This window comes from Clupea harengus, chromosome 15 (genome assembly GCF_900700415.2).
Source record: "Clupea harengus chromosome 15, Ch_v2.0.2, whole genome shotgun sequence".
NCBI lineage: Eukaryota > Metazoa > Chordata > Actinopteri > Clupeiformes > Clupeidae > Clupea > Clupea harengus.
The window spans coordinates 26,677,018-26,748,180 of NC_045166.1; the positions used below are offsets into that span (position 1 = coordinate 26,677,018).

The 71,163-nt window shown below is 46.0% G+C and overlaps 4 protein-coding genes and 1 long non-coding RNA gene across 9 annotated transcripts in view; 2 read left to right on the forward strand and 3 right to left on the reverse strand.

The window, feature by feature from the left end:
- The first annotated feature begins 2,724 nt into the window (after window positions 1–2,724).
- On the forward strand, window positions 2,725–14,060 carry znf410 (zinc finger protein 410). Of its 3 annotated transcripts, XM_031582201.2 has the most exons (13): window positions 2,725–2,842; window positions 3,609–3,705; window positions 3,794–3,845; window positions 3,935–4,076; window positions 4,419–4,628; window positions 5,050–5,241; window positions 5,376–5,535; window positions 5,859–6,040; window positions 7,725–7,814; window positions 8,636–8,755; window positions 10,719–10,838; window positions 13,734–13,799; window positions 13,916–14,060. In XM_031582201.2, exons 3-13 carry the CDS (start codon window positions 3,813–3,815, stop codon window positions 13,933–13,935), a joined length of 1,335 nt encoding a protein of 444 aa, XP_031438061.1. In that variant the 5' UTR covers window positions 2,725–2,842; window positions 3,609–3,705; window positions 3,794–3,812; the 3' UTR covers window positions 13,936–14,060. The 3 variants fall into 3 exon arrangements, with proteins under 3 accessions (XP_031438061.1, XP_012685097.2, XP_031438060.1); XM_012829643.3 differs by lacking the exon at window positions 13,916–14,060 and having other exon boundaries at window positions 2,726–2,842; window positions 13,734–13,891; XM_031582200.2 differs by lacking the exons at window positions 2,725–2,842; window positions 13,916–14,060 and adding an exon at window positions 2,933–3,127 and having other exon boundaries at window positions 13,734–13,891.
- A 161-nt stretch (window positions 14,061–14,221) lies between these two features.
- Window positions 14,222–15,432, reverse strand: LOC116223905. The gene is made up of 2 exons (XR_004165318.2): window positions 14,575–15,432; window positions 14,222–14,513 (listed from the first exon to the last, which is right to left on the reverse strand). It is a non-coding gene; the product is annotated as an uncharacterized LOC116223905 (long non-coding RNA).
- A 746-nt stretch (window positions 15,433–16,178) lies between these two features.
- On the reverse strand, window positions 16,179–35,326 carry LOC105902110 (ectonucleoside triphosphate diphosphohydrolase 5-like). Of its 3 annotated transcripts, XR_004165317.2 has the most exons (15): window positions 33,437–35,326; window positions 32,162–32,450; window positions 30,873–30,952; window positions 29,763–29,906; window positions 28,757–28,832; window positions 27,797–27,832; window positions 26,435–26,523; window positions 26,117–26,196; window positions 22,764–22,825; window positions 20,491–20,592; window positions 19,622–19,765; window positions 19,166–19,222; window positions 17,682–17,797; window positions 16,355–16,502; window positions 16,179–16,286 (listed from the first exon to the last, which is right to left on the reverse strand). XR_004165317.2 is itself a non-coding variant. In XM_031582202.1 (14 exons), the coding sequence occupies exons 2-14, from the start codon at window positions 32,382–32,384 to the stop codon at window positions 16,215–16,217; spliced, it is 1,293 nt and encodes a 430-aa protein (XP_031438062.1). In that variant the 5' UTR covers window positions 32,385–32,450; window positions 33,437–35,326; the 3' UTR covers window positions 16,179–16,214. The 3 variants fall into 3 exon arrangements, 2 of the variants coding, with proteins under 2 accessions (XP_031438062.1, XP_031438063.1); XM_031582202.1 differs by lacking the exon at window positions 16,355–16,502 and having other exon boundaries at window positions 16,179–16,298; XM_031582203.1 differs by lacking the exon at window positions 16,179–16,286 and having other exon boundaries at window positions 16,305–16,502.
- Window positions 35,327–39,477: 4,151 nt separating this feature from the next.
- Window positions 39,478–64,114, reverse strand: aldh6a1 (aldehyde dehydrogenase 6 family, member A1). Its single transcript, XM_031581661.2, has 12 exons — window positions 63,961–64,114; window positions 63,571–63,612; window positions 63,120–63,194; window positions 62,551–62,712; window positions 59,135–59,213; window positions 57,853–58,155; window positions 51,837–51,958; window positions 49,975–50,164; window positions 47,551–47,732; window positions 44,170–44,349; window positions 43,615–43,713; window positions 39,478–40,313 (listed from the first exon to the last, which is right to left on the reverse strand). The coding sequence occupies exons 1-12, from the start codon at window positions 63,997–63,999 to the stop codon at window positions 40,209–40,211; spliced, it is 1,578 nt and encodes a 525-aa protein (XP_031437521.1). The 5' UTR covers window positions 64,000–64,114; the 3' UTR covers window positions 39,478–40,208.
- Window positions 64,115–67,984: 3,870 nt separating this feature from the next.
- The window catches only part of LOC105902108 (sterile alpha motif domain-containing protein 15-like), a 3,907-nt gene continuing 728 nt past the window's right edge, over window positions 67,985–71,163 (forward strand). Inside the window, exons 1-2 of the mRNA XM_031581085.1 lie at window positions 67,985–68,062; window positions 68,822–68,920. Coding sequence (XP_031436945.1) covers window positions 67,991–68,062; window positions 68,822–68,920 — 171 coding nt within the window. The 5' untranslated portion in view covers window positions 67,985–67,990. The remainder of the gene's footprint in view (window positions 68,063–68,821; window positions 68,921–71,163) is intronic.

Consider the following 71,163-nt stretch of genomic DNA (forward strand, 5'->3'; position numbering starts at 1 on the left):
TCCACTGTGTAGAGATGGAGCCCAGATTTCCACTGTGTAGAGATGGTGGGAAGAAGTCATCTCCGCCTCCTTGACTGAAGAGACCCCCAAACCATAAGCATGGTATGGCATCTTCGAAGCGTCATATAACCTACATGGCCTGTGTGTGTTTTTTTTTACACTGAAGTTCTAATGCTAGTAGTACTACTCGGGTAGCCTTAGGCATTTTAACACACTGTTTGTATATTTACTGTGTGAGGTAAAATACTGCTCTCTGGTGAGGGACCTGCGGAAGGGAGACCGGTTCATCGCCGGCCTCTAAAGGGAGGCAGGTTCATAGCCGGCCTCTAAAGGGAGGCAGGTTCATAGCTGGCCTCTAAAGGGAGGCTGGTTCATAGCCGGCCTCTAAAGGGAGGCAGGTTCATAGCTGGCCTCTGAATGGAGGCTGGTTCATAGCTGGCCTCTGAATGGAGGCAGGTTCATAGCCGGCCTCTAAAGGGAGGCAGGTTCATAGCCGGCCTCTAAAGGGAGGCTGGTTCATAGCCGGCCTCTAAAGGGAGGCTGGTTCATAGCTGGCCTCTGAATGGAGGCAGGTTCATAGCTGGCCTCTAAAGGGAGGCTGGTTCATAGCTGGCCTCTAAAGGGAGGCAGGTTCATAGCCGGCCTCAAACTAGGCAGCAGTGCATTAGCTTATTTTTATGCCAATATTGGCCGTTTGCTTTTAACTGCGTACGAGGAAGCAGAGTTTGTGAAATCCGTCTTGCCAGTGTGGTTGGTCCTGTTTTGTTTTTATTCCGTCAAGCAAAGTGCTCTGTATGTGCTGATTCAGTTGGGGGCCGTCTGCTCGGGCCAGTCACGTGGTAAGCTTTTGGAATGAGCTGACTAACTAAATGTGTTTAGAACCTTGAGCCTAACTGTGGTTTAAGTCTGCTAATACGTTTGCTGTTTTTCAACTGATTTAACTCTGTTCAGTTTTTTTTTTTTTTCCCCATTTGTATTATTTTTGTTCTTTTTTTTTGCAGGGTGGATAGTGTGGGTGGGCATGTAGCTCTGACCTGATCTGTTTGTGATAACACTAGATGGCGGTGAGGATTGCTCTGCTAGGTCAACAGATAGCAGGCTTCATCAATAGAGAGGGGGGGGGCCTATCACCAAACAACACCATGTCAAAAATAATGTGGCTCACCCTAGAGTGGAGGCTTAAGGATTACATGCGCTGTACATTTGTAAATCATTACATCTGCCTTATTTACTTATCATCAATGTATATATTTGTTTCATTTGGGGAGCTTATTAGCTTGTATCATAGTCAGCACTGACAAACAGTTTGACTTGTGTGGTACTTAAACATTTCAAGGCAGCTAAGTTGGAAATTGTCATGTAGCGTCTCTGTAAATCGTGACTCCTTTTGGGCTGTTCCATTCTTTACAGTGCCTTTTGCACTCTGGAGAATAAGGTGCGTTCACCGCTGCCTGCTACAGACTGATGTGTTAGCCCAGACTGATGTGTTAGCCCAGACTGGTGAGCTAGCCCAGGTCTGTAGAGTAGGAGTGCTGACAGCAGCATAGCACCAACCATCCCCCAGTAGCTGACGAGTGCATAACATGGTGTCTCTCGACGTCTCTCGCTTACTGAAGCTTGTTGTGGTGTTTTCCTTGGAATAGCATCGGAAACGCCCTCATGATAGTCAGTATTTACACAAAAACATCATCAATCACAGGATTAGTTCATACACAATTTCAACTTTAAAAGATGATGTAGAGTTACGGTTAGATAACGAGGATGAGGCTTGCCAACGTGTATAGTGCATTTATCAAGGAGGACCGATGGTTTTATTTATCAAAGACAAGAGCTAAGTCCTGAACATGTCCAGTAATGTACTTTTTGTGAAGTTTGATCAGCCTGCAGAAATATTTTGGTTTGTCTTAATGTCATAATATGAGCATATGTGTGTCCTTTTCTACTGGATTGTAACTGATCCTTTTTTAATTTGGCAACTTTTGTATGCAGATTTCCAGCCTTTGCGTCTTAGGACTTTATATGTGAACTTGTTGTATAGTAATTTCTTATGTGCTGTTACCGTTTTTGTGAAGCATTGTTTAAGCATTGTGAGTGACATGAGCAGTTTTGTAGGTCAGACAATTGGAACAATCATATTTATGAAAATCTATAAATTAACCATTTAGTTGGGGGGGTTATAAGGGTTGCTGAGAAGTGGGAAATGAACATCAGAAACAAACTATACATTCATAAATCAGAAATAAAATCAGTACCAATACTATACAATCATAACTGTTTGTGATTTATTTCCAGACTTGTCGGGATCATTGTATTCTCTTCTTGATTTAAGTTTTTAATAGTGAATAGACAGAGTAGATGTGGGCCTTTAGTAATATGAATTCCCAAAGTGATGAATATAACAATTACACTCCTAATGGATACAGCAACAGACATCTTCAATCCTTAAGGCAGTGTGCACCATGTGTAGAAGAAGGTAATAGTGTGAGGCATCTATTTGCATTTGATCACAGTGGAAAAGAATGCAGTTGAACAATAAGCCTGCTTATGGTTGGCTCTTATACGGTATAAGTTATACCAACAACCAAAATGACAATATGGGGGTTTAAACGATGTTATGAAACATCGAATGACTGTCCTCTATGGGGAGCCATGGCTGCCATGTCCCACAAAAGTACATGACCCTTATGAACCGACCAGTGGATGGCAGTAGAAACAACAAGTTTGGTGTCGACGCTAACCAGCTAGGCGAGACTCAAAGATTTCACCCTATTACAATAAGTCCGAAGCGGAAGTAACATCCTCCGGATAACTTCACTGATATTGTTTGCAGATGGAAAAGGGGGTAAGGTACACAGTTATTGATAACTACTTGTTGCAGTCTGTGTCAAGCTGCTTGTACCAAGCAAAGGCTATTTTTGACTTTTGATGTAATTTAGACATCAAACCTTGGACTGTGGATGTGACTACCTCTTAGGGCTAGTGGTAGCTACAAGCGGATTAGCCAGCAAGCTACCCTGCTAGCAGACTACCTTCCCTAAGCCATTGCTAACTTCATAACATGGGTCGGCAATCTTCGAATTCATTGATTGTAACGCAATCACTAACTCGTCGTAACTTACATGCGCTGGTAGGGTTTTAAATACAATAAATAACTGAGAACGTTAACTATCTAGTTAGCTAGTTGTGTTGAGTAGAGTTGCACGTCTAGCTGTATTTACCCACAACTTCTCTATTCTTTTACAGTCAATAACAGGCTATTCTAGCTAACTCAGCTAGGTTCCTGGGAACCAGAAATGTGGGCTGCTTTGATGGTTATCCCTGACACTAGTTATGAGAAGGATGTGAAAGTTCTCTTATTTAACAGTTATCTTTGTACATAGATGTAAGCACACGGAACGTTAAAAGTCCACTTAACATGAGCTAATATCACTTCTACCCAAAGCTAGCTGGTTAGCTAGCTGGCTAACTTCTGTGACTAGCGAGCTAACCAATTAGCCAATTGGCTACTGTTTACTTGTCTATAAGAGAACTTTACGACTGTAGTTGTATTACCGCTTTTATTTGTTTGTCTATATGACTGAATATGAAATATCACTGTTTTTGAAAAGGCGTTGCGTGGACCATCCGACCGGTAGGTTTAAACTGCCAACATGAAAGGAGTCTGAAATCACATCACGACATCTCATGATACAACGAGCCGTTCAGGTAAGTCTCACCATGTCTGTTGGATGGACAGTGGCTTAACCCTATGTAACAGTAAAGTATTCAACCGGTATTGTTTTGTCTCTCGTAGACCTTCTAAGGGCGACTCCATGCTTTCTGATGAACTTGATTCCAAGCCTGAGGTAAGGTGGTTCATCATACGACTGACTCATAAGACTGAACGAACTTTGGTATTAGCAGTGTCAGTACAGCATGTTACTTTGTTTTCTAGCTGTTGGTTGAGTTCGTGCAGAACGCCTCCATTCCACTTGGCCAGGGTCTGGAGGAGCCGGACACCTGTCCAAAGAACACCTGTCTGCCTCTTCAGCCGCTGCCAGCGGATAACTCCATATGCAGCCATCTGCAGCTGACAGGTAGCGGGCTCCTCACCGACAGCGTACCCACTCAGTCACAAATGGCACAGCTTTCATTTGCTTGTCTTTTAGTAAGGACATATATTGAGAATTAACGTGAGGCCTATATGGCTGTGAATTTGCGTGCTAAGTTAGCAAAATGATAATGTGAAGTTAAGAAGCTCTTATGGCAGCAGCTACTGAAGTGAACATGTAAACGTTGATTTTGACTGAGAGATGATTTTATCAGTACAATGTGCCAGGGCATGACAGGCCAAGATAACTCTTGACGACACATGGACCTTTCAGCGTTTCATTTACTGTTCGTCTCCCTCGTGTTCTCTCTCTCTCTCTCTATCTTAGAGCGCACTCTTAGTCACGCTGGCTCCACGGAACTTTGTGAGTTTGGGGCGGAGCGGAGCGCCATGGTGGTGCAGCTGCACCCGCGGGCCCCCAGCCCCGGCTCCACGCATGTCAACCACGCCGCCGTCCCCGTCCCCAACCACGCCCCGATCATGCAGGACCTGCAGCAGCAGGACAGCACCTCCTACGTGCTGCTGAACCTGGCCAAGGGTGAGGGCATCTACTCCGACGCCGGATAGTCTTTATTTGCTTAGGAATGTTCCTAACTGAGTGAAACGACCTGGAAGAGTTTAAGGGGCAGCCATGATCAGAGCTGGTTGAATTCTCTAAATGCGTAGGAAAGGAGCTTTAGTATGGGGTACAATGGAACATCCTTTAAGCTGGGAAAGGACATCGTATCGCCCCACAATTCTTCTTATCCATTCAGAAATCAATCAATTATTTTGAACTGTTCTGTAATAACTCTGATCTGGCCTGCAGGGGCAGTGGTGAAGGGGGTGTGTTTGGGATGTGTTATTAGGGGGAGCTCGCATGTACTGTAGGGGCTGAACTGAATCTCAGCTGTAGGAGATTGAGTCAGAGGTGTAGTACAACTCTCAAGTCTATATGTGTGTGTGTTTGGGCTGTTCAGGTCTAGCAGCGTCGGCAGAGTCACTGGTGTTTGTGCAGGACGAGGCGGAGGAGGAGATCTCGGCGGGCGAGGGGGGCGATGGCAGTGCCCCCTGGTACCTGCGGGTGCAGGAGCTGGCACACGATAGCCTGATTGCTGCCACCCGGGCACAGCTGGCCAAGGATGCCAAAGACGCCAGGGCCAACAGCAATGGTAAGGACACTATGCTGAGGGCTGTGCTGAACACGCCATAGGTCATATTTGATCAACGATAAAGACACGGATATACCCAGTGTTTGTGTCATGAATGCATGAAGCGTCTAATTCTCCATTTCCTGTTTCCTTAGGTGAGCATCTCCATGGCTACCAGTCTGAGGGACCAAAGAAGGAGCAGGCGCCTCACGGTAACCGTGGAAACGCAGAGAAGGTGCTCAGGTGTCCCTATGAGAACTGCCACCGCACGTTCACCTGGCCTGCACACCTGAAGTACCACCTCAAAACACACAGGTGGGGCAGTCTGTGAGCGTTTGGCCTCACAATTAACACAATTTGGCTTCACTAGTCACCTGGTGTGTGTGTACATGCTTGTCTTTGTGTGTGTCTTTGTGTGGGTATGTGTCAGAATTTGGTGTGTTTGCGTGCGTGTGCGTGTGTGTGCGTGTGTGTGTGTGTGTGTGTGTTTGCGTGCGTGTGCGTGTGTGTGTGTGTGTGTGTGTTTGCGTGCATGCCTGTGTGTAAGCTTATTTCCACTTTAAATGTTGCTCATGTGACTGTGTGTGTGTGTGTGTGTGTGTGTGTGCGTGTGTGTGTGTGTGTGTGTGTGTGTGTAGGAATGACCGTACGTTCCGGTGCGGTGCGGAGGGCTGTGGCAAGAGCTTCTACGTGCTGCAGCGTCTGCAGGTGCACATGCGCACACACAACGGGGAGAAGCCCTACACCTGTCCGGAGCGCGGCTGCGGCAAACGCTTCACCACCGCCGGCAACCTCAAGAACCACCGACGCACACACACCGGTGGGTCAACAACGCCACACACACACACACCGGTGGGTCACCCACGCACACACACTCAGGGAGGGGTCACCCACGCCACACACACACACCGGTGGGTCACCCACGCCATACACGCACACACCGGTGGGTCACCCACACACACACACACCGGTGGGTCACCCACGCCACACACACACATTGGTGGGTCACCCACGCCACACACACACCGGTGGGTCACCCACACACACACACACCGGTGGGTCACCCACACACACACACACACACCGGTGGGTCACCCACGCCACACACTCATGGAGGGGTCCTCTTTCTGACGGGCACCTCTGAGGCTACCCAAAGCACTGTGGTGTGAGTCTAAGTCAAGTTTGTTTATATAACACATTTCATACGACAAGTGCAGACTCCATGTGCTTTAACATAAAAAGCACAACTACATGAAATACATGACCTGACAACATATAAGATAAGAAGGCATTACATATATAAAGACATCAAATAAGATAAAAACAAATAAGATGTGCTTCAAACATAAGATAAGGTAGTATTATTATTATTATTAAAAAATGGGATAGTGACAATAATACTGCTTCTGAAATCAAGGTTTATCCATTAATCACACTTTAAACCTTATAAAAAGCTGGCACAAGATATATTTTTAGTCTACTTTTAAAAGAAGATACTGTTGTAGCAGACCTTCATGTGGTAGAACATTCCAGAGAGTGCCATCATAATGACTGAAGGCACCCTAGGCTGATTTAGAGTGTTCTAAGTGTAGTGAGGAGACCTTTACCTGATGGTCTAAGGGATCTGACTGCTGTGTATTTGCTGAGTCATTCATAGATTGAAAAACAATAAGAAGTATTTTAAAATTGCTCTTTTGTTTTACTGTTGGCCACAGGCTCCGATTTGTGGCACGTTCTTTTTAGTGTGACTGTGTGACAATTTGGTCAATACGTTTGAACCTTTCAAAGACAAGTAGGACAAATTAAAATCAAAAATAAGATCAAAATGTAACCAGGTACACCTAACAACGTTAGTGTATCTCGAGACAAGGCTGTCAGATGTGTGTGTGTGTGTGTGTGTGTTTTGAGTGTTGTTAAACCAGGTGCATGTTTGATCATCCAAGCAACCCTGAACAAAATATAGAAGTGATCTGAAATCCCAACATCTAGAGTGCATTTTGGGGTTATATCAAGGCCTTTAGAAATAATATTTCCCAAACTTTGTTACGCCTTCCTGAGATTGAAGTCTTCGGAGATCTTCCTGACGTCCAAACGTACACTAAACCAAGGGTCACTTTAGGTCACGTCCCTTAAGAGGTCAGAGTTCACGTAGTTTCCACCTGTCGCCAATAAAATGGGTGTGAGAAGTGGCTGAAACAAGTCAATCATTTACCTGTGTGCGTGCGTGTGTGTCCATTTTAATATGTGTTTGAAGGCAACAGTCTGTGTGTGTGTGTGCGTGTGCGTGTGTCCATTTTAATATGTGTTTGAAGGCAACACTCTGTTCGTGTGTGTGTGTGTGTGTGTGTGCGTGCGTGCATGTGTGTCCATTTTAATATGTGTTAGAAGGCAACACTCTGTGTGTCTTTGCACGTATTTAAATATATGTGTGAAATGAACTGTGTGTGTGTGTGTGTGTGTGTGTGTGTGTGTGTGTGTGTGTGTGTGTGTGTGTGTGTGTGCAGGAGAGAAGCCGTTTCTGTGTGAGGTGGACAGCTGTGGTCGCTCGTTCGCTGAGTACTCCAGTCTGCGGAAACACATGCTGGTGCATTCAGGTGAGAACGACACACACACACTCCCCCTCTCTCTTATCACACACTCACACTCTCTCCTCTCTCTCATGACACACACACACACTCTCTCCTCTCTCTCATGACACACACTCTCTCCTCTCCCTCATGACACACACACTCTCTCTCCTCTCGCTCTCATGACACACACACTCTCTCTCCTCTCTCTCTCTCATGACACACACACTCTCTCTCCTCTCTCTCTCTCATGACACACACACACACACACTCTCTCCTCTCTCTCTCATGACACTCTCTCCTCTCCCTCATGACACACACACACTCTCTCTCTCTCACATCACACGAATGCACACACACTTCCTTGACAAATCTCAAGTACCGTTGGTGGAACACCCCTTAATGAGAAGAAAACTGTCATCAGACAAATTAGTCATCAGACTCCCTCAATGTCCCTCTCCTCTAACCCAATCAGTGTGTGCCATCCCATAATCACTCTTGAATCCTCTCCTCTCACCCAATCAGTGTGTGCCATCCCATAATCACTCTTGAATCCTCTCTCCTCTAACCCAATCAGTGTGTGCCATCCCATAATCACTCTTGAATCCTCTCCTCTAACCCAATCAGTGTGTGCCATCCCATAATCACTCTTGAATCCTCTCTCTTCTAACCCAATCAGTGTGTGCCATCCCATAATCACTCTTGAATCTGCGCTCAAATCTGAGAGGAGCAAAGAATACCCCCAAAGAATACCACTCCTACTGATCCGGTGTGTTTTTGTGTGATGCGTGTGTGTGTGTGTGTGTGTGTGTGCGTGTGCGTGTGTGTGTGTGCGTGCTGCTCTTCAGGAGAGAAGCCTCACCAGTGTGGCGTGTGTGGTAAGACCTTCTCCCAGAGCGGCAGCAGGAACGTCCACATGAGGAAGAGACACGGCGAGGAGTCTCTCGGCCCAGAGGGCACCGACGCAGGTAACGCCCCAACATGACCTTTAACCTTGGTGGAAGAAGCAACGTTTCCATGGGGACACCTTTTAGATGGGGGAAATGTCCCCTGGATCCTTCGGCCCAGAGAGCAGACACAGTGACTCACAGTACCGTGACCTTTAACCTCTGGGGAAGAAAGAGCATGTTAGTAGGAGCAGCCTTTAGATGGGTTAGGGTTAGAACACAAATGGCCTCCAAATGGTGTTTTACTCATGGGTACACATTAGCTCCTCTCTCATTCAATTCAATTTTATTTATATAGCGCCATAGCAATACAATTGTCTCTAGGCGCTTTACAGAGCCCAGAGCCTGAACCCCCTTAGTACAAGCACATTGGCAACACGGGCAAGAAAAAACTCCCTTTTAGTCAGGAAGGAACCTTAAGCAGAACCACGGCACATAAGGGGGGACCCATCTGCTTGAGGTCGGCCGGGTCTCATGACACACACACACACACACACACACACTCACACACACACACACTCTCTATCTCACACACACACACACACTCTCTCTCTCATCACTCGCGCACACACACACACACACTCTCTCTCTCTCTCATCACTCACACACACACACACACACACACACACACACTCTCTCTCCTCTCTCGCTCATCACACACACACATTCTCTCTCCCCTCTCTCTCATCACACACACACACACTCTGTCTCATCACACACTCTCTCTCATCACACCCACACACTCTCTCTCCTCTCTCTCTCATCACTCTCTCACACACACACACACACACACTCTCCGCTCTCTCGACACCCACACACACACTCTCCTCTCTCAGGAAAAACATTTCCTCCAAATGATGATGTGTTTGTGTTCCCTGCTTCCTTGTGCTCGGAGTACAATAAAGAGTAGCCGGTAACACGGCAACATGTAATCACAGTGACCTTTAACCTCTCTGCAAGGCCCGAGCTTAAGTAGATCATTTTGTGGGGGACTCTTTCAGGGTCTCGTACAGAAGGCTGTAAAGAATGTGTAGCAATCTAAAACATTCCCAAAAGAACAGAGTAAAGAAGGTGTAGTGGTCTAAAACATTCCCAAAAGAACAGAGTAAAAAACGTGTAGTGGTCTAAAACATTCCCAAAAGGACAGAGTAAAGAAGGTGTAGCGGTCTAAAACATTCCCAAAAGAACAGAGTAAAGAAGGTGTAGTGGTCTTAAACATTCCCAAAAGAACAGAGTAAAGAAGGTGTAGTGGTCTTAAACATTCCCAAAAGAACAGAGTAAAGAAGGTGTAGTGGTCTAAAACATTCCCAAAAGAACAGAGTAAAGAAGGTGTAGCGGTCTAAAACATTCCCAAAAGAACAGAGTAAAGAAGGTGTAGTGGTCTAAAACATTCCCAAAAGAACAGAGTAAAGAAGGTGTAGTGGTCTAAAACATTCCCAAAAGGACAGAGTAAAGAAGGTGTAGTGGTCTAAAACATTCCCAAAAGAACAGAGTAAAGAAGGTGTAGTGGTCTAAAACATTCCCAAAAGAACAGAGTAAAGAAGGTGTAGTGGTCTAAAACATTCCCAAAAGAACAGAGTAAAGAAGGTGTAGCAATCTAAAACATTCCCAAAAGAACAGAGTAAAGAAGGTGTAGTGGTCTAAAACATTCCCAAAAGAACAGAGTAAAGAAGGTGTAGTGGTCTAAAACATTCCCAAAAGAACAGAGTAAAGAAGGTGTAGTGGTCTAAAACATTCCCAAAAGAACAGAGTAAAGAAGGTGTAGTGGTCTAAAACATTCCCAAAAGAACAGTTCAGGGATGAAGAACAGGGATGAAAGTCTGCACACTATTATGGGCTCGTTTAATATGTTTAATTGTTAGGTGTTCATCAGAACCCAAATGGTGATACCTCTCTCATTCTCTCTCTCTGCCTCCCTCCTTTCTCTGTCTCTATCGCTTTGTCTTTCGCTTATGTCTGTCACTTCCTCTCCCCCATCTCACAGGAGAGGCGCTGACGCACAGCAGCATCCTGGAGGCTGACGGGGCCGCCGCCGGTGATGCCATGGTCACCATGACTACCGTGGAGCCCATGAACGTCCACCACGCGATGTTGCGAGGGCAAGGTAGGAAATGTTCTTAAACACACACATGGACACAAACACCATTACCTGTCCCCTCAAATGTGTACACACACACTGCAGGAACAGTATGTGAACAGAGTAACTCGTCACACACACACACACACAAAATAAAAATGTATTTCAAACCTCTGTAACACACATACTCCATCAAACTCTCTCTCTCACACACACGCGCACACACTCACACACACACACACATAAACAAAGGGGAGGTTGCTGTTCTGTTGTGACAGACATTTTCCTTACTAAGATCCATGTCTGTTGTGCATCTCCGTGACTGCAATGAAAGCAACATGTCCAATCTAATCACAGGACTTAATTGCAGAATGTCAAACTGCTATTATTAGTCACTGAACACGATGTCCTACAGTAGAGACCTGTGTGTGTGTGTGTGTGTGTGTGTGTGTGTGTGTGTGTGTGTGTGTGTGTGTGTGTGTGTGTGTGTGTGTGTGTGTGTGTGTGTGTGTGTTACAGAGGTCACACCGTACAGTAGAGAGACCTGTGTGTGTGTTTGTGTCACACCCTATAGTACAAAATACCTGTATATGTGTGTGTCACCCCCTACAGTACAGATCTGTGTAGTGTGTGTGTGTGTGTGTGTGTGTCACCCCACAGTAGAGGGACCCGTGCCGTGTGTGTGTGTCTGTGTCCGAGGAGACTAGAACATGATGAACCTGCTCCGGGGTCATGCGTATAAAAGATGCAATATGACCAGTATGAGGTGTGAAGAGTCTGCGTGTCACTTCCTGGTGTCGAGTGGTGGTGTGAAGAGTCTGCGTGTGTCACTTCCTGGTGTAGAGTGGTGGTGTGAAGAGTCTGCGTGTCACTTCCTGGTGTAGAGTGGTGGTGTGAAGAGTCTGCGTGTGTCACTTCCTGGTGTAGAGTGGTGGTGTGAAGAGTCTGCGTGTGTCACTTCCTGGTGTAGAGTGGTGGTGTGAAGAGTCTGCGTGTGTCACTTCCTGGTGTAGAGTGGTGGTGTGAAGAGTCTGCGTGTGTCACTTCCTGGTGTAGAGTGGTGGTGTGAAGAGTCTGCGTGTCACTTCCTGGTGTTGAGTGGTGGTGTTTGGTACCCTGCTGCTGCTGAGATAATTTCATCACTGTTACTAAACGGTCAAGGGGTGCTTGAACACGTGTGTCTGTGTGTGTGAGAGAGAGAGAATGACTTGTCTGTGTGTGTGTGTGTTTGTGTGTATAAACGTCACTCTCATCAGAGATGCCTAATTTGATCTGTGTGTGATCACTGATGGGCAATGTGTTAATTGGCTGACACAGTGATGTGTCATCTGGGAGGGCTCTGACACACTCTGGTGCAGGGGTGTTCAATCACCGCCTGTCAAACCCAGACACAGTGCTAATGTCCCGTGTAGATCCAGACACAGTGCTAATGTCCCGTGTAGATCCAGACACAGTGCTAATGCTAATAGATCCAGACACAGTGCTAATGCTAATAGATCAAGACACAGTGCTAATGTCCCGTGTAGATCCAGACACACTGCTAATGTCCCGTGTAGATCCAGACACAGTGCTAATGTCCCGTGTAGATCCAGACACAGTGCTAATGTCCCGTGTAGATCCAGACACAGTGCTAATGCTAATAGATCCAGACACAGTGCTAATGCTAATAGATCCAGACACAGTGCTAATGCTAATAGATCAAGACACAGTGCTAATGCTAATAGATCAAGACACAGTGCTAATGCTAATAGATCAAGACACAGTGCTAATGTCCCGTGTAGATCCAGACACAGTGCTAATGCTAATAGATCCAGACACAGTGCTAATGCTAATAGATCAAGACACAGTGCTAATGCTAATAGATCAAGACACAGTGCTAATGCTAATAGATCAAGACACAGTGCTAATGCCCCGTGTAGATCCAGACACAGTGCTAATGCTAATAGATCAAGACACAGTGCTAATGCCCCGTGTAGATCCAGACACAGTGCTAATGCTAATAGATCAAGACACAGTGCTAATGCTAATAGATCAAGACACAGTGCTAATGCTAATAGATCAAGACACAGTGCTAATGTCCCGTGTAGATCCAGACACAGTGCTAATGCTAATAGATCCAGACACAGTGCTAATGTCCCGTGTAGATCCAGACACAGTGCTAATGCTAATAGATCAAGACACAGTGCTAATGCTAATAGATCAAGACACAGTGCTAATGTCCCGTGTAGATCCAGACACAGTGCTAATGCTAATAGATCCAGACACAGTGCTAATGTCCCGTGTAGATCCAGACACAGTGCTAATGCTAATAGATCAAGACACAGTGCTAATGCTAATAGATCAAGACACAGTGCTAATGTCCCGTGTAGATCACGGTGCCACAGGTATGTGGACTCCTTTCCAAACCCATCTTTGACAGGGCAGTCCCATGAAGCGTGTCGGATGGAGATTGCCCTGATGCCCCGGGGTAAATGTGCAGCACGAAGAGTGGCAACTCTGTGACGCTCCCTGAGCCATCCCCTGGGTCTGGGCAAACATGTGCATGAGTCACCAGGGGGTTTAGGTCATTTCAAATGACTAGATAATGACAGAATGAACTGTTCCTTTAATAACTGCTGATAATGACAGAATTAACTGTGCCTTTAATAACTGCTGATAATGACAGAATGAACGGTCCCTTTAATACTGCTGATAATGACAGAATGAACTGTGCCTTTAATAACGGCTGATAATGACAGAATGAACTGTGCCTTTAATAACTGCTGAGCTGTTGGCATGGTTTTCAGCTTTTCTTCCTCTATGTCTTCCTGCAGCCCCAACCCCCCCACTACCATACACACACACCACACACACACACACACACACACCACACACACACACACACCACCCTAACTGTCTCCGCTGTTTGTGTTTCCCCCTCAGACTCCGTGGTGGTGCTCTCTCCACCCCATGACCTGGTCTCCATGACAACGGGAGGTCATCCCTACGGTGAGGATGTGGTGACCCTGCTCTAGCACTGTGTGTGTAAATAGTCACTCATGTAGATACGCCATAAGATTTGTACAAACAAACAAACAAACCCTTCTCCACCCCCCACGCTGTAGTTGAAATGAATCTTCAGTGAGGTCCAAAGACGTGAAGTGGTTCCACAAATGAAGGTTTAATAAATCTCAAAGCACCTGTAAATATATCATCATTTGTCTCCAGTGATCATTTGTTCTATTATAAATCTCAAAGCACCTGTAAATACATAATTTGTCTCCAGTGATCATTTCTTCTATTATAAATGACCTAAAACAGTGATGTGAAACCTGCACCTATTAAGACCTGAATGCATAAAAACTTGATTAGAGTACTTATATATTTTGTTAAAGTGTATAACCAGCAGTGTTTCCTTATCTCTCTGTCAATTCAATTCAACAAGGTTTTATTAGCATGACCGTAATACAATACAATATTGTCAAAGCACAACAGTGATGTGAAACCTGCACCTATTAAGACCTGAATGCATAAAAACTTGATTAGAGTAATTATAATTTGAGTAATTATGATTTGAGTAGTGTGTCTCAGTAGGCTTGCCTTAGTGGGCAACAGTAGCCCTGTAAACGTATACACCAGTCTGATGAACTAGTAAAGACTGCACTGCCTGACTGAAAGGTCAACGTATACACCAGTCTAAGGAACCAGTAAAGACTGCACTGCCTGACTGAAAGGTCAACGTATACACCAGTCTAAGGAACCAGTAAAGACTGCACTGGCTGACTGACTGAAAGGTCAACAGCACCATGAGAATGGGAACAGCGTCCAGCACTGCATAACTAATATGGGTCTCCAAACCCTCCGCTCTCCCATCCACTACCCTAAGCTAACGCAATGCCTACGTGTTTGCTACCAGTGCTAATCTCCCATCCACTACCCTAAGCTAACGCAATGCCTACGTGTTTGCTACCAGTGCTAATCTCCCATCCACTACCCTAAGCTAACGCAATGCCTACGTGTTTGCTACCAGTGCTAATCTCCCATCCACTACCCTAAGCTAACGCAATGCCTACGTGTTTGCTACCAGTGCTAAAACTGAGGTTACAGTGTATGTGCAGGCTTTGCAGTCACAGCCCCAAAAGGAAAACTTAAAGAGGACCTATTATGCTCAATTTCAATCTTTCCTAATTGTGTTTTTGGCGACTAACTGTAACATTATTTTTCTCGTACTGTACATCTCTGTGACTAACTGCCCTCCAGACAGAACTCCAGTGTCTTTAAGCCCCCTCCTCCCGATGAGCCCAGTGTGCTCTGATTGGTCAGTTATTGGCAGTAAAGATTGTGTTACGAGATTGGGTCATCTTGTAACAAAGGAAACCAAAACGGGGCGCTTCAAGCAGCTGAGAAAAGGGGGCGTGTACTAAAGGGGTTTCTGTGGGAGAGAGTTGCTCCCTCTGGTGTGTGTGTGGGGTAAGAGTTGCTCCCTCTGGCGTGTGCTTTGGGCTTTGGAACTTTGCAAACCTTTTACATTTACAAAAAAAAAAAAAGATATATACAGTACTGTGCAAAAGTTTTAGGCATGTGTGAAAAAAATGCTGTAAACTAAGAATGCTTTCAAAAATGGAAGTGTTAACAGTTTATTTTCATCAATTAATAAAATGCAGTGAATCAACAGAAGATAAATCTAAATCAAATCAATATTTGGTGTGACCACCCTTTGCCTTCAAAACAGCATCAATTCTTCTAGGTACACTTGCACACAGTTTTTAAAAGGAACTCGGCTGGTAGGTTGTTCTAAACATCTTGGAGAACTAACCACATATCTTCTGTGGATTTAGGGTTCCTCAAATCCTTCTGTCTCTTCATGTAATCCCAGACAGACTCGATGATTTACAGCATTTTTTCACACCTGCCTAAAACTTTTGCACAGTACTGTATAACACACTAAAGGAAAGGTAAACACCGGAAAAGCATAATAGGTCCTCTTTAAAGTTATTCGATTTTCACAAAATAATTCTATCAATAGCAGTCTCCAAAATAACTTTTCATTACAAAAGTCAGAAGAAAACCAGATGTTCCTTCAGAAAGATACATGGCATAAATGCTTACGGTTCTGACCCACCTTTGACCTTTGACTCATTAAAGGTTAACACAGCGTTCCCCACCTCAAGAAGTATCTTGGAAGTCAAAGTGGTATAGAGGCTCAGCTGATAAACATTTTATATATACACACACACACACACACACACACACACACACACACACACACCTGCTATAAGGATGGAGTCAGACCCTGTGTGTGTGTGTGTGTGTGTGTGTGTGTGTGTGTCCAGCCACGGAGCGTCTTCAGTGGATTCATCTAGTCAGTTGTGTGTGTGTGTGTGTGTGTGTGTGTGTGTGTGTGTGTCCAGCCACGGAGCGTCCTCAGTGGATTCTGATGCTCTGGAAGTGGTCCAACATGGCCCCCAGTGCCCAGCTGGTCTCCACCGTCTTCACCTTCTTAGTCAACTACAGGAGAGACCAATTACAATATTCACTTCATCATGTTATTATACAGCATTCACCTTCTTAGTCAACTACAGGAGAGACCAATTACAATATTCACTTCATCATGTTATTATACAGCATTCACCTTCTTAGTCAACTACAGGAGAGACCAATTACAATATTCACTTCATCATGTTATTATACAGCATTCACCTTCTTAGTCAACTACAGGAGAGACCAATTACAATATTCACTTCATCATGTTATTATACAGCATTCATTTGTCAGTATGTGTACTGTGTGTGGAGTGTGTGTACTGCATTAGACACTGACAGCGCCCTACTATAGAAGTGTGTGGAGTGCGTGTACTGCTTTAGACACTGACAGAGCCCTACTATAGAAGTGGAGTGTGTGTGTACTGCATTAGACACTGACAGCGCCCTACTATAGAAGTGGAGTGTGTGGAGTGTGTACTACTGCATTAGACACTGACAGCGCCCTACTATAGAAGTGTGTGTGTACTGCATTAGACACTGACAGAGCCCTACTATAGAAGTGTGTGTGTGTGTGTGTGTGTACTGGTACTGCATTAGACACTGACAGCGCCCTACTATAGAAGTGTGTGGAGTGTGTGTACTGCTTTAGACACTGACAGCGCCCTACTATAGAAGTGTGTGGAGTGTGTGTACTGCATTAGACACTGACAGCGCCCTACTATAGAAGCTGCTGTGTGTGGAGTGTGTGTACTGCTTTAGACACTGACAGCGCCCTACTATAGAAGTGTGTGGAGTGTGTGTACTGCATTAGACACTGACAGCGCCCTACTATAGAAGTGTGTGTGTGTACTGGTACTGCATTAGACACTGACAGCGCCCTACTATAGAAGTGTGTGGAGTGTGTGTACTGCATTAGACACTGACAGCGCCCTACTATAGAAGTGTGTGTGTGTACTGGTACTGCATTAGACACTGACAGCGCCCTACTATAGAAGTGTGTGTGTGTACTGGTACTGCATTAGACACTGACAGCGCCCTACTATAGAAGTGTGTGTGTGTACTGGTACTGCTTTAGACACTGACAGCGCCCTACTATAGAAGCTGCGCTGAAGGAACAGGCTGTGCGCTTTCATCACTAAAGTCCACGAGTATTCAATTCAGTTTTAGCCATTGATGTGGTGCCAAGGTGCTTTACAGAGCCCCACCCCCCCCTGGAGGAAAAACCTTCAGCAGAACCCAGCTCTACAGTGGGACCCATCTGCTTGATAAAAGGGCTGGTACCCCTGACCCCTGACCCCAGGTTAGTGAGGTCATCACGTGACGACTACAGACGTCAGAATCTACTCACCTGTAACAGGCCGTCGTCCTTGAAGCCAAAGCCATCTTACAGACGTCAGAATCTACTCACCTGTAACACGGTGTGGTCCTTGAAGCCGAAGCCATCTTTCAGCAGGCAGGTGATGTACGTGATGTCCATGCAGAGGAAAGGACTCTCCACTCGATGCTTGGCCATTTTGTTGCAGACTGGGAAAGAGTGAGAAGAGAATGAGTCATCAATCTATACACTATACTTATACCATACTATACTATACTACACTACCCTATACTTATACCACACCACAACACACCACACTATCTGTCCTGGGAAAGAGAATGAGTCATCAATCTATACACTACACTATACCATACTTATACCACACCACACCATACTTATACCACACCACACTTATACCACACCACACCACACCACACCATACTTATACCACACCATACTTATACCACACCACACCACACCACACCACACCACACCACACCACACTTATACCACACCATACTATACTTATACTATACTAGACTCATTCTCTTCCCCAGGACAGATAGTAATCAGCTTTGCCTTGTTGATCGAGCAGTGCAGCCCTCTCAGTATAAAGGCAGTGTGTGTGTGTGTGTGTGTGTGTGTGATCGAGCAGTGCAGCCCTCTCAGTATAAAGGCTGTGTGTGTGTGTGTGTGTGTGTGTGTGTGTGTGTGATTGAGCTGTGCAGCCCTCTCAGTATAAAGGCTGTGTGTGTGTGTGTGATCGAGCTGTGCAGCCCTCTCAGTATAAAGGCTGTGTGTGTGTGTGTGTGTGTGTGTGTGTGTGTGTGTGTGTGTGTGTGTGTGATCGAGCAGTGCAGCCCTCTCAGTATAAAGGCTGTGTGTGTGTGTGTGTGTGTGTGTGTGTGTGTGTGTGTGTGTGTGATCGAGCAGTGCAGCCCTCTCAGTATAAAGGCTGTGTGTGTGTGTGTGTCAAGAGAACAGAAAGACAAACAAACATCACTGCTTTCTGGAAGTTAACATTTCTACTACTGTTCAACTATACTATACTATACTATTCTCCGGTACACTATACTACACCTGTCCAAAGAAGCTCTGGAGGCTTACTATCTGCTAATGGTAATGGGAAATAGACTGCATTTATATAGCGCTTTTCTTCTCAGACGCTTTACAGATGAATGCCTCAGACATCTACCCATACACACACCGACCTCACACATGTACACACACACACACACACACACACAAACACACAAACACACACTGACCTCAGACATCTACCCATCCACACACCGATGGCGGGGGCTTCTATCTAAGTTGGTCACCCGCACATCAGGAGCGGTTGGGGGTTCAGTGTCTTGCTGAAGGAGGAGCGGTTTGGGGTTCAGTGTCTTGCTCAATCACACTTGGTGAGGAGGAGTGGGATTCAAACTAGGAACCACCCAATCACTAACAACTCCTCTACCTCCAGAAACACTTTCGCCCCGATGAATGCCTACCAAACACATGCTCTGTGTGTGTGTGTGTGTGTGTGTGTGTGTGTGTGTGTGTGTGTGTGTGTGTGTGTGTGAGCTCACCTTCTTTGGCTCTCCTCTTGAAGTCAGAGACCTTCACCATCCCACCCTGGCTCTCATCTAACAGAAGGACAAACAGGAGAGAAACACAGTGAGGAGTGAAGAAGACACAGAACACACACACACACACACACACACACTGTGGTAATCAATACACACACACACACACACACACACACACAGCTAACACCGATTTTACACACACACACACACACACACACACACACACAGTGGTAATCAACCCACACCCAACACTAAGACCACACACATATCTATGAGGCCAACACGAACACCACACACACACACACACATATATATATGAGGCCAACACACACACACACACACACACACACACGAGACCAACACTAAGACCACACACAATCCTATGAGGCCAACACACACACACACACACACACACACATACCTATGAGGCCAACACACACACACACACACACATACCTATGAGGCCAGCCGCTGCAGCGATGTCAAAGTAGTAGGAGAAGGCGTAGAAGACGCTGGAGTCCTTGAGCTCGTAGGGCTGGTGCACGATGCCCTTCACCACACGCTCCATCTCCAGGTAGCACAGCCGGTACCCAGCATAACCTGAGGGAGGGAGGCGTGTGATTGGACAGTCACGGGAGAGAGAGGCGTGTGATTGGACAGTCACGGGAGGGAGAGGCGTGTGATTGGACAGTCACAGGAGAGATTAGTGTGTAACTGGACTAACACAGGAGAGAAGCGTGTGATTGGACGGAGGAGAAGAGAGAGACATTTGATTGGACTAACACGGGAGAGAGACACTTGTGATTGGATTAACAGAGGAGAGAGGGGCGTGTGATTGGACTGACACAACAGAGAGGCGTTTTTTTGGACAGGCAGAGAGGAGATAGAGAGACATGTGATTGGACAGTCACGGCAGAGAGAGGCATGTGATTGGACTAAAACAGGAAAGAGGTGTGTAACTGGACAGGAGATAGAGGCCTGTGATTGAAAAATGAAAGCTGGTGTGTTGGGTCAGAAATAAATGCTTTATAATAATGCATGTACAATTTAAATCAGACCTAAAACAATGCCAGAGCATGTACTGCTCCAAAGAGGCTCAGCGGCAAGGCAAGTTCATTTATAAACCACAATTCATGCACATTGGTAATTCAAAGTGCTTTACAAATGAGCAGATAAAATAGCAAGAAAAAGTAAATACTAGAAAAAACTAGAGCGCATTCGATCAGTTGACAAAAAGCATCTGACAGCTGGGTGTTACGACTAGATCTGAGCCTAGCCTAGAGGTCAAGAGGTCAAGAGGTCAGAGAGACATGTTGGGCACTCACCATCATGGATTCCACTGATCTTATAGACGAGGCCTCCAAAACCCCAGTCTTCCTGGAACTTCTTAGGCAGGCAGGAGCTCTTAAACACCTTCCACTCTAGGCCTTAGAGGAAAGACACACACACACACACACACACACACACACACTCTTACTCATCTAGTCATGGCAAAGAACGGAGGTGAATCGCTCAAGGAGCAGGTAATGGGACTACGGAGGGCATTACTGATGTTATGCAGTAACAGTGTCAGGGTGGCTCACACACACACACACACACACACACACACAGTAACAGTAACAGTAACAGTGTCAGGGTGGCTCTCTCACACACACACACACACACACACACACTCTAACAGTGTCAGGGTGGCTCTCACACACACACACCCACACACACACACACACCCCCACACCCTCTAACAGTGTCAGGGTGGCTCTCACACACACACACACACACACACACACCAGTGTTAATTTCGTTGACGAAAACTATGACGAAAAATATTCGTTAACGACCTTTTTCCCGTGACTAAGACGAGACTAAGACGTGACGAAAACGGATCTTTATAAATAAAAACTATGACTAAATCTATTTTAACTTTCGTTGACGAGACGAGACGAGACGAAAATGTTGGTGGTTGACTAAGTCACATTTTTTTTTTTTTCTAAACTTGTTTGCACATCATTGGTTGAATGTTGCCCGGTCCTGTATCTATCCCTCCTCCACTCCCTGAGATGGCCAGACATGCAAGTGACGCCCTATGGCTTAACGTTATGATGGCTGAAGTTCAAGCACTCGGTACTGGAAGACAAATAAGAATAGATATCCGGACAGTCTTAAATTATAACTTGACAGAAAATAAAACACAATGCACCGCAATAACCGGAGAGAAACCGTGTGGCTTCGAAATAGATGGGAAGAACACAACAAGAGGCACCTGAAAGCGCACAAGACAACCCTGCCATTTATGCCAAGGTATATTAGCTAGTAACTGTCAATGACAATTAGCTAATGTTAACTAGTTATTCGAATATATTAGCCAACGTTAAGTTAACTTCAAAGGGGCAGTCGAGTGTATAGGTTGTGTCAGCTTGGATAACTAGCTAGTCATTTTCGATTGAAACCTCCCGTTTGGCTTGGCAAATGAGTTCCAAAACGTTTAGCTAGCTAACGTTGGCTAACTATGAGGTAGCATAGCTAAGTTATACTAGCTATCGATAACTAGCTAGTAAACACATTGCAGAATGGACTATAGGACAGGCCACGCATGACATTAATCAAGAAAAAATAAATGAATTTGTGATTGGTTTACATATCCTTGTCTATTTATGCAACTGTTATTAGCACTACTTTCAACTCTCAAACTATCCGTCTAGCTAAATACTGTATGTTGGTTATCAGATTGCACAGCAATTCATATGGAGGATATGTGGTTGATTTAACTAAGGCCAGGTAGGCATAGTAGTTGTATTGTGTTATCAGATCATTTGAATCTTCAAAATCTAGACTTGATATTCTCTTATATTTTAATGATAATACTGTTAATTAAGTATTGCCTTAAAATTATTATTTACATTGAATTCATTGGAATTCAGCTGTAGGCATAGGATATCTGTATCTTAGAGACTAATTGCATCCACAGTGTACGTACTGCAAGCTTGACTATTATGCAGTTGTAGACACAACACAAGGGGTCCCCGGGCCTGAGAAGGGATGGAAAGGAGTTTAATGTGACTATAAGATGGACTTAATTTTTAGTTTAATGTGACTAAAACTAGACTAAAATGTAATGAGACTTCGTCGACTAAAACTAGACTAAAATGTTCTGAGTTTTCGTCGACGAAAACTAGACTAAAACTAAGCAGGATAAAAAAGACTAAAAGTGACTAAAACTAATATGCATTTTCGTCTAAAGACTAAGACTAAGACTAAATCTAAAATAGCTGCCAAAATTAACACTGACACACACACACACACACACACACACACACACACACACACACACACACACACACACACACACACACACACACACACACACACACACACACACACACACACACACACACACACACACCCACCCACCCACACACTCTAACAGTGTCAGGGTGGCTCTCACACACACACACACACACACACACACACACACACACACAGTAACAGTGTCAGGGTGGCTCTTTGTCACTCGGCCTATTAATTAATTCTCTGACACACACACACACACACACACACACACACACACACACACACACACACTCGCTCTCTCTCTAATTACCTTCAGCTCCCAAAGCGCCCAGCGCGGCCAGACGAGCTGCTTTGATTCCATTCCCCAGGTAGCTGAGGAGACACACACACACACACACACACATACACAGACACACACACACACGGAGACACACACACACACAGACGCAGACGCACACACACACACGACAGACACAGACACAGAGGCACACATACACAGACACACACACACAGACACACGCATACATTGTGGCTTATTGTTCAGCTAAGGATGACACTACTCATGTTTTGTGTAAACAGTTCGGGGGCAGAAAATTGGTGGTGTTGCTAACAGTAATATACTGTTAATACGTCATATGTCAGTGGGTTTGCATTTCTTGTGTCTATCGTTATACACTGCAGCATGTGTGTGTTTATTGTGCCTGCTGTACTTCTGGTTAGTTAGGCCTCTGTTTGCTTACTGAGCAGTAATGGCATCCGCTCACACTGGAAAACAAGATGGCTGAAGCCAAAACAACAACAACAACAAAATAACAACACAGTAAATGTTGTACCAGTGGGGAGAAACAAACATTCCCAACATTTGAAAACTGCCTGTTGTTTGAACTGAACTGAACTAACCCGTCATTACCTCCGCATTAATATGTTTAACATGAAGATCCAAGAACACCCAACAGCTTAGATGGCGGAGTTTGCCGAAGCTGTGTGAATTAGCCTTAGCAAAACCAAACGCACACAAAGTCGCCACGGTGACCCTGCAGGGTGCATTCCAAAACACCCAATTCACACGACTGCAATCAGTCAGAGCCTAATAGAACATCCCATGACCAAAGCCACCGTGCACTCGGCGCGAGTGAGGTAGGGGTGTGTGTGAGAGAGAGAGTATGTGTGTGTGTGTGTGTAAGTGTGAGAGAGAGTGAGGTAGGTGTGTGTGTGAGAGAGAGTGTGTGTGTGTGAGAGAGAGCGAGAGTGAGGTAGGTGTGTGTGTGAGAGAGAGTGAGTGAGAATGTGTGTGTGTGAGTGTGAGAGAGTGAGGTAGGTGTGTGTGTGAGAGAGAGAGAGAGTGAGTATGTGTGTGTGTGTGTGAGAGAGAGAGAGTGAGAGAGAGAGTATGTGTGTGTGTGTGTGTGTGTGTGAGTGTGAGAGAGAGTGAGGTAGGTGGAAGCTGACTAAACGCTCCTTTACACGTCACATAGAGAGCAACTGACTCAGGAAAATGGCCCTGAACTGTGTGTGTGTGTGTGTGTGTGTGTGTGTGTGTGTGTGTGTGTGAGTGTGTGTGCGAGAGTGAGTGAGTGAGTGAGTGAGTGAGGAAGATGGCCCTGAACGGACACTCAGATCACACATACATTTATCACATGACTACTGTCTGTAGTCAACAACAACAACAACAACAACTTGCAATGACTGCCTCACCTGTGAAGGATGCCTCACCTGTGACTATAGAGCTTGTATGTTGTGTGAAGGATGCCTCACCTGTGAAGGATGCCTCACCTGTGACTATAGAGCTTGTATGTTGTAGTAAGGATGCCTCACCTGTGACTATAGAGCTTGTATGTTGTAGTAAGGATGCCTCACCTGTGAAGGATGCCTCACCTGTGACTATAGAGCTTGTATGTTGTAGTAAGGATCTCACCTGTGACTATAGAGCTTGTATGTTGTGTGAAGGATGCCTCACCTGTGACTATAGAGCTTGTATGTTGTGTGAAGGATGCCTCACCTGTGACTATAGAGCTTGTATGTTGTGTGAAGGATGCCTCACCTGTGACTATAGAGCTTGTATGTTGTGTGAAGGATGTCTCACCTGTGACTATAGAGCTTGTATGTTGTGTGAAGGATGCCTCACCTGTGACTATAGAGCTTGTATGTTGTGTGAAGGATGCCTCACCTGTGACTATAGAGCTTGTATGTTGTGTGAAGGATGTCTCACCTGTGACTATAGAGCTTGTATGTTGTGTGAAGGATGTCTCACCTGTGACTATAGAGCTTGTATGTTGTAGTAAGGATCTCACCTGTGACTATAGAGCTTGTATGTTGTGTGAAGGATGCCTCACCTGTGAAGGATGCCTCACCTGTGACTATAGAGCTTGTATGTTGTAGTAAGGATTAGGGATGCACCGATACCGATACCAGTATCGGTATCGGTGCCGATACTTCGTTAAAATACTCGTACTCGTACTCGTAGTTGAATTGCCGATACCAAGCACCGATACCACTCATCAGTATTTCACTGCATCAAACTGGCCGGGCTATGCTGACACAAAATGTGATTTATTGTCCTACCTGTCCTACCACTCTCTGCCAGACTAGTAAGTAGCTTATTTGCCGTCTTGTGTTGCATTTGCTTGATGTTTGACTGTGTTAGGAAAGTTTGTCATAGTGTCAAAGTATTTCAGTATACAGGTTTCGCTAAATTTAGCTGCTAGCATCTCGTTAGCGATTAGCAATTCCGTTGTGCTGCCTTAACGGCGATTTGGGCTCATTTTAAGATAAATGACGACGACAGGAGTAAGGCACAGTGTAAGATCTGCACTGCTACGGTGTCGAGGGGCGGAAAGGAAAGTACTCTGTTTAACACAAGCAATTTGATTAAACATCTGAAGACGCACCATAGTGCTAAGTACACAGAGTTCACTGATGCTAGTGGCGCAAGACCGAAGCAACCAATCTTAACTGACGTCTTGCAAAAGAAAAAAACGCGCACGCACACACAGAGAGAGAGAGAGAGGTAGAGAGAAAGACTGTGCCACATAGGTTAAGTGATTGTTTGTGTACTTGAGCAGGAGATTCTTCTGATCCTTTTGTAACTGAAATGTGCTCTTGTGCTAATCCAGTAATAGTTCTGTTCACTTTTTGTTAAGCAGACTGTGTTGTTAACTATGCAGCAAATTGAATTGCCTTTATCTGGTTATATTTGCATTTTGTCTAATGTGATGATATTGTCTGTTTGAAGGCTTTTTTGTGTGTTAAAACCAGAAAGCTCAGTTTATTTTTGGCTTGGGATAGCCTTCTGTTAATTTTGTACTATAGGCTTGACATAATCTGCAGAGGATAAAATAAAATCTGCCTCCAAATTAATTGCACTTTCATGGAGACCAAATCTAAGAAGTATCGGTATCGGTACTCGGTATCGGCAAGTACACAAATAAAAATACTCGTACTCGTATCGGTTTGTAAAAAAGTGGTATCGGTGCATCCCTAGTAAGGATGTCTCACCTGTGACTATAGAGCTTGTATGTTGTAGTAAGGATGTCTCACCTGTGACTATAGAGCTTGTATGTTGTGTGAAGGATGCCTCACCTGTGACTATAGAGCTTGTATGTTGTGTGAAGGATGTCTCACCTGTGACTATAGAGCTTGTATGTTGTGTGAAGGATGCCTCACCTGTGACTATAGAGCTTGTATGTTGTAGTAAGGAGATCAAACTTGGCTATGTGATCTGCAGGAGCGCTTTCAGTGGTTTTCTGTCAAAACAAACGAGAAAATGAAACACATTATTATTACACAACATCATGTACACACAACACAACAACTATTACACAACATCATGTACACACCACGCAACAACTATTACACAACATCATGGACACACTACACAACAACTATTACACAACATCATGTACACACAACACCACAACTATTACACAACATCATGTACACACAACACAACAACTACTACACAACATCATGACCAGAGCTGACCTTGAGTTTGGGCAAAAAGGTGATTTGAGTAGATCCTCCGCCAAGGTCCAGGATCCCCGCTGTGGTTTTGCTCTTCGCCTGGAGGTGACCTGTGCATTAAAAACATTCATTTAGTAGTGCTGTTATTAAACACAGACATGGATAACATTCATTTAGTAGTGCTGTTATTAAACACATATTAAATACAGACATGGATAACATTAATTTAGTAGTGCTTTTATTAAATACAGACATGGATAACATTCATTTAGTAGTGCTGTTATTAAACACATATTAAATAGACATGGATAACATGTATTTAGTAGTGCTGTTATTAAACACATATTAAATACAGACATTGATAACATTAATTTAGTAGTGCTGTTATTAAATACAGACATGAATAACATTCATTTAGTAGTGCTGTTATTAAATACAGACATGGATAACATTCATTTAGTAGTGCTGTTATTAACCACATATTACATAGACAAGACATAAACACATATTAAACACAGACATGGATATGTGTGTGTGTGTGTGTGTGTGTGCGTGCGTGCGTGTGCGTGCGTATGCATGCGCGCGCGTGTGTGTGTGTGTGTGTGCGTGTGGGTGTGCATGCCATGATGAAGAGTAAAGTATGGACTGTGTGTGTTGGATAATACTATGTAGGGTCAGTGCCTGAGTCTTGCTATAGGCCGGATGAGAGTGTGAGCGTCTGGGTTTAAAAGCACTGGATAGACCCTGTTTATGAGCTGATAGATGATAAAAGCACTGGATAGACCCTGTTTATGAGCTGATAGATGATAAAAGCACTGGGTAGAGCCTGTTTATGAGCTGATAGATGATAAAAGCACTGGATAGAGCCTGTTTATGAGCTGATAGATGATAAAAGCACTGGATAGAGCCTGTTTATGAGCTGATAGATGATAAAAGCACTGGATAGACCCTGTTTATGAGCTGATAGATGATAAAAGCACTGGATAGAGCCTGTTTATGAGCTGATAGATGATAAAAGCACTGGATAGACCCTGTTTATGAGCTGATAGATGAGAAAAGCACTGGATAGAGCCTGTTTATGAGCTGATAGATGATAAAAGCACTGGATAGAGCCTGTTTATGAGCTGATAGATGATAAAAAGCACTGGATAGACCCTGTTTATGAGCTGATAGATGATAAAAGCACTGGATAGAGCCTGTTTATGAGCTGATAGATGATAAACAGGGCCTCTGACGTGACCCCAGCACTGACGCCTGTGGTTGAGTTTGTGTAAGCTTGTCTGTCTGTGTGTGCATGTGGGTATACATGGCAGTGTGTGTGTGTGTGTGTGTGTGTGTGTGTGTGTGTGTGTGTGTGTGTGCGCGTCAGCACTGATGCCTCACCAGTCAGGTAGTTCACCGTCACCCAGGCAAGGATCCCTGCAGGGAGAAGATTAAAGGTGTTGTGGTTAAAACACTAAAATGTGAAACCACTAAGTAACCCTAATGAACACATCACGTTCCCTGTTTGTTGACGAGTAGTCTAACACCAGAGTAGGTGCTTCACAGGTGCATTTTTGCAACCTCACTCATCTCACAGGCATAAACACTCTGCCTCAGTGTGTGTGTGTGTGTGTGTGTGTGTGTGTGTGTGTCTCATCTCACAGGCATAAACACTCTGCCTCAGCTTATCCGTGCGAGGGAGAAAAACGCTGACGACCCACACGGCACCCACAAACACCACACCTTGCACTCACTCTCTCACACACACACACACACACACACACACACACACACACACACACACACACACACACACACACACACACACACACACACACACACACACACACACACACACACACACACACACACACACTCATGTAATTACACCTTGCACTCACTCACACACACTCGTGTAATTACACCTTCTAAAAAAAACTAAAACATACAAGAGAACAGGCCAGTCCTGACAGCACCGACCCCTCAAGGAGCCAGTTTTCTGCTGCGTCATCACAAGCCCATGGCATTCTGGGTAATCCACCTTATGGCGAGTTTCCGCTGAGGTGGTTGTTAGCGGCGCCGCTCGGAGACCGCAGACACGGGCGCCTCACAGGATGGGTCATTAGGAGCTTAGCGGCGTCACGTCTGAATGGCAGCAAACACGTTTATGCCAGAGACAATATGCTGACTCAGATCCAACATGGTTCCAGTACTGACCCGTCCCAGACCAGATGGATCCAGTTCTGACCCATCCCAGACCAGACCAGTCCAACATGGATCCAGTACCGACCCATCCCAGACCCAGACCAGACCAGGGGGAGAACACAGAACTGATCTGAGGTCAGCTGCTACCTGCCTTACCTTCGCTGGTGCCGTTCATGATGGTGACGCTGTCCTCGGGAACCAGGAAAGGGGATTCATCAAAGGCATCTTGAACCTGAGAGGTCAAAGACAGGCGACTGGAGAAATATTACATAGTAGGGCCTCAAAAACTAATAAATACTTTCATCCAGTAGAACCTTACACCTCTCAGGTTCTTCACACGCTCTGGTAACGTCATGTAGAACCTTACTGATAGAGAAATGTCATGAGGACATTGTTATTGTATTTTAATCTGCTTGCTTATCCTGTTTGCTGAGGCATACTGTTTTGCTGAGGCATACCACCTGTTTGTACTGATAGTCATGCATACCGTTCTTCTTTCAAGGACATGTTCTGAGAACATTTCTGTAACTTCTGTAGCGATATGAAACAGACATTTCAACATCCTGGGAAAATAACGCCCTTTGTCTGCTCATGAAACATGTTTCTTTCTGTACTCATATAAAAGCTGGCAGCGCCCAGCTCATCTTTAGAGTTTGTTCATGATATTTGGTTGTGACACACTCCCTCTTTTGCAAAAGATAAAGCGCTGAAATTCTGATTGCTGGTCTCTGTCTCATTAATATTAACGTCTTAATATAATTTATCTAACACTTACCCATTTAAGGTTCCCCCCACCCTTCCATACCTCGTTCAATAGAACACATGTCTGGTTCTCCCTTTCCCAGGTTCCTTACTGTTCTTCGTCCAGAAGAATCCATCTCGGGTTCTCCCGATCCTCCTGTACTTTAGCCAGTATAACCCTACCTATGTCAGGGTTCTCCTGTACCTCATCTAGTAAAACCCATCCCAGGTTCTCCCATACCTCGTCCAGTAGAACCTATGTCTGGTTCTCCCTTCCCCATGTTTCCTCCTGTTCCTCGTCTAGTAGAACCCCTCCCAGGTTCTCCCATACCTCGCCCAGTAGAACCTATGTCTGGTTCTCCCTTCCCCATGTTCCCTCCTGTTCCTCGTCTAGTAGAACCCATCCCAGGTTCTCCCATACCTGGTCCAGTAGGGCCTGGGCCTTCTTAGGTGGGAGGAGCCTGAGGCCGGCGGTGGCTCTCAGCACCACTGGGGTTCTCTTCCACTCCAGACGGGGAACCGTCTTCTTTGCCACTCGCAGCAGCTGCCGCACCGTCTCTCCAGCCTGGTGAAGAGAACCACACACACACACACACACACATTCATGAACACCTCTATACACACACAAATTCATAAAAACACATCAATACACACACACGCCCACACACACACACAATCATACACACGCCCACACACTTGAACACATGCATGCATATGCACACACACACACACACGTACATAAACACATAGCCTATAAATACAAAAAAGCACACAATCAAACACACATACTTACGCATACACTTAATCAAGCTCATGTACACATGCATGCACACATTCACACGTGCACAAACACACACACAGAGAAATACATATCTTTATTTGTGCACAAACACACACAGAAACACATATCCTTATTTGTGCACAGACACAAACAGAAACACGTGTTCTTAATTGTGCACACACACACACACACACACACACACACACACACGGACACACAGAAACATATACCCTTCCTTGAGCACAAGCAAATACACAATGAACCCATACAGACTTAAATTAAGCTATTCATATTCTGCCACTGAGTAAACTGTGCTAAGTAAGCTGTACTGTGCTGTGCTGTGGCCTTAATAGAGCATATGTTTCAACAATGTGTGTGTGTGTGTGTGTGTGTGTGTGTGTGTGAGTGTGTGTGCGAGAGTGAGTGAGGAAGATGGCCCTGAACGGACACTCAGATCACACATACATTTATCACATGACTACTGTCTGTAGTCAACAACAACAACAACAACAACGACATGCAATGACTGCCTCACCTGTGAAGGATGCCTCACCTGTGACTATAGAGCTTGTATGTTGTGTGAAGGATGCCTCACCGGTGACTATAGAGCTTGTATGTTGTGTAAACTGTGCTAAGTAAGCTGTACTGTGCTGTGGCCTTAATAGTGCATATATTTCGAGGGAAGAAAAAGCTCCCTTGCTGTAATGTAACTGTAATGTAACAGTAATGTAACAGTTTTGGTGAACTTACAATCTCAGGCGTGTCAGCAAACGCAGACAGACCAGGCTTAACGTTGTGGAACATTTCATTATCCAGAACGGGCAGCTCGTCTGAGAGATGAAATGCATGAACAACATTAACATTCCTTCAGCATAAACACACACACATACACACAGAGACAGATACACACACACACACACACACACACACACACAGACAGATACACACACAAACACACACACACAGAGACAGAGACAGAGACAGAGACACACACACACACACACACACACACACACATCACTATGTTGCGGAATAAAGCGACTGGTTCAGTAATGATGTGTAAACAAGAAAGATGGCACACAACATGCAACTGAAAGTAGGAACAGGCAGAGGAGGGCTCTGACAAATCATCGGTCATCATTTCAAAGAAATTTAAATGGAAATTGGATGTTGACAGAACATAACAAGCTGTGTTATTCTATTCCTTCCGAGTCCCGTAGAGCCGTTTCAGAATCACTTGAGGTAAATTACTGGTTGTTTGAGCGCTCTGTATCTGGAGAGGGAAGTGGTTGTTCTCCTCTCGTGTGGCTCTTAAGCCACACACACACACACACACACACACACACACACACACACACACACACACACACACACACACACTGAAGCGCAGAGGGGAGAGCGGGCTCTTCTTTTCAAACCCAAACTGTCTGTCAAAAACCTGTCTACAGAATTTAGCCCGTCGTACGCCAATACAACAAATCATATATAACCCAGAGCTGCTGCAAAGTCCTCACCCAGAACAATGGATGCCCATCTACCGCAACACGTAATAATGAATAATGAATACACAGAAGCACGTGTGAACATTCAAACGCCGTCGCCCCAGGCGCTGAACCCAAGAAGCACACATATGGATTTAGCACACACACTTCGCCTTACTGTGGGACACACACACACACACACACACACACTTCGCCTTACTGTAAACCCCTTTGGGGGGGGGAACACCTGCTACATCACTAAATGCAATGAATATGGTTATGGTTATAGTATTTAGCACACACTTTTATCCAAGCATAAAAAAAGACATTAAACACATTAAATAATTAACTAATTAATTAATTAATTAATTAATTAATTCATGAGCTTAAGGTGAGAAGAGATGTGAGCACAGTGTATGCTAAAAAGTAGCTTTTTCCTTCAAAGTTGTCACTACAAAAACCCCCCATAATGGGACTGGAATACATCACTTAATGCTGTAGATGGGCACCTCACAACACACTGTGTAGACATCAGCTCTGTGCCGTCCTCTTCCTCACCTGGTGCAGACAGGATGAAGGTGTAGATGTGGATGCGTGTGCCAGTGCTCCCTGCGTCAAACATCACCCCGTAGAAGATGCGGCTGGCGTTGGCAGGGCGTGAGAGTGTGGGCAGGACGCTGCCCAGGTTGGCAGCGATGTCGATGCCGCTGGCACCGGTGCCCTGGGTCAGGCAGCAGCCAACCAGAAGCCACAGGGAGAGTAGGACAAGGCAAGGGGCCATCTTCAGCGACGGAGATGGGGCAGGTCAAGCAGGATGGACCGTCACAAGCTAGCTGCCAGGAGATATCTACAGTATCAGAGAGAGAGAGACACAGACACAGACACATGCAGACACAGACAATCTGTTTGCAAACTTTCACACTGAATATAAAGACAAGGGAAGCAGCTGAGACAGACACGCCCACAAAGCTCATTTAAATGTTGCACTGACGGCTGTCAACCACGATATCTCAGTCCACCAAAAAAACATCATCAAGAACTGTTATGCTGCTATTCAAAGCCGTGATGCAAATACTTGAAAGCATGAGATTTCACGTCACTCCAAATCTACAATTCATGTCTGAGGATCAACAAATGGATAAAAAAAAAAAAAAAAAGTAATTACGGTCATGTGTAGCGGCCACTAAACATTTGCATCTAAATCGAAAAACAGAAATTACAAGGCAACACTTCGTAATTGACAACTATCGCTAGGTTGTTAAACCCAAATGACTTGGGTGTAGAGGAGAGGCCTCGGTTAACATTGTAGCTACACTTTACATTACAACACGAAATTAAACCAGACGGGCTAACGTTACTGCTGTGACAGCTGTGTTTGATATCGCATTCACTGGAAGGCGGCGTTGCTACTCGAAAGTTTTTTTTTGTTTTTTTTACACAGAGTAAGTTAATGTCTGAACTTTGAAGAGAGGCTTAACTTTACAAGGAATTTCATGCACTTCATTGCATAGCTCAGGTATCGTTCGCCCTATAACGTTACAGGGAAGCAACTTGTTCACGTCAGCAAGTTGTGTGACTGATGTTAGCCAGGTGCTAATATACCGTTGGCTAACTTCGCCGGTTCATACGAGTCAGCCAAACAGCCGTTCACTAACGTTAAATAGCTAAACACGTTAACAGTAAATAAGCCAGCATGTTTATGCTTTATGTTTACGCTGTGTCTTGCCATTCTTGCAGTACGTTATCCATAACTCTTAACCAGGCAAGCTAACTAGCCGTCATGCTAACCAGATAAGGAAGATAACGTTACCAGTCAACGTTGAATTACGTTACCTGTGGTGAACTGAGTTGGGTTTGGAATCCTGCGGAGAAATGCCCATTTTCATTCCAAATAAAAAGCTCACACCCCAACGAAGCCCATTCAACAAAATGTCTGATTTCAATCATCCAAACTGAGACGCATTTCATCCGCACGCAGTTGTGCCCAAATTAGCGGAGCCTGAGCTGCCTATTACTCGCCCTCTACGCGTGATACAGTTGGAGAAAAACATTCGTGCAGGGCTGGCGAGTTACGTTAACGGTTACTATATATGGCTATAGATAAACCAACTCCCTCAATTAGATTAGTAATGTTTGGCATGACGCACAAACATGTCAACAAAGTTAATGAATTAAGCGGTTATGGTGTGTGCTGCGCCTTGCGTAGTAGTACTACAGAAAACAGTGAAATGTGTTGAATGGGACAACACGACGGGCTTCAGAAACGTACTGAGCGCTTAATATCTAATCACACTAGTAAAACTATACAATACAAGCAATGTTCGTGAAGTTCACAAATAAAGTTGTAAAACTGACAAGATGTTTTCGTCTCATGGGCACATTCCATAGTGTTGAGATCTAAACTAGCGGTTTTCTCCTTCACGATGTAAACATACAGTTTCTGCGGTTAGAGCTCAGTGTTCCCAACAGATCTTATCCTCAGTATCTTAAGACTGTAATTGCTTTTATGTTAGGAAAGGTATCTTCAGCGTCGTCCTCCTTGTGTTAACTTTGCGTAATGTGTGTAATGATAGGGTGGATACGCAGTGGAATTTCTGAAACAGCAAAACGAATAGCTCCTGGATGCAAATTACAAATAAACACTGCACAAATTTTTTGTTTCACACACATTCATGTTTGCGTCTGTCAGCAGGAGTACGCAAAAGCAAGCGGTTGCTTGTTTTGAGGCCAGATCCCTGCGGATTCTTCTGACGGATTGTCAAGCGCATGTGACTCCAGTTCCTTAGAAAAGGAAATGTTTCTGTGTTGGGGTAGCAATGGGGGAATTATTACCAAACAGATCACGCTTGGATCTGCTCTGACCAGTGGCATCACCTTTGATATGCTTTTCATCTTCAATTCCTAGAGCAGGGACCACGTAGGCCATATAGCAGGAACCCGACCAGGAGACAGGGAGGTAAGAGTAAGCAGTGGACCCACATACAAACATGGACCCATTTAATGCAAGCATGGTGTCAGTGTCTTTTATACGATGGTCTGCGGCCACCCTCGTAGGGAGGGGGACTTCAATCGTGACACCATCTTGCTCGATCTGAATACCAGGGCTGCCTACGTCAGTAGTGTAGGTACATGTACTATTACCCATAACCTGTCCATTGCCGGAGTTAACCCAGCAAATAATTCCTACGGGGCGTAGCTCAATCTAATCTTAGTGGGGGGACCTGTGTCCATGGGCACCGTGTAAAAGGGGGCATCTATGGAGGGTGTTCCATAGGCAGCAGTGTATTCAGGGATTGTGAAGGGGACAGCAATGTAAGGTGGTACCTGTGAGGAGGTTTGCATTAACCCACAAACCCAACAAGCTTGCACTCCTTTAGCTTTGGCCAAACCGTGCGCAGCCTGCAAGAAGGTGTTATCTCTGTGAACCTCATGATGGCTGTCGATGTCACAATTTCCCTTTACACACAAAACATATCAACAGGGTATACAACACATGGCATTTCATTTCGGAACAGTCGTTTCAAGAGTCTTCTCCTGGGACGGCTGTTGGAGAGGGTAACAGTTCGTGGTCGGGAAAGTTCAGAAGATGGCAACACAGTTCAGATGGTGCAGATAGCCAAGCTATCTCAGGATCTCGGTCGTGATGACGATCTCCAGGTTTCCAGCCACGGAGTACATAGGATTTAAAGAACAAGAGCAGTATCAATTGGGGGGGGGGGGGGGGGGACAGTGTTAATCTAACACAGTTATGTTAATCTAGCACAGTTATGGCATGCTTTAATGCTAAGCAACTAAACATTTGTCTTGATTAAAGTAACCACTATTATAGCAATAAGCAAGTGTGATTCTAATCTAAGAAGTTGTACCACCAAAAACCTATACCAACATCTCACCTGGATTGGTTCGAGAGGACAGAGGAGAAACCTGCACTTTAATTTCCTAATCTTCCTTTTGTTGCTAATCCCTCCGTAAAAATAAAAAATAAGAAATTAAAGTCTTCCCGCACTCTGACCTCCCTCTGCTCACCTATTCTGTAAAACAGACGTGAAAGAGGTTTTCTGCCAGTCCAATGAATGTCAATCTCAGTCAGTTGGTGCATCAACTAATGGCTTGCATGGATCCATTTAGTCTTGTTAGCAACCCTAATGGCAGATGGCACACTTGCTTCGTTTTCAGATTCCTTTTCCAATCGAAGGCATTTTGCGTAGTCGTTTTCCATTCCGAGATCAGTTTCCATTTCCATGTTTCCATTTCTCCTCTCCTCTTTTGTCTTGCTGCTTTTCTGGATGCGTCATCAGCTAGCGCGTTACCACGGGCTTCTGGGGTGTCCAAGTGAGTGTGAGCTTTCACCTTGACCACCGCCAGTTCTTTGGGGAGTAGCATTGCGTCCAATAAGTCTGCTACTAATTGACCATTTTTTATGGGCGTGCCTTTGGCCGTGACAAACCCTCGTTGGGCCCAGAGACGGCCGAAGTCCATTACGACACCCAAGGCGTAACGGGAATCGCAGTAGACTGTGGCAGACTTTACTTCAGCCAATTTGAGCGCTTGGGTTAATGCTTTCAATTCTGCTTGTTGTGCTGATGTTCCGGGATCCATAGATCCTGTTTCCAATTGTTCGTGTTCCGTTGTGACAGAATAATCCCCATCGCCGTCCTCGCGGCTGTCCCGCTCCCGCTCGCTGTCCAGGGCCGAATGGCGCTCTTTGCTGGCCTGCAGTCGCCTCATGGCACCCAGGTCCTGGTTGAGACGACCTTTGGCCTCCTGCTGCTCGGCCAGAGCCCCGCGTGACTGCTCAAGCTGCTTCTGAGAGTCCTGCAGTGTGGACAGCAGTGCCACCTTCTCTCGTTCCACCTGGAGCAGCTGCTGTTTGAGTTCCTGGATCTCAGAGATGTTGAGCTCACTCAGCAGGTCATCCACCAGGCTGGGGGCTGGGCGGAAGTTATCAGACTTCTTGGGCGTGGAGGCACGGTTGTCGAGGGCGTGCGCTTCGGTCATCTTGACCAAGCCGTTCTCAAAGATGTGGATCACATCGTCGTCGTTGTTGGGCTCGTCGGTGGTCAACTTGAGGCCGTCCAGTGAAACAGCAAGCAGCGAGTCGCCCAGCGCCATGTGCTGCGTCAGCTCCTTGCGGAGGGCGGCCTTCTGCTCACGCTCCGTCTTGAGCGTCTCCAGGGACTCGGCCAGCTGCCGCTCCCAGGTCTCCCGCAGACGGAGGGCCTCCTCCAGCTGGCTGTTCAGGTACTGGCCTTCCTCTTCCAGGCACCGCAACTCATGCTTGACCCCCTCAAACTCCACCTGGCCTTGCTTCAGCAGAGAGACTTGTTTCTGGAGGGTGATGTTCTCCTCCTCAAGCTCCGTGTAGTCCTGTAGCAGCCGGGCCTCACAGATCTTGTACTCCCTGACGTCATCACGGAGACGAGCCCTCTGAAGCTCCACCCGCTCATTACTCTCCCGGAGCTCCAGGGCCATGCTGGCCAACCTCTCGTTCTCGGCATGGGTGTTGCTCAGGTCATTCTTGGTCTGTCTCAGCTCGTTCTGCAGCTCATAGCGCCCTTGCTCCAGCTCCTCCAGTTTGTCTGTGTACTGCTCGTGCAGTTCGTCAGCCTCCTCTTTCAGCTGGCGATTCTCTAAAAGAAGAGTGTTCCCCAGCTGTGCTGCCAAGATAACCTCTTCCTCTTTCTGCCGTAGAGCAGCCAACATTTCGTCCTGGTTCTGATACACAGGTATCTCCTCGTTGTCAAAATCAAATAAGTAAAAATCCTCCTCCAAACCCATTTTGTGGGATTTCAGGCTTACATCCACTCGACTCATGGCTGTAGTTTAGAACGAAACTTGTCTGGTTCTCTTTGAGGCTACAATAAATAATTCAATTTTCCCAATTTATTAGCTGTAATTTTAACCACAATGTGTTTTCTCTGTGTCTTACACACTATAAAACAAATTCAATTCAACTTTCCCAATTTATTAGCTGTAATTTTAACCACAATGTGTGTTCTTTGTGTCTTACACACTATAAACAAATTCAATTCAACTTTCCCAATTTATTAGCTGTAATTTTAACCACAATGTGTTTTCTTTGTGTCTCACACACTGCATACATTCCACAGCCCTATCTCTTATCTTCTTCACCCACACACAAAAAGGGTGTGTGCCGATACCCACTAGCCCCCACCCTCGCCCTCCTTTGGAAGAGGAGAGAGTAGTGCAGCTATGGATGATCTTTTGTTCTCGGGCAAACCAGCCCAGAACCCTGTGGGTGTCTCAGAACTATTCCGGACCAAGTTCCTCTTGACCACCCTCTGCCGTGCTGGATTCGGCGATCCGCACCTCGACTATATGTATCTTATCCAAGCCTTCAGAAAGCAAAATAACCAACGGTTTCCACACTTAGAACCAGCTAATCATAGAAACAGCCTTCACGCAACCCCGTCGAGTTGAGTTCAGGACACGTAAGCAACCTGTCGTCTAAACACAAGAACAGATCATATATCGGTTTTCGAAGTAACACTCCGAGCCTGACGTCAACCCCTCTACAGAATACGGCGAGACTGATAGAGTTAGTGTATACACAACCAAATAGCTATATCAACGAACATTAACAACAAACATTTGTAACAAGCATTTATAGCAAACATATATAACAAACATAGCATGTATCAAATGACACCAGCGCTTGAATCACTGATACAGGTTAATCATCAAAAGTACTAGATCATTGATGGTACAACATTCCCACTCTTTTTTTGTTTTAACTGATTGGCAGACTAAAAAAAAAGAAACCTAAAACAGACTTATCTAAACTAGTTCTTTAACTTCGTACTGGAACCGAGTGAGGTCAGCGAACATCACCTGGGGAAGTGTGGAGCGGTCTTCAGTCCAGATGCGGCCTTCTGTGGAATGCGTCTTCCCCGGGCCAGGCAGGCGATGTCACGACGTCACGCAGCGGCCAGTAGAGAGCTGGGGTTTCGGCACCACTGTTATATTCTTTTCTATATTCAGTCTATTACACTTAATTCTAACGGGTGGTCTAGGTGGTTGTTGCAATCAAGGAAGCTGGAGCGGTTCGGATCAGAGCCAGAGATATTTATTGTCAGACAAGAAATATCACTAAGTACTTTCTGAGTCTAAGTATTCTGAGTTGAGCAGAGCTCTGAGAGTCGCCGCGTGTCGGGGTCTTCAGGAGATGGTCGTCCTTCCTCTCTGCGAGCTGGTCTGACCCCCGTCGCTCCGATCTGATCCCCTGAGCCTCGGGCACAGGCGAATTTAACTTGTGGTATTATGCAAACCGAATGGAATGCATAACAATCTCTAACACACACACATACACTACGTAAACCGACTGAAATGCATAACAATCTCTAACACACACACATACACTATGACAGTCCATCAATGTCCTTCAGCCTAAGAACCCAGGCGCCAGGAGGACTCTAACCTTACTGGAATTTGGGCCTACGGCCCTGGTAGTGGTGGAGGGGCATACACAAGCTATATGGAAATGAGAAAAATCACTGGAATCTAACAACTTGAAAGTATAATAATAATAATAATAATAATAATACATTTACTGTGAACTGTCAACCTTGTATAACAACTTGTTTGACTGGCCTAAACTATTCTTGTCCACAAAATCATCAAATTCCACTTGAGATCTGACAAGGTGTAGGTGTTCAGAGATTACCTAAGAATAAAATCACAAACCTGAAAAATTGACTTTTATAGTCCCCTATGCATAGACTGCTTTTAGCACCTAATTTACACACACACACACACACACACACACACACACGTCTGCAGTTCTAACCGCACCCCAGACATAGCTTTTGACTTCAGACACAACAACCCACAAAACAGGGAACATACATCTTCCATTCCGTCACAAAGTGTTTTATTTGGGGATCAAAGCGCCACTTGATCATGCATTATTTGCAGCTGGTATCTCAGAAAAACATGTTTTTTTCATTCTCACTAATAAACATTTGAATTTTTTCAAACAAACATTCAATCAAAACAAAAAGATCACTCACACACAGTCTAACCTACACGTTGATAATGCCTACAAGGTTAAGTCCATTCATTAACATCAGAACAGCATTACGTTAGCTGTGGGACATTTAGGACAGTTCAGACAGACCTAGAGCTCAGTGAGGTCATCATGTAGTTACAGCGTGAACACTTGCCAATCCAAACGGTGTGCTTCTGTGGAAGAGCGCACAATTATGTGCATTCTCCTCAATGTCCTGAAGGGGGCGCTGCTACAACAGAGAGACTAGGTGAAGCACTCAAAGCAGGTCAAACTGCACTAATGACTGTCCACAGGGAAAGAAATGCAGACGTGGATTACAACCACTGTGCATCAAAAACAATGACACCTGCTAACAACATCACTCATAACCATCCCCACAAGATGACACGCACACGCAATACACCCCCTTCACCCCCCAACACACACACACACACTTGCATGTCCATATACACACACACACTTGCATGTCCATATACACACGCACACACACATATACTCGTTGCATTTCGTTCCATGTTCTTTGAGTTTTAAGGCATGTCAGTAGTTACAACAAAGGAGGGCTGTTCACAGGCTACATTAGCGCCCCATTGTTGGCATGGTAACAGCGGGAGTCTTGAGCGTGGCGTCCTCTGCCTTCCACTGCGATGTAATCGTCTTGATCTGAGTGTAGAACTGGATCCCCTGTGGAGCACAGATTAGGTTCGGTCAGCTGAGGCGTTCATACGACCCACTGCCACAGATAAGGTTCGGTCAGCTGAGGCGTTCATACGACGGTCCTAGCCACACTGCTAAGCATTTAGCTGTCCCTCTAGTTTTTGTTATTTCAACGCAAGATCAATTTACTGCATTTTCCCCACGAAGCTGCATGCATTCTTATTTACTGCATAAATTGCACATGAAATGGCTGAAAATAAGCCCTGATGTTAAAATGGCAACTTCTTCTTCTGGCCTGATGGTGGTAGAAGGGTATGCAGTCTGTCTCGACAACAAGAAAAATAATTAATGAATTAAGTACATTTTTAAAAATCGATTGACAGCAGGAAGTTCAGTCGTATAATTTAGTTTACACCTCAAAAAGCATATTTTAGGGCGCAGTTACACTCATTTGGTGTCAGGTGTGTAATGGATTGACAACCGCGCTGAAGTTAGCTTGGTATTACGCATTCGCTTGACATTCACAACCTAGTTGGATCTAGAACTTCTCATTAAAATGGCCTACCTACACAGAATCTGTCATTTTGATTTTGGGAAAAAAAGACAAATTAAAATTCCACGAGATCCTGGAGGGACTGATTTAGAGACCTGACACATGACTAATGACAGAGGGGAAAACTCCCCCCATAAAAGTCCACCATTTTCACCAGAAATGTACACTTGTACACGCTGTGGATGGAGGTCTGTACACTTGTACACGCTGTGGATGGAGGTCTGTACACTTGTACACGCTGTGGATGGAGGCCTGTGAACGCTGTGGATGGAGGTCTGTACACTTGTACACGCTGTGGATGGAGGTCTGTACACTTGTACACGCTGTGGATGGAGGTCTGTACACTTGTACACGCTGTGGATGGAGGTCTGTACACTTGTACACGCTGTGGATGGAGGCCTGTGAACGCTGTGGATGGAGGTCTGTACACTTGTACACGCTGTGGATGGAGGCCTGTGAACGCTGTGGATGGAGGTCTGTACACTTGTACACGCTGTGGATGGAGGTCTGTACACTTGTACACGCTGTGGATGGAGGTCTGTACACTTGTACACGCTGTGGATGGAGGTCTGTACACTTGTACACGCTGTGGATGGAGGCCTGTACACTTGTACACGCTGTGGATGGAGGACTGTGCGAAGAGGGAAACCTGACATGGTTTGAGAACGCAGTAATTGAACAGAAACCGTTAACCAGTGACAGTCGATCACTCAAGAGCCTAAAGTAGGGGCTCGGGCAACAGAGAAACCTCACGCAGCAAAGCAGGAGCTCATAAGTGCCAGAGGCAGAATGATCATTTCTCAATAACGGCCGTCTTTAAGGAGCAGATGGCAGGTTTTACATCTGGCTTTCTGTTTAGCTTCACAGACGAGAGGAGAGGAGAGGGGAGGAGAGGAAAGGAGGGGAGGGGAGAAGAGAGGAGAGGAAAGGAGGGGAGAGGAGAGGAGAAGTGGAGGAGAGGAGGAGAGGGGAGGAGAGGAGGGGAGAAGAGAGGAGAGGAGAGGAGAGGAGAAGAGAGGAGGGGAGAAGAGGAGAGGGGAGGAGAGGAGGGGAGAAGAGAGGAGAGGAGGGGAGGGGAGAAGAGAGGATGGGAGAAGAGAGGAGGGGAGAGGAGAGGAGGGGAGGGGAGAGGAGAGGAGGGGAGAAGAGAGGAGAGACCAGAGGAGGAGAGACCAGAGGAGGGGAGAAGAGAAGAGAGGAGTGAAGAGGAGGAGACGCAACACATAAGCGGGAGAGAAAAGCCCAGTGTGAGATTAGCTCTGCGCCTCACACACACACACACACACACACACACACACACACACACACACACACACACACACACACACACACACACACACACACACACACACATCAGCATTTCTGCTCTGAATTCTGTCGACCACCCTCTGTGCTGCAAGCATCCGTCTGTTAGGATGGTCATCATTGCCATGCACTGGTAGGATCACGACCACCAGGCGGGGGTGGGGTGAAGGGGGGATGCCCACGGGAGGCTGGGGTGAAGGGGGGATGCCCACGCGGAGCTGCCTCTACTGGGTGAAGGGGGGATGCCCACAGGGGGCTGCCTCTACTGGGTGAAGGGGGGATGCCCACAGGGGGCTGCCTCTACTGGGTGAAGGGGGGATGCCCACAGGGGGCTGCCTCTACTGGGTGAAGGGGGGATGCCCACGGGAGGCTGGGGTGAAGGGGGGATGCCCACAGGGGGCTGCCTCTACTGGGTGAAGGGGGGATGCCCACAGGGGGCTGCCTCTACTGGGTGAAGGGGGGATGCCCACAGGGGGCTGCCTCTACTGGGTGAAGGGGGGATGCCCACGGGAGGCTGGGGTGAAGGGGGGATGCCCACAGGGGGCTGCCTCTACTGGGTGATGGGTGGATGTAGGGGGCTCACAGCTTCAGAGGGAGCCCATATTCCAGGAAGATGTGTGTAAGGGATCATGTATAGCCGGTCAGTATAGGAACATTATTCCTGACGGGACGAGCAGATGCAGATCTTGTTTCGCCCTGAAGGGAGTTCTTTTCCGCCTATACATTATCCCGCTTATTATACGGTTACGTGCCAAAACGATAGAACACATTCCTCCAAAACACCTCTTGGTAATGTTTTTGTTGCCGTTTTGTGACTTCCGATAAGAACAAATATATTTCTCGCAAATAGAACTTTAAAGTTTCAGGTGTTGCATAGCAACCCTTTACTTGCTGACTTCATATTACAATGCTTTTCTGTTATTCCATATTCCAGGAGGACGTTTGAATGACTCAATTAAGGCCAAGAATGTTCATCCTTCCTCAGGGCCAACATTACCCGACCATCCCTGCCACCACCTGTGAATTACCACCTAGGCTTCAACATATCTGAAGGGTGTTTTAGAGATCCTGAATAGGTTGGAACGAGTAGGTGTTTGCCTGTGTCCCAGCCAAGGTTCTCACCTGCTTGCGTGTGTGTGTGTGTGTGTGTGTGTGTGTGTGTTTGCCTGTGTCCCAGCCAAGGTTCTCACCTGCTTGCGTGTGTGTGTGTGTTTGCCTGTGTCCCAGCCAAGGTTCTCACCTGCTTGCGTGTGTGTGTGTGTGTGTGTGTGTGTGTGTGTGTGTGTGTGTGTGTGTGTGTGTGTGCCTGTGTCCCAGCCAAGGTTCTCACCTGCTTGCCATGTGTGTGTGTGTGTGTGTGTGTGTGTGTTTGCTTGTGTCCCAGCCAAGGTTCTCACCTGCTTGCCGTGTGTGTGTGTGTGTGTGTGTGTGTGTGTGTGTGTTTGCCTGTGTCCCAGCCAAGGTTCTCACCTGCTTGCCGTAGAAGTTGGTGTCTCCACGGAACGAGCCTCTGGACCCCGTGAAGGAGAACATGGGGAGAGGAACTGGAATAGGAACGTTGACTCCAATCTGCAGAGAGGAAAGATGACAATGATGCATCTCATTGTCAGACAACACCTTGCCTGAATGCCCTTATTAAACTACAACTCTTGTGTGTGTGTGTGTGTGTGTGTGTGAGTGTGTGTGAAACATTTAAAAAAGTTTGGCAAACTGTACACTATGGTGTTGATTGTTTCTATAGCCTTCACCTAAATATTCTATTTGAGGATGAGATGTTTTAGCTGAGGAAAAGGGTTATATCAAACTGAAACTTGCCATCCTTTAAGGTCATTCATGTATATATGTATATGTATATATATATATATATATATATATATATATATATATATATATATATACACACACACACACACACACACACACAGTATATATATAGTTTAATACATTTATTTTTAAATGTGTATATTTCATGGGTTTCTCCCCAGTGGTTTTGATCTAGGTCCCAGAATGCAGTGCTCCTCTCACCTGACCCACGTCCACCTCGTTGGTGTACTTCCTGGCTGTAGCCCCGTTGGTGGTGAAGATGGCGGTGCCGTTGCCGTAGGGATTGTTGTTGACCATGCTGATGGCTTCATCCAGACTCTCAGCCTCCAGCACCACCAGAACCGGCCCGAAGATCTCCTCTGTGTAGCACTTCATGTCAGTCTGTAGATAATCAATAATCAATAATCACTTCATGTCAGTCTGTAGATAATCAATAATCACTAATCACTTCATGTCAGTCTGTAGATAATCAATAATCACTAATCACTTCATGTCAGTCTGTAGATAATCAATAATCATTCATGTCAGTCTGTAGATAATCAATAATCACTAACCACTTCATGTCAGTCTGTAGATAATCAATAATCACTAATCACTTCATGTCAGTCTGTAGATAATCAATAATCACTTCATGTCAGTCTGTAGATAATCAATAATCACTAATCACTTCATGTCAGTCTGTAGATAATCAATAATCACTAATCACTTCATGTCAGTCTGTAGATAATCAATAATCACTTCATGTCAGTCTGTAGATAATCAATAATCACTAATCACTTCATGTCAGTCTGTAGATAGGATACAGATAATCAATAATCACTTCATGTCAGTCTGTAGATAGGCCACATATAATCAATAATCACTGATCACTTCATGTCAGTCTGTAGATAGGATACAGATAATCAATAATCACTGATCACTTCATGTCAGGCTGTAGATAGGCCACAGATAATCAATAATCACTGATCACTTCATGTCAGTCTGTAGATAGGCTACAGATAATCAATAATCACTGATCACGTCATGTCAGTCTGTAGATAGGCCACAGATAATCAATAATCACTTCATGTCAGGATGTAGATAGGATACAGATAAGCAATAATCACTTCATGTCAGGCTGTAGATAGGCCACAGATAATCACTAATCACTTCGTGTCAGTCTGTAGATAGGCCACAGATAATCAATAATCACTGATCACATTTACATTTAGTCATTTAGCAGACGCTTTTGTCCAAAGCGACGTACAAGGGAGAGAACAGTCAAGCTACGAGCAATAGAGACCTAGTGTAACAATAAATACTACTTTACAAAATAACCACAGTGTAAGAAAGACAATCGTGGAAACGTAAAGAAAGGGCTTCATCTCTCAGACACCTTTTTTTTTTTTTTTTTAAACTTTCTTTGAAATTGGACCATCTCTCTTCACCAGAGAGATGTGAACTCCAAAGCTCCAGCTGGGGTTCTTTCCACGCTCACCCATGAGGATGCTGCTGATGCAGCAAGAAATAAATGTCACGCCTCCAGTAACTTTTTCTGCACAAGCCCTGAGATGAAACTTTTGTATTTTTTTGGAAACCACACTACAGCTGCACACACTGCCCAAGAAACACACCCATCCTCTCTGAACCAGGGGGAGCCACTCCACTGAGAAAGGTCTCCTCCCGTTCTCCATCAGCTTAGAGCGCCCCTCATCCCTGTTCCTGGGGCCTTCCGCACTCTGTCCTGTATCTGGGCGTGCTCTGCACACCTTTACCTGGGCCTGCTCTGTCCTGTATCTGGGCGTGCTCTGCACACCTTTACCTGGGCCTGCTCTGCACACCTGTATCCGGGCCTGCTCTGTCCTGTATCCGGGCCTGCTCTGCACACCTGTATCCGGGCCTGCTGTGCACACCTTTACCAGTAGCACTCTTGATTAAACGGATCAAAAATATTACAATTCCACTGCCCTTAATCATGCATGTTTGAAACAAGTTAAGAAAGATGATCTTTAGTTAAAAACAAATGAATAAATATAAAAGAACCTCCTCTTCCTTCTCAAAGGCTTGTTTATAACTAAAGGCACATTATACTTTTTTGCGGTATAAATGGAATGGAATTGATAGCATATGGTCATGCGAAGGACTGATAAACACACCTGTCGTTCTCACTATACTCAGGCCATGATAAACACACCTGTCGTTCCCACTATACTCAGGCTATTCACTGATAAACACACCTGTCGTTCCCACTATACTCAGGCTATTCACTGATAAACACACCTGTCGTTCCCACTATACTCAGGCTATTCACTGATAAACACACCTGTCGTTCCCACTATACTCAGGCTATTCACTGATAAACACACCTGTCTTCCCACTATACTCAGGCCATGATAAACACACCTGTCTTCCCACTATACTCAGGCCATGATAAACACACCTGTCTTCCCACTATACTCAGGCCATGATAAACACACCTGTCGTTCCCACTATACTCAGGCTATTCACTGATAAACACACCTGTCGTTCCCACTATACTCAGGCTATTCACTGATAAACACACCTGTCGTTCCCACTATACTCAGGCTATTCACTGATAAACACACCTGTCTTCCCACTATACTCAGGCCATGATAAACACACCTGTCTTCCCACTATACTCAGGCCATGATAAACACACCTGTCTTCCCACTATACTCAGGCCATGATAAACACACCTGTCGTTCCCACTATACTCAGGCCATGATAAACACACCTGTCGTTCCCACTATACTCAGGCTATTCACTGATAAACACACCTGTCGTTCCCACTATACTCAGGCTATTCACTGATAAACACACCTGTCTTCCCACTATACTCAGGCCATGATAAACACACCTGTCTTCCCACTATACTCAGGCCATGATAAACACACCTGTCTTCCCACTATACTCAGGCCATGATAAACACACCTGTCGTTCCCACTATACTCAGGCCATGATAAACACACCTGTCGTTCCCACTATACTCAGGCCATGATAAACACACCTGTCGTTCCCACTGTCGTATGCACTGCACTAGTTTTGTGAGCCCTGCCCAAAACCAAAATATAAGCAGCTTTTACAGCACAACACACAACATACATCAGCTAATTAGCTTTCATCAGCACTGCTCTGCTGTTGTTGCTGCTGACAGGGCAAGTCTGTTCAGCATTTGGCTAGTTAGCTCGCTAGCTTGAGAGAAAAAAAAAAAAAACCCAACTAATTATTGCCGCTTCAAGCGATGAGTTTAACCAGGAGTGGACCTCAGCGTGACGATGAGTTTAACTCGGAGTGGACGCTCACCGTGACGATGAGTTTAACCAGGAGTGGACCTCAGCGTGACGATGAGTTTAACCCGGAGTGGACGCTCACCGTGACGATGAGTTTAACCCGGAGTGGACGCTCACCGTGACGATGAGTTTAACCCGGAGTGGACGCTCACCGTGACGATGAGTTTAACCCGGAGTGGACGCTCACCGTGACGTTGAGTTTAACCAGGAGTGGACGCTCACCGTGACGATGAGTTTAACCAGGAGTGGACGCTCACCGTGACGATGAGTTTAACCCGGAGTGGACGCTCACCGTGACGTTGCCAAGGATGGTGGGGCCCACGAAGTTGCCGTTCTCGTAGCCCTTCACCCTCACACTGCGTCCGTCCAGCAGCAGCTTGGCCCCCTCGTCCACCCCGCTCTGGATCAGGCCGTTGACCCGGGTCTTGGCCTCGGGCGAGATCAGCGGCCCAACGTCGGCACCGGGCTGGTCACCTGGCAACCGGGGAGAGACAGAGGAAAACGGATGTTTGACTGTCAGGTGTTAGACTTTCAGCAGCACCGCTTTAAGTACATTTTGCTGGAAGCCGTTTTATACATCACAAACTCACACACTCACACAACACACACACACAACACAATTGACTAGTCACATGCAGCTACAACCTTAAACCTTGTAATGGTCTAAATCTGACTTTTTACAGTTTCTTGAAGTTCTCTGCTTCAAGTCTTCACTGAATTTAAGGTCTTTGCTTCCCTAGGGCTTCTGGCTGTGCGGTGTGTGTGTGTGTGTGTGTGTGTGTGTGTGTGTGTTTTAGTGCTTCCCTAGGGCTTCTGGCTGTGCGGTGTGTGTGTGTGTGTGTGTGTGTTTTAGTGCTTCCCTAGGGCTTCTGGCTGTGCGGTGTGTGTGTGTGTGTGTGTGTGTGTGTTTTAGTGCTTCCCTAGGGCTTCTGGCTGTGCGGTGTGTGTGTGTGTTTTAGTGCTTCCCTAGGGCTTCTGGCTGTGCGGTGTGTGTGTGTGTGTGTGTGTGTTTTAGTGCTTCCCTAGGGCTTCTGGCTGTGCGGACTGTTTAACAAGGTGGAAGAAAGCACTAATCAGCGCAATTCTGCTGTGTGCCACCCAGGGTATGAACACACACACACACACACACACACACCCAGTGTATGAACACACACACACATAGGCTATGTCGCATCCTCTTTCATCAGCAGCAGGATTTAAAAGCTGGGCTCTGCAGCCGCTTATGACCAAATGCAAATGTTAGTCTCATTATTAGTATGTGAGTGTGTGTGTGTGAGAGAGTGTGACCGCGTGTGAGTGTGAGGCGTGCTTTTAGCTATTTAAAAAAAAAAATTGCCATGGTATGCATCGTCTCCAGACAGAACAACCTCTGATCCTGAAAAAAAACTGACTTACTTTACATCTTCATAATACCATAACCCTTAATTCACTCACTCACTTCCATAACCCTTAATTCACTGACTCACTACCATAACTCTTAATTCACTGACTCACTACCATAACCCTTAATTCACTGACTCACTACCATAACCCTTAATTCACTGACTCACTTCCATAACCCTTAATTCACTGACTCACTACCATAACCCTTAATTCACTGACTCACTTCCATAACCCTTAATTCACTGACTCACTACCATAACCCTTAATTCACTGACTCACTTCCATACTTTAATTCACTGACTCACTTCCCTGTTTCTTATACTAAAAGGCAGAATCCGGTTTCTGGAGGTACAGCAACACAGCCGACTCAATGCTGAGGTACAGCAACACAGCCGACTCAATGCTGAGGTACAGTAACACAGCCGACTCAATGCTGCGGTACATTAACACAGCGGACTCAATGCACCTTTTTTAGGGAGTTGCTAAATAGCCAAATGTTTGAGTGAATTGTGACGAGGCTGACATTTGGACAAAGATACAGTCGGATTCAGCTACCTTCTAGCTATCCACTTCGCTCAAAAAACAGCGGTGGTCGTACACAGTCCTGGCTCTGTAAAGGGGAAACGATCATAGCAGCTCGATAAATCCCTGCCAATCAACACAGAGCTTCAGGACCACGGAAGAGAGTGTAATTTGATTTGGGCTAATTGCTACAACACTTAAGGGGAAGACTCGTTGATCAGGTTTTTGAAAGCAAGTCTGACAGGAAGGCTTTATTCAATAGCTCTATGTGTGTGTGTGTGTGTGTGTGTGTGTGTGTGTGTGTGTGTGTGTGTGTGTGTGTGCAAACATGATACTCAGGTTTTTGAAAGCAAGTCTGACAGGCTTTATTCATTAGCTCTCTAGGCAAGGCCACGCTATATGTGCAGCATGAGGGAGTGGGAGTGTGTGTGTGTGTGTGTGTGTGTGTGTGTGTTTGTGTACAAACATGTACAAACATGCGTTTACCTGCCTTGACACTCAGTGTCACTTTTGTATGAGGGAGGGAGAGAGATTGTGTGAGTGTGCAAACATGACAACGTTTTTTGTACGAGGGAGGGACAGAAATTGAGCGAGCGCGAGCGCGCGCGCGCGTGTGTGTGTGTACAAACATGTGCTTACCTTGCCCTGCCAGTGTCACTTTTGTATGAGGGAGGGACAGAGATTGAGCGAGCGTGCGTGTGTACGACTGTTTACCTGCATTGACGCGCAGGTTCCTGGCGTGTGTGTGTGTGTGTGTGTGTGCGTGTGTGCGTGTGTTTGTGTGTGTGTTTGTGTGTGCACGACTGTTTACCTGCATTGACGCGCAGGTTCCTGGCGCGGTCCACCAGCTCGGGGAGCCAGTCCCGACTCTCTCCCACCAGGATGGCCGTGCTGAGTGCCATGCAGCGCTGCCCGGCGGCCCCGAACGCGGCGCCCACCAGCTGGTTCAGCGTGTTCTCCTTATTGGCGTCGGGCATCACCACGCCGTGGTTCTTGGCCCCCTGGGGTCACCGTGGCCAAATGGAACAAATATCATCAGTCAACAAAACATTGGGGGACATGGGGAAGATAAGCTATATAGGTCAGGGAAATACAACTTGATTTGATTTGGAATTGCTGATTTGACAGAAACAGTGGTAAGAGTACTGAACATCATCAGCAAAGATATGCGGATTATGTTAAATATTCATTTAAAAATATATATACAGTACCAGTCAAAAGTTTTGACACACCTTTAAAAGTGTTTTCTTTACTTTTATTATTTTCTACATTGTAGATTTATACTGAAGACATTTAAACTACGAAAGAATACATATGGAATGATGTACTAAACAAAAAAAGTGTTATCTACCATGTAGAAAAAAATAAAAGTAAAGAAAAAAAACTTCTCCAAAAATGAGAAGGTGTGTCCAAACTTTTGACTGGTACTGTATATATATATTTAATACAACTTATGATAATTGCAACCATTTCCTGACAGACAGGCAAAGATTCAGACCTAATGAGTATTAAATCATTTCTAGAATGACAAATTCTCAAACTTTGCTAGATTCAATTTATAGCCAGAGAAAACGCTCAGTCGTATCATGGAAACCACCAAACAAGAGTTATGGCTTAGCCTGCCACCTGTACTCCTAACATAAATAAATACTGAAAACTCTCCAAATCTGGAATCCAAGTAAAGTTTCAGGTTGAACTCAGTTATAAACATTACACTCAACAATCAAAGGTTCTGAGCCATGTCACTTGTATCACTTTGGATAAAAGCATCTGACAAATGAATAGATGTAAATGTCAAAATCGTCTACGCTAACGCACCTGTCTGAGCAGGGGCTAACGCTTACCCACCTGTCTGAGCAAGCACTAACGCTTACCCACCTGTCTGAGCAGGGGCTAACGCTAACCCACCTGTCTGAGCAGGGGCTAACGCTTACCCACCTGTCTGAGCAAGCACTAACGCTTACCCACCTGTCTGAGCAGGGGCTAACGCTACACACACACCTGTCTGAGCAGGGGCTAACGCTACACACACCTGTCTGAGCAGGGGCTAATGCTACACGCACCTGTCTGAGCAGGGGCTAACGCTACACGCACCTGTCTGAGCAAGCACTAACGCTTACCCACCTGTCTGAGCAGGGGCTAACGCTACACACACACCTGTCTGAGCAGGGGCTAACGCTACACACACACCTGTCTGAGCAGGGGCTAACGCTACACACACACCTGTCTGAGCAGGGGCTAACGCTACACACACACACCTGTCTGAGCAGGGGCTAACGCTACACACACCTGTCTGAGCAGGGGCTAACGCAGCTGTCTGAGCAGGGGCTAACACTACACGCATCTGTCTGAGCAGGTGCTAACGCTACACACACACCTGTCTGAGCAGGGGCTAATGCTACACGCACCTGTCTGAGCAGGGGCTAACGCTACACGCACCTGTGTGAGCAGGGGCTAACGCTACACGCAGCTGTCTGAGCAGGGGCTAACGCTAACGTATCTGTCTGAGCAGGGGCTAATGCTACACGCACCTGTCTGAGCAGGGGCTAACGCTAACGTATCTGTCTGAGCAGGGGCTAACGCTACACACACCTGTCTGAGCAGGGGCTAACGCTACATGCACCTGTCTGAGCAGGGGCTAACGCTAACGTATCTGTTAGAAGAGGGTCTCACCATGTTGGACTGCACCCTCTTGCCGTTCTTGGAGCCCTGCTCGTAGATGTACTCTCCTGCCTGGTTGGAGCCCACAAAGCTGATGGCCTTGATGGAAGGGTGTTCACAGATGAAGTTCACAGCTGCAGGAAACACAAGAGCACTCATGGTCAAAGCTCAGCCAGTGGCACAGGCAAGAGCTCAATTACATCTCAAATATTGTAAGAATCACTCTACATGTCAAACATAGTGCTCAACATCCACATTAACTTTGGATGACAGATTTTCACCGGTCATCTTTAATGTATGGTCTATTAAAGACTAGTAACTACATTAACTCTTCAACCATCCCATGTCATCCACGAGAGTCTTAGACTAGCGATGACAGCATGTCAGTGGTATGGGCGATGACAGCATGTCAGTGGTATGGGTGAGGACAGACAGTGTGTCAGTGGTATGGGCGAGGACAGAGACAGTGCCTCAATGTGAGGGGACATCCTCGCCTGTATGGGAGGGATACGAGGCTAAACTTAAATAACTTAAAGAGGACCTGTTACACTCATTTTTGATATTCATAATTTCATTTTTGGAGTCTACTGGAACATATTTACATACAAAAAAATACAATCATCTCTATTGACCCTCTGTCTGAAAAACTAGATTAGATCTCCTGTCTTTAGGCCCCGCTCCTCCAGATGAGCCCAGCGTGCTCTGATTGGTCAGCTCTGCGGGCAATGACATCGTCATTGGACAATAAGGATTGTGTTAAGGGATCATGCAACAAAGGAAAAGGCTAGAATTCCAACGAGGCATTTTAGGCATCTTATAAAAGTGGTTTCTCTTGGTGTTACAAGTTGTATTGGTGTGTGTGTGTGTGTGTGTGTGTGTGTGTGTGTGAGAGAGAGAGAGTTACTCCCTCTGGCATGTACTTTGGGCTTTTGAAACTTTGCAGTTTACATGCACAAAAAGCACAGTATAGGAAAGGGAAAAACAGGGGAAAAAAAGAATAGGTCCCCTTTAAATGGACAGTGTGTAGGATCTAGTGACATTAGCGACTTTGCAGATTGCAACCAACTGCTTACCACAAGCTACAGTGGCTGTGTGGTGCCATAAAAACACGCAAGGTCCTCTCTAGTGCCAGTTCTGTTTGTCCTTTCTGGGCTACTGTAGAAACATGGCGGTGCAACATGACAGACTCCATGGACGAGGGCCCGCTCCCTATGTACATACGAAGGACTTTTTCTCAACGAACGAAAACACAATTTGTAATTTCAGGTGATTATTCACTAATTTATAACTAACATAATTATAAATACTATATTTATTTTATGCTAAAAGATCACTATTAGATACACACCTAAATCCTACATACTGTACCTTTAACTATACACACGAATCCATACCTTTACTAGCCATCTTTAACAGATTAAAGAGAAGCTACAATCAATTCTCAACCGTCCCATCCACACGTGCTTTAAACCGTTTCAACCGTCCCATTCACACGTGTTTTAAACCGTCTCATTCACACGTGTTTTAAACCGTCTCAACCGTCCCATCCACACGTGTTTTAAACCGTTTCAACCGTCCCATCCACGCGTGTTTTAAACCATCTCATTCACACGTGTTTTAAACCGTCTCAACCATCCCATTCACACGTGTTTTAAACCGTTTCAACCGTCCCATCCACACGTGTTTTAAACCGTTTCAACCGTTCCATTCACACGTGCTTTAAACCGTCTCATTCACACGTGTTTTAAACCGTTTCAACCGTTCCATTCACACGTGTTTTAAACCATCTCATTCACACGTGTTTTAAACCGTTTCAACCGTTCCATTCACACGTGTTTTAACCGTCCCATCCACACGTGTTTTAAACCGTTTCAACCGTCTCATTCACACGTGTTTTAAACCGTTTCAACCATCCCATTCACACGTGTTTTAAACCGTTTCAACCATCCCATTCACACGTGTTTTAAACCGTTTCAACCGTTCCATTCACACGTGTTTTAAACCGTTTCAACCGTCCCATCCACACGTGTTTTAAACCGTCTCATTCACACGTGTTTTAAACCGTTTCAACTGTCCCATTCACACATGTTTTAAACCGTCTCATTCACACGTGTTTTAAACCGTTTCAACCGTCCCATTCACACGTGTTTTAAACCGGAAAGAGGTCTGCATGTTAATCATGATAAACGTCTCTGGCGCCGGAGAGGGGTCTGCATGTTGATCATGTTAAACGTCTCTGGCGCGAGGGGACATCCTGGGCTGTGTGGGAGTGTGTGACCCGACGCATGACTATTAAACACAAGCTGCTCGTCGCGTCATCTTCCGAGCCAAACAGCTGCTGTTGTTGTGTTCCAATGGCTCCCAGCACAAGAGCAAATCCAGCTGTCAGATCCTCTCTATAGACGGCTGTGAGGAGATGACTCCAATAAGAGCAGCATCATGTATCGGGTTCCCTGGTAGCCCGTAACTCTCTAAAAAAGAATCCCTATAATGGCAACGTGGGACCCCAGAGAGACAGACATCCCAGAGAGACAGACACACCAGAGAGACAGACACACCAGAGAGACAGACACTGATCTAACGTGGGACCCCAGAGAGACAGACACTGAGGCCGATCTAACCCACATGCAGTGCAGGTCTGGGCCACTCGCCATGAAGGTCTCCACTGCTCAATGGCTTCATGTAGACAAAGGGCCATGCAGAGAGGGGATTGAAAAAAATCAAGTTGTTTGCGATCTTACAGACCAGACCATCTGTGGTCCCTCTGTGGTCCCTCTTACAGACCAGACCATCTAGGGGTGGGAATCTCTTGGCACCTCACGATTCGATTCGGATTCAGAGGTCAACGATTCGATTCTAAACCGATTATCGATTATCTATTCTAAACCAATTATCGATTATCAATTCTAAACCGATAAAACGATTATCGATGCATCTCAATTTTTAAAACATTGGAGTTTGCTACTCAGAGTCTCAAATCACTTCCTACTTTGTGTTTAATAATTAAAGAAAATCAACAGATGAATTACCTTTATTTTTTTATTAGAGAAAGTTTTTCCTTGTCACAATTATGACTTTCTATGAACAATGCAATAATCGATGCAGCTTGCATTTCAACACAAAATTAATGTGTAAAAAAAAAATATTTTATTAAAAAAAAATCGATTATGAACTTTTCTGAATCGAGACAGAATCGTTCTAGATAGAATCGAGAGAAATCGAAGAATCGATTTTTTTTCCCCACCCCTAATACCATCTGCGGTCCATCTTTTCCAAAAGCACTGTACAACTACCATCACTAAATATTGTAAAGAGAATCATTTGAACACACTCTCTCCCCGTTAGTTACCATGGTTGCAAAATGACATTCTGGGGATCAGAGACTCCGCCACTAATGTCCCATTTAACCATAATTAACCAAACATATTTCTCCATTGCTTGCCATCAGTATTGTTTTATTCCCTTGACTTGCTAATTGCTTGCGTTGTGCCTCACCCATCAGTCTCTTTGTATGAAATGGTAAATGGACTGCATGTATATAGCACTTCCCACCTCCACGAGTACTCAAAGCGTGTGTGTGTGATGGGGATGGGTGTGTGTGTGTGTGTGAGTGTGTGTGTGTGTGATGGGATGGGATGGGATGGGATGGGATGTGTGTGTGTGTGTGTGTGTGTGTGTGTGTGTGGGATGGGGATGGGTGTGTGTGTGTGCGTGTGTGATGGGGATGGGGATGGGTGTGTGTGTGTGTGTGTGATGGGGATGGGTGTGTGTGTGTGTGTGTGATGGGGATGGGTGTGTGTGTGTGTGTGTGTGGGATGGGGATGGGTGTGTGTGTGTGCGTGTGTGTGTGTGTGATGGGATGGGATGTGTGTGTGTGGGATGGGGATGGGTGTGTGTGTGTGCGTGTGTGATGGGGATGGGGATGGGTGTGTGTGTGTGATGGGATGGGTGTGTGTGTGATGGGATGGGTGTGTGTGTGTGATGGGGATGGGTGTGTGTGTGTGCATGTGTGATGGGGATGGGGATGGGTGTGTGTGTGTGTGTGATGGGGATGGGTGTGTGTGTGTGTGTGTGATGGGGATGGGTGTGTGTGTGTGTGTGTGTGTGTGTGTGATGGGGATGGGTGTGTGTGTGTGATGGGGATGGGTGTGTGTGTGTGTGTGTGTGTGATGGGATGGGATGTGTGTGTGTGTGTGTGTGGGATGGGGATGGGTGTGTGTGTGTGCGTGTGTGATGGGGATGGGGATGGGTGTGTGTGTGTGATGGGATGGGTGTGTGTGTGATGGGATGGGTGTGTGTGTGTGATGGGGATGGGTGTGTGTGTGTGCATGTGTGATGGGGATGGGGATGGGTGTGTGTGTGTGTGTGATGGGGATGGGTGTGTGTGTGTGTGTGTGATGGGGATGGGTGTATGGGTGTGTGTGTGTGTGTGTGTGTGTGTGTGATGGGGATGGGTGTGTGTGTGTGATGGGGATGGGTGTGTGTGTGTGTGTGTGTGTGATGGGGATGGGTGTGTGTGTGTGTGATGGGGATGGGTGTGTGTGTGTGTGTGTGTGTGTGTGTGTGTGTGTGTGTGTGTGTGTGTGTGTGTGTGTGTGAGTGTGAGTGTGAGTGTGATGGGGATGGGTGTGTGTGTGTGTGTGTTAATGGTAAAAGGCCTGCATGTATACAGCACTTCCCTCCTCCACGAGCACTCAAAGCGCTTTACAGATTAATGCCTCAGACATCTACCCATTCACACACCGACCTCACACATGTACACACACACACTGACCTCAGACATGTACACACACACACACACACACCGACCCCAGACATGTACACACACACACACACACTGACCTCAGACATCTACACACACACACACACACACACCGACCCCAGACATGTACACACACACTGACCTCAGACATCTACACACACACACACTAACCTCAGACATGTACGTACACACACATTGACCTCAGACATGTACACACACACACTGACCTCAGACATGTACACACACACACACACACACATTGACCTCAGACATGTACACACACACACACACACTGACCTCAGACATGTACACACACACACACATTGACCTCAGACATGTACACACACACACACACTGACCTCAGACATCTACCCATTCATACACCGATGGCGGAGGCTACACCTAAAAAGCATCTTCCAGATGACGTGAAGTAGACGCAAGTGTGATGAGTGTGAGTGTGATGGGTGTGTGTGTGTGATGGGTGGGTGTGTGTGAGATGGGTGGGTGGGTGTGTGTGTGTGTGTGTGTGTGATGGGTGGGTGTGTGTGTGTATGCCTGCTGGCCTACTGCCCGTGGGTAATGATGATGATGGATGGATGTATTTGACAAAAACACTGTTGTGCTACGACTTTCATTTAGAGCACTCGTCCCTGTGTAAGTGGACGTTTGGACACACACACACACACACACACACACACACACACACTCCGAGAAGATGCCAACCCCAGGAGGTGCTCGAGCTCGTGCCTACTGGCATGCTGCCCACGGACCATTTCGATGGACACATTTCCCAGAAGCCCCGTTAAGTGACCGCGCAGCGCTTTGGGGACACTGTAGTGATGCTTTGGAGAGACGTGATTCTCTCCCTCTCTTACCGTCGTGCTGCCCGTGGATGATGTTGAGTGTGTGTGTGCGTGCGGGCGCTTACCGTCGTGCTGCCCGTGGATGATGTTGAGCGTGTGTGTGTGTGCGCGTGCGGGCGCTTACCGTCGTGCTGCCCGTGGATGATGTTGAGTGTGTGTGTGTGCGTGCGGGCGCTTACCGTCGTGCTGCCCGTGGATGATGTTGAGCGTGTGTGTGTGTGTGCGTGCGGGCGCTTACCGTCGTGCTGCCCGTGGATGATGTTGAGTGTGTGTGTGTGCGTGCGTGCGTGCGGGCGCTTACCGTCGTGCTGCCCGTGGATGATGTTGAGTGTGTGTGTGCGTGCGGGCGCTTACCGTCGTGCTGCCCGTGGATGATGTTGAGTGTGTGCGTGCCGGCGCTTACCGTCGTGCTGCCCGTGGATGATGTTGAGCGTGCCGTCGGGCGCCCCGGCGTCCTGCAGCAGCCGCGCCAGCAGCATGGTACAGCCGGGCACACGCTCCGAGGGCTTCATGAGGTAGGTGTTGCCACACACCATGCCCATGGGGAACATCCAGAGGGGGATCATGGCAGGGAAGTTGAAGGGCGCGATGCCCGCACACACGCCAATGGGCAGCCGGTAGGTGTAGGTGTCCATGTCCTTGGTGATGGAGGGCAGCGTCTCGCCCAGCATGAGGGACGTGATACTGCAGCAGTGCTCCACCACCTCTGAAGGGGGGATAGAGACAGAGAGAGAGAGAGAGAGAGAGAGAGATTAATGGACAGCAGATTAATAGAGCTTTCCCTCTCTAAAGGCACTCTTGAAGAGAAAGAGAAAAAGAAAACACACACACACACACACACACACACACACACACACACACACAGCTCAGCATGACTTCAGTGCTAGCCCAGCTCTCTTAACATGTCTGCCTACTCAATTGTGTCAGTTCAGCTTTAGTGAACATCCTCTGAAGCTGCATGACAGGGATGGGGAAACCCTCCAAGAACAACACCACACACCACACACTCCACACCACACCAGCAGCAAGCGGAAGAGTGAACGGACGAGTAACTGGAAAAGTGAGCAGGCGGAAAAGTGAGCGGGTGAATGAGTGAGCAGGTGAATGAGAGAGAAGGTGGAAAAGTGAGCAGGTGGAAGAGTGAGCAGGTGGAAGAGTGAGCAGGTGGAAGAGTGAGCATTTGAATGAGTGAACGGACGAGTAACTGGAAGAGTGAGCAGGCGGAAAAGTGAGCTGGTGAATGAGTGCGCAGGTGAATGAGTGAGCAGGTGGAAGAGTGAACAGGTGGAAGAGTGAACGGAAGAGTGAGCAGGTGGAAGAGTGAGCAGGTATATGAGTGAACAGGTGAGTGAGTGAGCAGGTGGAAGAGTGAACAGAAGAGTGAGCAGGTGAGTGAGTGAGCGGAAAAGTGAGCAGGTGGAAGTGAGCAGGTGAATGAGTGAGCAGGTGAGTGAGTGAGCAGGTGAGTGAGTGAACAGGTGAGTGAGTGAACAGGTGAGTGAGTGAGCAGGTGAGTGAGTGAGCAGGTGAGTGAGTGAGCAGGTGAGTGAGTGAGCAGGTGAGTGAGTGCGCAGGTGAGTGAGTGCGCAGGTGAATGAGTGCGCAGGTGAATGAGTGCGCAGGTGAATGAGTGCGCAGGTGAGTGAGTGAGCAGGTGAGTGAGTGAGCGGATGAGTGTGACTTACGCAGGCCTCTGAAGACGTCTCCCTCTGCATCAGCCAGAGTCTTGCCCTGCTCCAGTGTGATAGACTTGGCCAACTCTTTCTGGAGGACAGGAAGACAAACACATCTGATTAATCTAGAACACAGAGACACACGGAGACACACAGAGACACGCAGAGACACGCAGAGACACACTCCAATACTCATCTTAAAGTCTTAAAAGTTTAATTATAGTTTATCAGGCATTGCTGATATTGAATATTATGGCTGCATCTTTGTTACAAAAGTCCAGTGGAGGTCAGAGGTCATGAGGTCAGCGCAGCATGGAGGTCAGAGGTCATGGGTCATGGAAGGCAGATACAGATCAGCATCACTTAGTATTGCTGACCACTAAATACAGTTAGAAAGGATTTAGAGCTATAAAATAATGACAAACAATATAAAGATTTTAAGACTTTAACACATGTATAATAAATACACATTTATTAATGGACTGCAAAGGAACAGAGGTACACTATATGTGATATCGAGACACCGCCTGCGGTTCCGTTTGAGTGAGTATTGGTGTGTACACTATAAGCAAACAGTGTGGACATCAAAACAACATTAAAACAACATAAAAAAAGAAACATGGCAAACGTTACAAGGACTAAATGAGGTTTCAAATGTCACTACCCAACTAAAGAGCTTTGGCTGCTATTAAAGATAGCTCTGTTTAGATAGTGATCACTATAATGGATTATATCTTCCAATCCTCAATCACAAACTTCCAACAGGGTTCCAGTTCGGCCAAAGGCTGCATTACAAAAGGAAAAAACCTTGTGGTGGCTTAGTCAAGTGCCTGATTAAAAAGTAAACCCCTGGTAAAGTGAGGGCAATAAATCCTCTTCATAAGTGATTTCTCCCTCACTAATCAGTTACCCATAAGTAGCCTCCCAGCCGCACAGAACAGGCAACTGGAACTCTTAACCGCAGTGGCAGTTTTTGGACTTCAGTCCTCCGGCCAGGGTTGAGATTCCAGTCCAGATTCTGCAGTTCTGTTGCATAACCGTGTTTCCCCCAAACCCTTTTCCCCCAGTCTCTCAGTGTCCTTCGGACCTCGCGTGTCCTTCACTGGCGGCACAGAGATCAACGATTACCTGCACGCTTCCCTCAGGTGCGAGCGATAACGCTAGGCACAGATACACCGAATGTCTGAGTGTCCACAGAACTCATTGATGGCAAGATGATTAACTTTGAAGTTCTCCACTAACATCAACAACAGATTCAGATGATTAACTTTGAAGTTCCCCACTAACATTAACAACAGATTCAGTCTCTTGGAGCTGAGACCCGGTGTACTGGGATGGTGTAGTTTGACCCTGGCAGCCCAAAGGTCACACAGTCCACATGGTTATGAGCACGTGATCAGATAGGGTTTGAGTGCATGTGCAGGGAGAACCTTTACTTCCTGGCATGAACCGTTTACAGTTTCAGCTTCGTTAGGCCTCTGCTTGTAGAGCTAATGAATGACCAATGCCCAGAACGTTTACTAAAATCTCACCGGTCTAGAGGTCTTTTTTTAACAACGGACAAAATGGTAAAGCCAAGCCAATGTACAGAGTTTGCGCAGTGCCTACAGGAGACACGAGACAGGAGTCAGGAGAGGAGACAGGAGACACTAGACACTAGACAGGAGACAGGAGACACTAGACAGGAGACACTAGACAGGAGACACTAGACACTAGACAGGAGACACTAGACACTAGACAGGAGACAGGAGACACTAGACAGGAGACAGGAGACACTAGACAGGAGACACTAGACACGAGACAGGAGAGGAGACAGGAGACACTAGACAGGAGACACTAGACACGAGACAGGAGAGGAGACAGGAGACACTAGACATGAGACAGGAGACACTAGACAGGAGACAGGAGACACTAGACAGGAGACACTAGACAGGAGACACTAGACAGGAGACAGGAGAGGAGACACTAGACAGGAGACACTAGACAGGAGACAGGAGACACTAGACATGAGACACTAGACATGAGACAGGAGACACTAGACAGGAGACATGAGACAGGAGACACTAGACATGAGACAGGAGACACTAGACATGAGACACTAGACATGAGACACTAGACATGAGACAGGAGACACTAGACAGGAGACACTAGACATGAGACACTAGACAGGAGACACTAGACAGGAGACACTAGACAGGAGACAGGAGACACTAGACAGGAGACACTAGACATGAGACACTAGACAGGCATGTGTCACTTTTCATTTCACCACTGGAATCACTGCACATCGCGGCGGCAGGTTCCTCAGTCTGCCTACAGCTCTGTGGCTCTGGGTTCGGCTCAGTCTGCCTGCAGCTCTGGGTTCGGCTCAGTCTGCCTACAGCTCTGTGGCTCTGGGTTCGGCTCAGTCTGCCTGCAGCTCTGTGGCTCTGGGTTCGGCTCAGTCTGCCTGCAGCTCTGTGGCTCTGGGTTCGGCTCAGTCTGCCTACAGCTCTGGGTTCGGCTCAGTCTGCCTACAGCTCTGTGGCTCTGGGTTCGGCTCAGTCTGCCTACAGCTCTGTGGCTCTGGGTTCGGCTCAGTCTGCCTACAGCTCTGTGGCTCTGGGTTCGGCTCAGTCTGCCTACAGCTCTCTGGCTCTGGGTTCGGCTCAAGAGCGCTTTACTTTCCAGATGTTTTCATTGGTCAGCAGTTTGCTTGTATTGCATCTCAAATGTAAGTGCCTGGCTTCTGATGAAAGAATCTAGGAGTGATGCGGCTAGAAACTTGGCTACTGTTGACCAGCTTGAACATTCAAGGAAGTGATTTAAAAAAAAAAATAATAATAATGTAATCGGCTGAATGGCCGCTTGAGCACGCGCACACACACACACACACACACACACACACACACACACACACACACACACACACACACACACACACACACACACACACACACACACACACACACACACTAATTCTGACATGGCACAACTGAATGTGAAATAGCAGGCGTGGTGTGCTAGCATGAGAACATGACCAGACTATGTTAGTCTCAGAGTGCTAGGAGCCAGAGACTTGGCAACCCTGGAATGGGTCAAGCAGGTCAAACGGTCAATCCCACTGACCACAGCTGAATAGGTCAAACGGTCAATCCCACTGACCACAGCTGAATAGGTCAAACGGTCAATCCCACTGACCACAGCTGAATAGGTCAAACGGTCAATCTCACTGACCACAGCTGAATAGGTCAAACGGTCAATCTCACTGACCACAGCTGAATAGGTCAAACGGTCAATCTCACTGACCACAGCTGAATCTGAAGTGTGTTTTACGATTGCACTGTTGGGGAAAACTAGATGAACACGTCTGCTAAAGGACTTAAAGATACTAAATGTACCTGGAGAAGAAAAAGAAGGATTTACTAAATAATGAAACCCATCCTTACGATGTTGTCCTTGATGAGCTGCTGGTAGCGGAGGAAGATCTGCTGTCGGCTGAGGACGGAGGTCTCGGACCAGGAGGCGTAGGCCCTGGAGCAGGAGTCCGCCGCCGCCAGCATCTCCGCCTGAGTGGCCTTCGGTACGCGGCTGATCACCTCGTTGGTCGCCTGGACAGGAAGGAAGTGGTCACAACGTGTGCCTGTGTAAGCAAGGGCTAATGCTGACAGGAGCCGTGATGGAAACAGACCCGGGCCGGATGTGGCACGGGTCAATGCCACGTCTTGGCTCGGTCCGTTTCAGAAAAGCGGTAATCTACAAAAGCCCCATTCTTTGGCCATTTGACAGCTGAGAAGGACCACTTCTCTCATGAAGTGGGGTCTTAACAGAGTTTGGGTCTAGAAAGGGACCTTAAGTTGTACATTTGATTCCCTACACAGCCTGATCAAGTGGCAGATAATAACTAGGACAAGACAACATCTGACAGAGATCAATATTCTGATTGGCTTCATGCTCTCCATATAGAAAATAATATATTTTTTTAAATACGTGGCATTGGTGGTAGCGTGCTACTTACAGGGTTGTGGATTTCTAGCCATTCTGAAGTCTGAGAGTCAACAAACTTCCCGTCGATAAAAAGCTTCGTAGTAGGCTGTGTGGAAAAATTGCACACACAAAATGTCTTCAGGAGAAAGTCCAAAACAATCCTATTACATTATCCAACTCAGCCCACCGCTTAGCACCTTCCGTGACCTTCCTTCTTGAAGTCAGTTACATGTCGCATTCTTTGTGTGGTTACGGCTGTGCATATATGTAATAGGCTAGTAGTGCAACTAGTCAAATCTGATGCATATTCAGTTGACTAATTAACAGTAGAGTGTTTAGATTGGCCTTAGCTGTTATCTGAAGTGTGTGAAGGAGTATTTATGCGATAGGTCACGGAGTTTACACTACACTCTCTCGTGGAAAGGCGATATGTCATATGTAGTCAGAGATTTGTATAAAGTTTAGTCTATTTAGGGTCTTACCACTGTTGATGAATAGGACATGCGACACACATGGTGGGGGATCTGCAAAAACGAAAAGAGGCAAAGGAGTCATTGACTGTGAATACTATGACAGTTTACGAAGTTAAGGTTAGCAGAGCAAATATTTATCTTGAGATAGTGTAGGGAACTACTTCGTGACAAAAACGTTGACTTCTTCATAACGAAACATTCTAGGCTTTGTTCTTTGCTACTGTTGGAACTTGGCCTGAAAAGTTGCATGTTATGCAAGAGTTCCTGGAGAACGTGAGAAGTGAACTAACGTTAGCCTAGGAGATTCGCTCACGGCTAGCTGAAGCAGTCTGCAGAAGCTGTATATAACGTAATGATTAGTAGCATATCTGTAATTGACGACGATCGCCTTGGCGTTACCTTTTTCCTCCACACTGTTCTTGCAATTGCCACGGCCATACTTGTTTTGGCTTAATATCTGCACGGTGCGTTTGTTTCTAGACTTGTCTGCAGAAGACCCCACAAAGAACCTGCTGCACACTACCCTTGTTAGTGTCAAGTCTTATGAAATGAAATACATGATCTACAACAAAGCAAGGTGCCTATTCGTTGAACAATTGCGCAGTTACTATGGTTTATCAATCAGTGAAATGGTGCCGAAATGACGCTCTCAAAACTCTACTAAGGCGGGACTAAATTATATTACCCAATGAATTGGGTGTATCGCACACCTCCCTACATTACGATATTGTGGTTGGCTGCTTGAAATAGCACACTTTCCAATCATGTGTGGTCTGTAGGCTTACTACACGCCCCTTGAGGTGATGTTTCAAGCAGTTGACTGAACCGGCAATGTGCGCATCAAAAATGCTTTAATTGCAATGGGAACGTCAACAATACTGAAGTGCAAAAATGGGAAAGTATAAAAACAGTGACGGAAATCAATTCCAAAAGTATCAAAAAGCACAATAGGAGACATCTGAGGCGAACACCCTCTTTAAGACTAGACTGAAAACATCCCTAGTGGTACATGGATTTAGTCATGATTTACAAATTGTCATGAACCCGCTCACCTCCGGCTCTACTGTGGAGAGGAGGCTGTGTGATGGTAACCAGCTCACCTCTGATGCTACTGTGGGGAGGAGGCGGTGTGATGGTAACCAGCTCACCTCTGATGCTACTGTGGGGTGGAGGCTGTGATGGTAAGTCCAGACAGGCTTGCTCTAGGGGTTCTTCCCTTTACCCTAACCACCCGGGTTCGTACTCCCAAGGGAATCATGTGTATATCAGGTACATATGCCACATGTGATGTGTGCTAATATGCTTTATACTCTGATAAATGTATGAATCCATCTGCTTGCCCCTGATTCTCTCTTCCCCTTCTCCTTCTCCTTCTCTCCTCCCGTCACTTCTGCCAATCCCAATGTCCTTGTAAGACCCAAGCCTTGAACCGTCACACACTTAGTTGACGTCCTAGGTGATTGAGTGCGAGAGACTGCAAAGGCTCAACATGTTACAAATAGGAATGGGACTGCTTGTGGTTTTGGGACTTTTTATTTATTTATTTAAATGTTATATTACTATGTCAAATAGTATTCATTGTTACACTGGGTCTCTATTGCTCGTAGCTTGATTGTCCTCTCCTTTGTATGTCGCTTTGGATAAAAGTGTCTGCTAAATGACTAAATGTAAATGCATTTTACAATTTGCACTTTCTTCACAGTGACAGTGGGACAGCCCTGAGCCGCACTGATTTAGTGGAAACATCTGAGTCTGTGAGTGTGTGAGTCTGTGAGTGTGTGAGTCTGTGAGTGTGTGAGTCTGTGAGTCTGTGAGTGTGTGAGTCTGTGAGTGTGTGAGTCTGTGAGTGTGTGAGTCTGTGAGTGTGTGAGACTGTGAGTGTGTGAGTGTGCGAGTGTGCGAGTCTGTGAGTCTGTGAGTGTGTGAGTCTGTGAGTGTGTGAGTCTGTGAGTCTGTGAGTCTGTGAGTGTGTGAGTCTGTGAGTGTGTGAGTCTGTGAGTCTGTGAGTGTGTGAGTCTGTGAGTGTGTGAGTCTGTGAGTCTGTGAGTCTGTGAGTGTGTGAGTGTGTGAGTCTGTGAGTGTGTGAGTCTGTGAGTCTGTGAGTCTGTGAGTGTGGACGTTAGGATTGGGCCTTCCAAACCAGGAAATGGTTCCACTGGGCGGGACCAAGGTGGGACCAAGGAAGTGTTTTGCTCCATGTAAGTGAATGGGAGCAAAGCACTGCAAACATGCTGGGACCCTGACACCGCACGCATTGCCATTTGGTCCAGGTGCTCCTACGTCTATGGTGGAAACACAAGCACAAAGCAGGAAACAACAGGAGTAGAACTGCATGCATCTAAAACTGCAAAAGCTGCCATAACAACAACGAAAACATAAGGGACATTTCTACGATTCAACGCACAGTAGTGACAAAATCTCACTAAGTATGAGAAGAAATAAAGGCTGTTGATTTTGTAATACAGAAGAATAAATGTTCCTGAGATGACAGTGATGAAGAATATGACAGATGGGACAGTTGTCCTAAATGGTTCTTGGAGATAATTCTGTCATCATTTGCTGTAATTGAGATAAGAGTAAATAGCCTGGATGAGCACACAGACACACACAGACACACACACAGACACACACACAGACACACACACACACACACACACACACACACACACACACACACACACACACACAGACAAACTAACACACACAGACACACACACACACACACACACTCACACACACACACAGACACACACACACACACACACACACACACACACAGACGAAGAGCACCCCCAGGATTCTCAGCGCCAGCATGAACACAGCACAGCCCTCATAGGGTTTGAGTCACAGGGATGTGAGCTTATGAAGTACAGAATGCAGATGACCCCATAGAATAAAGATATTGACTTTAAATCATTAGTGATAAAGATAATGACTTTAACTGCGTTTCTTTGGCCACGCAAAAGTCTGATGAATGGTCTGGGGGCGTTTACACAGTGGCCTGCTAATGAGGGATAGTTTCCAATAGTTTAGAGACAAATAAAAATGATGAGTCATACTGCATCACAGTCCTCTTGCCAGAGCCTTGTGAAAGAACCTCCAGAACTGGGCTGCTGCTGTTGCTGCTGCTGTTGCTGCTGCTGCTGCTAGGACCCTGGTGGGACTGTGGAAGCATGTCCATATATCTCCCTCCCTTTGTTCCTAGTGCTAGAGCCCCCTTTCTCCTCCAGGATTAGCAGTGCACTCACTGATCCTCCAGGCCTTTCACTGCACACACACCTCTATAAAGGTTTCTGCTCACACCAGAGGCCTCCACCCATCACCAGTGCGCAGTCGCACACTTTTTATGTCTCTGATCGCGGCGGAGTCTGGGCCGTATCTGGGCCAGGTGTGACCCAGAGCCGGCAGGTGTCTGAGAAGGTATGATGCGTCTCTGAGGCAGAGCCTCTGTGCCATGATTGACGAGCCATCTACTCATGACACATACATATATATGTATAGATTTTTGCAGCTGCCGTTATCCATAGCAACTTATATTACAGTGCATGTATACATTATTTATCAGTGTTCTCTGGGTATTGGAGGCATTACCTTTTTGACAACAAATGGTGTCTAGTTTGAAGGCTACAGATGCAAGAAGTGGAAAGGAAAGTATGAATGTGAGTTTTTTTGAGAAGGCTCATCAAGTGTGTAGGGGACCTCAGAAGAGATGGATCCTCGAATGATGTTTGAGGACAGGAAGGGATTCTGCAGGGGCAGTGTCCAGTCCAACATTGCTGAATTTTTATAGAAATGGTAACTTTGTCAATAGTAAGACCAGAATTGATGTGTTTCATTACAGTACGATCATATAATTTAATTTACAGCTTAAAACCAGGTACTTAAGAGCTAAGTAACTAGGGGATTATCTGCAATATCAACAAAAGGGAAACCTCACTTGCAAGGCTGCTATCATTTTACTTATTACTTACTCTAAGCATTGCAAAGAATAAAATTGAGAGCAGCTGTGAAACTATAACAAAAACAACACTTCCAAGTGTGTCAATATGCATTATTTCTTGAAGTGTAACTGAACGAACTATGACCGAACTGTGGTGAAACACATCAATGCACCAATTAATATATGGAAATTAAATTCGATCGATTAAATCAAATACATGCTTTGAAAGGTGTGTCCTAAGTGCACTGTGGCCAAATGTTGATATCCTCATAGGCATAGACGATAATAAATAAAACCCCAAGTCATGCTATTAACACTACTGCTGTTCCAGTTCCTCTTCAAGTGCACTTTTTGCTATCAACTATCAGAAACATCGGGCTTCCGAACATTTCGTAAACCTATCGCAACACTTTCAGGTTACTTCCAAAGCAAAGGTTCTAATCTAGAGCAAACAGGAGGCCGTTTCCATGGAAACAACGCATATACAAGATGGCGTTCCTGTATTGGCAGTGCAAGGACGTCGCAAACTGGATAGAATCTCTCGGATATTCACATTATACGGTATGGCACATAGCTTGAACTAAAATACTTTTCTTTTCAAACCTTTCCTTTTTCGAGAAAACCAGAAAACACCACAGCTATATTTGTATGCATCTTTATCGTGCTTGCCAGAAGTGCCATTCACTGGGAGCATCAAAAATAATCATATCCACAACATTAGTGTAAATAATGGAAAAGTATGCATTGCTGTTGGATGAAAAATAATATAAGCTACCGGTATTCGCGTTTTGATTTGTGACGGCCTAAATGTATGATATGTGTAGGCTATAGGCCTATAGTTATCGTAGCTGGCACACATTTGAGTTAGTGTAGCCTAGCCCATGCATAGATGGAAAAGCCCAAGAAAAAGCTAAGAAATAGTCTACTTTCTCAGATGTCTACTGTGGGCAACATCATGTAACCTACTGATTTGAAGAGAGTGATGTCCATACAAACTCCATACAAGCTATAATCACACAGATGTGCACCAGTGTTCAAAGAAGACTTCTCCAAAGGTTATAGCCTAGCCTACCTCAGTTGACATGTTTGAGATAGGCCTGCATCTCCAAAGGTTATAGCCTAGCCTACCTCAGTTGACATGTTTGTGATAGTCCTACATCTCCAGGTCCATATTAGGCCTATTTCTTAATTTCTTAATTCTGGTGTGAGGGCTCTTGTGTGTAATTGGTGGTCTAGAAATGTGCCATATTTGAAATAAAGTTGTACTTTTGTTCAGTGTTATGTTGTGTCTTTCTTATATTTTTATATTTATTCTTTCAGGCATGTTTCACTGAGAATGGCATCACAGGCCGGAAGCTCATTCACATAAACTGTCGTAATTTGCCCAAATTAGGAATCACAGACTTTGAAGATATGAAGGTAAGAACAAGAGTCAGTTACAGGAAGTAACGCACTTCTCAGATCTAGGGGAGAGTTGTGTGTGTGTGTGTGTGTGTGTGTGTGTGTGTGTGTGTGTGTGTGTGTGTGTGTGTGTGTGCATCTGTCCTCCGTGTGTGTGTGTGTGTTACAGGAAGTAACACACTTCTCAGATCTAGGGGAGAGCTGGGTCCAAAGATTCATCCTAAGAGCCTGAAAGACAATATTTTGTGACTAACAACTTGTGTATGTGTGTGTGTGTGTGTTGTGTGTGTGTGTGTGTGTGCATCTGTCCTCCGTGTGTGTGTGTGTGTGTGTGTGTGTGTGTGTGTATCTGTCCTCCGTGTGTGTGTGTGTGTGTGTGTGTGTGTGTGTGTGTGTGTGTGTGTGTGTGTGTGTGTGTGTGTGTGTGTGTGTGTGTGTGCATCTATCCTCCGTCAAATGCAGTTGCATTTACAGATCTGGACAAAACCGCTTAGGTTAAGCAACAGAAAACTGCCGTGTTATTTTTGCCCCTCCTTGTCGGGTCAACAGTAACACGCATGTGGGTTAAAACCATAACATACAATTACAACCTTTTGATTTTCCCACAAGGGGGCAAAATATGTTGTTTTAGCATACTGCTGGGCTATACCATACTTTAGTGTATGTGTGCAGTCATACTCCATGTGTTCATCAAAAGTGTATCTTGTGATGTAGTCATACTCAAAAGTGTATCTTGCGGTCATGGAATTTGATTCCCCATGCATGTTTTGCTTTTTACATAGGTAGAACAGTACAGTAGGTCTCTGCATTTGTATGGCAAAAATGTTTATTGACTGTAGCTCTGTGAACAAAGCACTTAAGAGGAAGATGGTTGGCAGATAGACAAAGGTCAAAGGTTAAAAGGCCCTTTGTGTTGACCTTAGGGCATCTGTCTCCCATCCCGCGTGGAGAAAAGGGGAGTGTTACTTTTGCCCTGTTTTACTTTTGCTGGTTATCATTGGTTATAGAATGTGTTGCCTTGTGTTTGCGGGTACTGATGTTTCCAAATGACTGTTGAGTTACACCCCATAGAGAAGCTGTCATTATGCATGTCCAATCAGTATCAGGCACCATATGAGAGAAGACATGTATTGCATGCAACTGCAACTGCAACTGCAACTGAGTTGCTTAGCTCACTATCTGTCATACACTGTGCCGTCTAATGTAACCGTGTCTCATCTGTGTGTGTGTGTGTGTGTGTGTGTACTGTCTGGGACTTGAGGTTTTGACTCCCGCTTTGGACCCGGCCAAGATTTGGCATGGATCTGTCTGCCATGCTCCCATAGCTGTCTGTCTGCCATGCTCCCATAGCTGTCTGTCTGCCATGCTGTCTGTCTGCCATGCTCCCATAGCTGTCTGTCTGCCATGCTCCCATAGCTGTCTGTCTGCCATGATGTCTGTCTGCCATACTCCCGTAGCTGTCTGTCTGCCATGCTCCCATAGCTGTCTGTCTGCCATGATGTCTGTCTGCCATACTCCCGTAGCTGTCTGGCTGCCATACTCCCGTAGCTGTCTGGCTGCCATGCTCCCGTAGATGTCTGTCTGCCATGATGTCTGTCTGCCATGCTGTCTGTCTGCCATGCTCGCATAGCTGTCTGTCTGCCATGATGTCTGTCTGCCATGCTCCCATAGCTGTCTGTCTGCCATGCTCCCATAGCTGTCTGTCTGCCATGATGTCTGTCTGCCATACTCCCGTAGCTGTCTGTCTGCCATGATGTCTGTCTGCCATGCTCGCATAGCTGTCTGTCTGCCATGATGTCTGTCTTCCATGCTCCCGTAGCTGTCTGCCATGCTCTCGTAGCTGTCTGTCTGCCATGCTCCATAGCTGTCTGTCTGCCATGCTGTCTGTCTGCCATGCTCCATAGCTGTCTGTCTGCCATGCTGTCTGTCTGCCATGCTCCCGTAGCTGTCTGTCTGCCATACTCCCGTAGCTGTCTGGCTGCCATGCTCCCGTAGCTGTCTGCCTGCCATGCTGTCTGTCTGCCATGCTCGCATAGCTGTCTGTCTGCCATGATGTCTGTCTTCCATGCTCCCGTAGCTGTCTGGCTGCCATGCTCCCGTAGATGTCTGTCTGCCATGATGTCTGTCTGCCATGCTGTCTGTCTGCCATGCTCCCGTAGCTGTCTGTCTGCCATGTTGTCTGTCTGCCATGCTCCCGTAGCTGTCTGTCTGCCATGTTGTCTGTCTGCCATGCTCCCGTAGCTGTCTGTCTGCCATGATGT

Excerpts from the sequence above, each read along its gene's own strand:
- LOC105902110 (XM_031582202.1), bottom strand. The coding sequence starts at position 32,384 with ATGGCCCCTTGCCTTGTCCTACTCTCCCTGTGGCTTCTGGTTGGCTGC. Across the intron at positions 30,953-32,161 it reads CTTCATCCTGTCTGCACCAG|ACGAGCTGCCCGTTCTGGAT; the intron begins GTGAGGAAGAGG and ends TTCATCTCTCAG. Across the intron at positions 28,833-29,762 it reads CCCAGGCCCTACTGGACCAG|GTTCAAGATGCCTTTGATGA; the intron begins GTATGGGAGAAC and ends TTGACCTCTCAG.
- znf410 (XM_012829643.3), top strand. The coding sequence starts at position 3,813 with ATGCTTTCTGATGAACTTGATTCCAAGCCTGAG. Across the intron at positions 4,077-4,418 it reads CAGCCATCTGCAGCTGACAG|AGCGCACTCTTAGTCACGCT; the intron begins GTAGCGGGCTCC and ends TCTCTATCTTAG. Across the intron at positions 5,242-5,375 it reads CGCCAGGGCCAACAGCAATG|GTGAGCATCTCCATGGCTAC; the intron begins GTAAGGACACTA and ends CTGTTTCCTTAG.
- aldh6a1 (XM_031581661.2), bottom strand. The coding sequence starts at position 63,999 with ATGGCCGTGGCAATTGCAAGAACAGTGTGGAGGAAAAAG. Across the intron at positions 59,214-62,550 it reads AGCTCATCAAGGACAACATC|AAAGAGTTGGCCAAGTCTAT; the intron begins GTAAGGATGGGT and ends CCTGTCCTCCAG. Across the intron at positions 43,714-44,169 it reads ACGAGGTGGACGTGGGTCAG|ATTGGAGTCAACGTTCCTAT; the intron begins GTGAGAGGAGCA and ends TCCTCTCTGCAG.